This window comes from Dermacentor andersoni, chromosome 10 (genome assembly GCF_023375885.2).
Source record: "Dermacentor andersoni chromosome 10, qqDerAnde1_hic_scaffold, whole genome shotgun sequence".
Classification (NCBI taxonomy): domain Eukaryota; kingdom Metazoa; phylum Arthropoda; class Arachnida; order Ixodida; family Ixodidae; genus Dermacentor; species Dermacentor andersoni.
The window spans coordinates 96,130,460-96,202,548 of record NC_092823.1 but is presented as its reverse complement, the minus strand read 5'-3'; the positions used below and the strand labels follow the sequence as shown (position 1 = coordinate 96,202,548).

The 72,089-nt window shown below is 44.6% G+C and overlaps 1 protein-coding gene across 1 annotated transcript; it reads right to left on the bottom strand.

Annotated features, from left to right (window-relative positions):
• Positions 1-24,760: 24,760 nt before the first annotated feature.
• Positions 24,761-50,334, bottom strand: LOC129388054 (uncharacterized). Its single transcript, XM_055078059.2, has 7 exons — positions 50,218-50,334; positions 43,810-43,872; positions 41,866-41,990; positions 37,249-37,301; positions 34,796-34,901; positions 27,554-27,616; positions 24,761-24,899 (listed from the first exon to the last, which is right to left on the bottom strand). Exons 2-7 carry the CDS (start codon positions 43,840-43,842, stop codon positions 24,782-24,784), a joined length of 498 nt encoding a protein of 165 aa, XP_054934034.2. The 5' UTR covers positions 43,843-43,872; positions 50,218-50,334; the 3' UTR covers positions 24,761-24,781.
• Positions 50,335-72,089: the final 21,755 nt, after the last annotated feature.

Genomic DNA, 72,089 nt, shown 5'->3' with positions numbered 1-72,089 from the left:
CGATGCATCCGAAGCTATTTTAGTGTCACGCACCGGGTCGAAGATAGCCAGAACTGGCTGGCTGCTTAAAGTTGCACAGATATGGTTCCATTCTGTGGCATGGTTATCCGTCTAATCGAAAACACTGTCTTTTCTTATCAGGTCTCGGAGTAACTTAGTTTTTTCTGCGAGGGCCGGTACAAACTTAGCGAAATAGTTGACGACACCTAGCATTCTATGAACTCCTTTCTTGTCCCTCGGTGGTGGTAGATGTAGAACTGATTCGACAGAATCAGGGCTTGGCCGCCTTACGCGCGGACCGAAGGACAGCTCGTAGCCTTTCGTCGTGCTCTTTTCTTGAAGAGCCCCATACTAGGATGTCGCCGATGTACACACATACACCAGGAATTCCGTCAAAGATCTCGTTCATGTACCTTTGAAATACTTCGGATGCTGACGCTATGCCGAAAGGAAGCCTGAGGAAACGATAACGCCCAAACGGGGTCGAAAACGTGCAGATTCTGGATGTTTCTTCATGTAACGGTATTTGATGAAATCCAGATTTGGCGTCTAGTCGTGAAAAATATCGTGCTCCCGCAAGCTCGGCTTCTATGTCATCGCGACGAGGCATCTGTAAGTGCTCCCGCTTGAGACCTTCATTAATTTTCCTAGGATCGATGCATATACGTAGCTGACCGTCCTTCTTCTTGACGATAACTAACGGACTTACCCAGTCTGTTGGCTCTTCCACCTTGGCAATGATGCCTGCCTTGAGCATCCGGTCGAGTTCAGCCCGCAGTGGTTTCAGCAGCGCCAGGGGTACTCGTCTAGCCATCTGGACCGTCGGTACGGCGTCTTGTCGCAACACCATTTTGTGCAGCCGCTGAAGGCATCCGGTGCCAGTGAAGACGTCGTTGTATTCCTGCATGAACTCTCTAGTTCCCTTTGTCGTCATTGCATCAACCGACCTGACGAAGAGCCCCAGGCGCTCGCTTGCTTCGAGACCAATAATCGCGCGCCCCTTCTTTACAAGGAAGAAGTCGACTTCAGTCTCCGTCTTGCCAACTGTGACCTTCAATCTGGCTACCCCGAAGTGCTTGATGATTCCTCCCCCATAGGAGCGTAGCACTGCATTACTTTCTCTTATTTGTGCCGCGGGCTGTAATGCGCGGTACATACCATACGGCAGAAGGTTCGCTTGTGCACCGGTGTCCACTTTCAAGTTGATGTGCTTGCTGCCGACTAGTGCTTCTGCTACCCAGTCACGATGGGTTTCGACAGTATCGACCGATACGTCGAGAATCGTGAAGTCTTCGTCAGCATTGACTTCTGCCACTTGCCTGTTGGTCTTGCATTGCACAGCAAAATGGTTCTTGCCTCCGCATCGTCTACAGGTGCGTCCAAACGCCGGACAATTACTGAAGCCGTGCTCCCGACCACACCTACTGCATTTAAATACTGGGGATGCAACAGTTTCCTTTGGCCTTGCTTGGATATGGTCCACTTGGCGCTGTTCGCGTGCCCAAAGTTGATTTTGTGCATCTGACAACTCGGCGGATTTGCACACCTGCTCAGCTTTCGCCAGAGTCAATTCCTTGTCCCTTAGCAGCTTCTGGCGCACTTTGTCGTCGCTCGTTCCAAATACAATTTGGTCACGGATCATTAAATTTTCCATTACGCCGAAGTTGCACGATTTCGCCATGTGCCTCAGGTCCCTTGCGAATGGTTCAAAGGGCTCACCTTCTGCTTGGACTCGTCGTCGAAATAGGTACCGCTCATGTATTTCATTCACCTGCGCTGCGCAGTACTCATCGAATTTCTTGATGACGGTCGCATAGTCCATTCTTTCGGCGTCTTCAGTGAAAGTGAAGTTGCTGTAGATTTCCAACACATCTTCACCTCCCAAACTGAGCAGTAGGGCAGTCTTCGTGCTATCATCCCGAGGCTTGTCTCTTGGCACCGAGGCTGCTAGGAAAAGCTCGAATTTTTGCTTAAAAAGCTTCCATTGTTTGGCAATGTCGCCACTCAGGCGTAATGGTTCAGGAGGCTTTAAGAATTCCATCACGGGTGGCGGCGCACTTCTGACACCATGTTTCGTGTTGTTCACGTAAAGAATACGATCGAGCCAAGTGTCAGTCAACACAGAACCCCATTGCTTTATTTGCTCAACTATATATACGTTGTGGGTAGGAGAGGGAACACGTTTAAGATAGCTTTCGAGGGCATGTTCGTTGGTTCGATCGTTAGTGGGCATGCGCAGTAATGCCGAGTTGAACATGATGTGCATGTCTTTATAAAACACGATACAAGTGCTAGGAACTTTCAGAGAACAAAATCAAAATGCGCGCGAAGCTCATTCAAACAGCTTCTCTTTAAAAAAAGCATTAAGTGCTGCAGCCGACATTTATGGCCCCCTATGCACTTTAGCGGTACAGTGTATTCAGTCCCACTTCCTTCTAAGTTCCCTCCCGAACAAAAAAAAATTCAGTGTCATTTAACTTTGTGAAGGAGAATTAAAAAATTAAATTATGGGGTTTAACGTGCCAAAACCACTTTCTGATTATGGGGCACACCGTAGTGGAGGACTCCGGAAATTTCGACCACCTGGTGTTCTTTACCGTGCACCTAAATCTAAGTACACGGGTGTTTTCGCATTTCGCCCCCATCGAAATGCGGCCGCCGCGGCCGTGTGAAGGAGAATGACATCCGAAGCTGTGTATGTGGGCTCCTCAATGGCAAACGGCCCATCGCCGTGCGTCAAACGTATGCGCGTCAATGGAAGACGAGGCGCGACTAGTCGACTAGTCTCTCCTCCTTGATGTTGAGCCTCGGAAGATGGTGAGACGCCGGGGGGTATACGTACCCATGCATTGAGGCAAAAATTGGCACGACACCATTTGGTGACGAATACTGGCACGAAGAACAGACACGCACTTCACCACACTCTGAGGACACACACTGCTTTACCGTAGCCAAGGCGATCGTGCGTTCGTCGACGTCCGTCAGTGCAGTAATGGTTGTGAGGGGACTGGAAAACCACAAGTGATCACACACAACACAGGCCCCACAAAATTGTTTCCCCGCCAACTCCTTCTGAAACCTAGCCGTTGCTTCGGTGAAACGTTCCAAGTAAGCAGCATCTGGCCACATGAACGGTTCGCATTTCTATCCGCCTCGCGGTCCGCGTGGGTAGCTTACGGGACCACGACCGCGGCAGAGCGGAAGGAAAGGAGATACGCAAGTGGAGCGCCGACAAAGAGAGGGTAGTGCGGACGTAGACATGGCCGACGCGGGTCAAAGTGTAGCATTTCTTCTTCTCTGCTTAATATCTGATGCCGGTTGCATTTGGACCCAAGATGTTCAAACTTATTTTTTTCAGGTTGACCGAGAGTTTCTTCACCTCCACCACGGTTCGGCCAGGTATTGCACAATCTTCGAGATCGGCCCACGTATGGGGAGAAATCCTCGATCTACATGGCTCTTGCCCACGAACACAATTTTCATCAGAACCTAGATACATACATCTTCGCAGTAAAAAGTGCTATCCGAAAGTAGCCTATAGTAGCGCACTACGAACGGCGAATGTTGGACATTAACATCAAAATGAAGCTCTTCGTCGCATGGATATTAGTGTTTTTTTTCAGATTTTTCTTTGTTTGTGTCAATGTTGTGCTTTCCAATGTTCAATAGAAACTGCAGAATTGTCTAAAGTCACGTTAGACAGCCTTGTGGTTTTGTAACCCAAATAAACGTGGCGGCACAACGTTATGTAGCACCTAAACGGCTGTTCATGCGGTTTCAGAAGCTGTAAACTTGTTTCATTTGCTTATTTATCTTTCACACGTTCCGCCTACCAATACCTTTAAATATGTTCGTTAGATATAACTTAGTTGCTTCATATCACGAATGTATCCCACATTAGGGATAAGCCTGACGCCCCCTAAAGAGTTAGTCGGCTATATTACGTGACAATGCTGTTCTACCGTTGATCGCTAACGTGGTTTAAAACCCCTTTTTCTTTCTCTCTGTATTCTACTTTGTGAAATCGTCTACTGCCATGAAAAAGAACGCACGTTCCAATAATTTATTAGCTAAAAAAGACGTAAATTTTAAAGGTCCTGCATATGTTTAAATCTAAGCACTGCTTAGGGCACATAATGAAAACCACAATGAAAAAGAACAGCACTTCAAGGCAATATTCTTGGCACCATGTTTTCTTGGCGTGCACTATTGTGACTATTGGGGCATTACGTGGCTTCCCAGGCGAGTATACAGCGACGGCTGGCGACGAATGACGATGAAGAATATAGTGTTTTTGTGGCGCAAGGGCCGGCTGGCGACGGAATAGCGGCAGAATCGCGTTGTCGCCAAGGTCGACCCAAATAGGCCGCGAAGCTTTGGGCGAAAAGCAGTTCAGAACGAATTGCCACCCACATCAGAAAGGGTGGTTATGGGAGCAGCGATTAAAGCCCGACTATGTTTGGAGGGAACAAACACTGGGAAAGAAAAAAGCGTTTTTTAATTAAAGTAAGGCGCAGTTAGATTCATTCAACGAAAATAAAATTCCTAATCAATTTGAAATATGTGTGACGGATAAAGAAAAGACAACCCAATATTACATTGTCATTATCGTAATATACCTTTTTACAGCGCCCATCTAAAGAGAAGGCTTAGAAGACGCTATCGCTTGCATAGCAATGCGACTCGTGAAGTGTGCGCAGAAAGGCGCGCTCTTAAAGTTCATGGTTCACGGCTCGTAAAGTTCACCTGCTAGAATACGCCCCCCCTCACACGTTGTGCTTTTTTGCTTGTCAACGTTTGTCTCTGTTTCGTGACGCGGGTAGCTTGATCGATTCTGAACCTTTTAAGTCGAAAGCAGCGGGTTACTACCGCCAGATAATTGCTTACTTTAATTGTGCGACTGCTCAGGTCAGCGGGCTTGATCTCCGACGATAGAACCAGTGCTCTAGGCCTAAAGCTTTCGTCGCCCCCCAAAAGAAAGCATGCTCTGTTCAGGGGTGTGATTTCGACACCCCTACGGCTGACCTTTTCTTGGATCGCTTTCCGGGCTGAAAGCTCGAAACGCCCATCAAGTCGAAATGCCGGGTATTTGAATATGTAGATCTAATGGCAGGCCACCAAAACAAATCTCGCGCATTTGAGAACAAAATGACGTCACTTCTGTTTTTAACGTATATGGCGTCACATTCTTTTCTCTTCCGACGGAAGTGTTCCTTGCTCGTACCAATGGCGCTAAGCCCCATGAACCGCCGATGAACCGCCATGTTTTGAACGCATGGGCTTCTACGTAAGCTTTGCTACCGGGTATATTTACCTTGTTGTCGCTGCGACGGAGCGTGACTGCTGCGACAGCGGCGTCAGTCATTGTTTCCGGCTTGGGCTGCGGCGATTCTTGCTGCACCTCGGAAGCTCCCAATAAAGGTTCACGGACGATGACTGCACGCAATGCCGGATCCGTTATCGAAGCTGCTGACTTGGTCTTGGTCTTTCTGGTCGTCTCGAGTAGACGTCCGTGCTCCGGGGGCCAGTTCTGTAGCCTGCTGCTAGCGCTACGATGCGTGGCGACATTGGCACTGTTTTCACGCTTTCGACTTGATCCCTGGCTTAACGGAGGCGTCCAGTACATGAACGATGAAGCACCCGCACCAGATGTCACGTCGTGGGGAGAGTAAATATCCTGGCACTAACAGCACTATGAGCAATAAGCAAACGTTTTCTGGGCAAACTTGCGCCCGAAGAAAGGAGTAACACTCAGAGCCAAACTATAGCAACGAGGAAGGTCGGCGATCATCGAAAATTTACGGATCAGACGTGTCGGCTATTGATACATGGCGCGTTGAACCTTTCACCGTAATCACACGTGGTCGTGTATGTACTAGACTGCAAACCACTATTCTCTTCATGCACGCAATATCGTTACACAAGGCTCGGCGACAAATGAAACATCAGATTTAAGCAACGATTGCATTCGAGGCGCGCATTGCGCTATGCGATAATGTTTAACGTTTGTTTGCCACTGAAAAGGCGGTCACCGGGTAAGATAAGTAAGTACAATTGACAATATACGATTTTTTCAACTTTTGTGACTTTTTCGGGCGATTTATGGTAAACACTTGCAGACAAAGTACACCAAGGCACACGCAATGAAAGAATAGTAAGAGTGCTTTGTGATGTTCCCAACTTATTTAATGGCCATTATTTCAACTTGGCTCACCTTGATTCGGCGCTTCTTATTTCAATCACATTCATCAGCACAACTTAACGGGCGCTCCTGGACGATAAAATGAGCCAAATGAACGACGATAGTCGCACATGAAGCATGCACATGTTTCCAAAATAGCAATCTATGAAAACATTGTCTCTTCAGAAAATATTATGCTGTCTCTAGCGTCGGTTTTGACGTCAAGAAGCTCGCGCCTTTTGATATTTGCAAGGCAATATAAATCTGTTGGCGTAGTCGCAGCGTTTTCTTTTGAGTTTTGTGGCCATGAGAGACTAAAAATGCTAAGGACCTAGAGCGCAACTTATGTAGGTTCTGTACTTGAAGTCATTATTCTAGCATTTGAAACATATTTCTTTTCCGTTTCCGGTGAAACTGCCCCCTATTGCAGGAGCACATCACTGCCTTATGAGCCCGTGCGTCGGCACCATTACATGCGTCAAACGAAGGTATACCTTCTCAATATAACATTATAGGTGGTTCATAGTCAAAATGACTCACTAAAACGTTTTGTCGGAGCAATTTTTAAGATTGTGGCTCCAGCGATAGCAGCTTCCTACGCAATAAAAACCGAATCATTGCATCTCTTACGCACATTATTTCAATTACTCCTTCACGACTGTCCATCTTTTGGTACCCAAATAATCTCACAGCTACACGCTGGGCACCCTTCTCCCAGCCGATGTAAGCTCGAGTGTCTGAGAAAGCGCTAGCGAGTTATTTATGCATAGAGACTGAATTAAAAATGATTTCCCTTGTCAAATGCTTTGTTCATTTGTGCACACATCATATTATTAACTATTCTCTTTTTCGTTACCATTATTTCTACCATTTCTTCAGTCGAGAGGGGCGAAACAGACAGATCTTCAAGATGAACTCTTTGACACTCCCTTTTTGTCCTTTCCACCTCTCAGCCATTATGTCGGGCTTCTTATTTCAACCTAAAAGCTATGCCAAGATGATTTACCCATAAAAGTTCTCTTCATAACACAACAAAATGACGAAATAATAAGTTAATCAATAAATCAACCAATTATTCACAAGTCTTGTGGGAACAAACTCAGAAGTGTTTAAAAGTGATGAATGCATAACAAATAGGACTTATACTGACATGTTTTAACGCTCTTAATCATGTAGTCCCCCGCGTCCCAACTAAAATTTGGTTAGCATTGTTCTATTAGCCAAGAAAGGGTTCCTTAACTACCATTCAACTTACCAAACTAGAGGCTGCTAGAAAATAGTGGAACATGGCATCTGCATCAATACGATAAAGTTCCTAAATTTCCTTACCTTTTTGATCCGACAAACATGGGAACAAGAAGTTTTCTTGTGAAACTCAACTCGCTGTCACTTTATTGCAATTAGGATTCTTGAGGTACATCTCCGATTTTCTAGGACTATCTATCTATCTATCTATCTATCTATCTATCTATCTATCTATCTATCTATCTATCTATCTATCTATCTATCTATCTATCTATCTATCTATCTATCTATCTATCTATCTATCTATCTATCTATCTATCTATCCCTCTGTCTATCACATGTGCCTGTAACTGTTTTCCCGCCAACATGAGCCGTGAAGAAGTCCATGGTCAAATGGGCACAACGTTGCGCTGTTGTGCTCGTAGAACCCGGTTCGAAATCGAACACCGCACCTTCTTCAGTCACTGTGTATGTGGCACTGGGTATGTGCTGCTCATCAATTAAAACATTTCACGCCAACTTGTGCTACTGGGTGGGTACCACTGCCCCCTTATCCCGCTTTTCACTGAACATCATCGACACCAAGCTGGTTCAGTGGATATGTGCCACTCTTCGGTGAACCTCTCTGACACCGACTTTCTTCGCTGGTGTGGGCCAATTATATGTGTTGCATTTCAATGTACCTATCTGATGCCAACTTGAGTAACTGTAGGCCTCTTATTAGGTGCTCCACTTCATTTGAAAAAAAAGAAATTGGAGGATTTCTGAGGTACATTGCCGGAATCAAAATCGCGTCTTATAAATTCAGACAAATGTCTATGTATGTATATTCTCGAGGGCGCCGCTGAATGACCCAGCGTGGCCAGAGAAAAGAGAGGGAGAGGAGTTCGGATGCATACACGCCTGACACATGACGCGTTTCTATGGCGGCAATACGGTTTGCCGCTACTTTACTTCAGTGCTATTCACAAAAATTTCGATGTTCATCGAAAGATGGCTACCGGTGTTTTTCATACTGCGTTAGAATTTGTGTGGCACATCACGGACGTTTGAGGTCTATCTATCTATCTATCTATCTATCTATCTATCTATCTATCTATCTATCTATCTATCTATCTATCTATCTATCTATCTATCTATCTATCTATCTATCTATCTATCTATCTATCTATCTATCTATCTATCTATCTATCTATCTATCTATCTATCTATCTATCTATCCTGTGCGTCTGCACGACTGCTGATGATGGAGGTACCGCACTGGATGTTGGTGATGACTAACGCGCAGTATGGTGTGTCGGCAGTGGTCTCAAATTTGAGCCATGCTTCAGAAGTGTGACGTTCGAAGCAACCGGCCGCCTTTTCATCAGCGTCACACTGCGCGAAGGTGTCGCATATCACCACGGTATATCCAGTGAGGATGCCAAACACTTCCGGTGGAGGTTGCCAACGGAGTATCGTTTGAGACGGTGACAAGGAAACCATGGTAATGCCGAATGGCGCAACTAGGTCTGAAGAAGAAGAGAGACAGAAACAAAAATTATATTTACAAGCAATAATGATAGTCAGAATACTGCTGGATCAGTCATACTCAAGGCATGCAACGAAGATTTGTTTTATTATGGCACGTTTGGTTGCGCAGGCGAACACTTCAATAAGATAGGCGCAATCAGAAGAATCTCACTGCTGGCAGCCTAGGCGAATTTCTTGCAGCTTCGGATACCGAAATCAGAGGCCGGGCATGAGCAGTTAGTTTTGCGCACTACTATTGCTCACAGTGCCAACTCATCGAGTATTTAAATAAAGGTTAGAGTTGTCCTAAATGCCTTAGGCGAATTTTAAAGATTTGATGCAACTGAAAAGAAACACCCTAAATACATTGATACGTGCATGTAATGCCTTTCACAGAACGTTCAGACACCTGAGCACCTTGTAAATGATGAACAACTGCTTTCAATTGTCAGGGGAACAATGTCACTGACAACAACGGAACAACTAAACACGGCAGGTTGCCACTTTCATTGTGTTTCCTGAAGAGGAAGTATAAAACTGCAGCATCGCATACTCTTTTAAAGCAATGCAAGCCCTGAGTAAGTCAAGAAATGAACAGGAGTAAATTCACTTGGACATATCCCAAAAGCGGGCTGAACAGTTATAAAAGCGGGCTGAGCAGTTATAAAATAACTGCTCCCATCATTCACTCAGGAACTGATGCTCTTCTGCAACAACCGCAGCTCTGCTGTAGAACAACGATTTAGAACTGCTGTGACATCCAAAGTTCTGTCTCTCTGGAGACCCTAACAAGACTTTTGGCCTTATGTACTTAAAAAGCTAATATTGGGCTACTTCCCCCATAATAAGCAGGGGTCAAAGAGCATGAGGTATTCAATTCGTATTGAACATTCTGAATATTCGCACACAGCTATCGCGTAAAAATTTTAATTCCCTTGTGTTTGTTTTTCTAGCAGCCATTCTGACAAACATGGGCACAACACGTTCACATTCACCAGTTTGTAAAGCAATGCCTGTTAGGCCTACTTACTGATGAAAATGTGACATGCATGGCTTATCGTGGATTTCTCACGCTTTGAAAATTCTAGGTATGGAAATGTTCACTTAGGGCGTAAAGATAAATACTGGTACGGCTCATAATTACTTGCTGAGATTTAGAAGTAGTATGATGTGTATTTCACGCTTTCCATTTGCGGAGGTGTATATTTCGTAATGTCCTCGGCAACACCGTTAAATGTTTGCTGTGTATCGCACGACGATACTTCGTCGCAGCCACGAAGAATCTGCATGAAGAAAAGGCCTTATGATACCATCCTTGGAAGTCTTCTTGTATAGTCGAGACATGTAGGTTGGTCTGCGTCGAATAAAGTGTGAGTAGGTGCATTTAGGATTGGATTCGTATCGTATGTCGAATGCATGGATCATTGCATGCCGAATATTTCTTTATCTACGAGACACGGACAGCCTGAATGTGTTCTTCCTTCCTGTTTCACTGACTAAAGGTTCGAAGATTAGATTGCCTAAAACTAGAATGTACAGTACATAATTTGTTGAGATGTATAATAAAAAGAGAAATCTTCCAATTACTTTCAAATAATTTGCACTGCCTACATTTTTTTCATTTGTTTCTAGCACTAAATATTTATGCAAGAGAACCACCATCCTTCACACTGTATGCGTGAAGAAGGAGTACTGGAAAAGCGAATTATTTCATTATGGTTACAATAAACCCAAGTATTGAACGCTCAATTTGTTAATATTGCTACGGCACAATATGCGCGATCAAGAAAGGCCAGCAGTGTGAAGACGACGACGACGATTAGAAGCTAGCGCGGGCTGTTGCCTCTTGGCCAAGCGCAGCGTATTTTCCTTGTAAATATATTTGTACATAGCTTTTCGTCTGCGTCTTCCTACGTAACATATCTGGTGGAGGTGGACGTTCCCTGTACCTCGTCACGGAGCTTCGCAGTGGACGGTACGTCGAGCCTTCCTTCATGGCTCCCGGCGACGACAACCCGACTCCGCCGGCTCCGACACCTGCTGCCACTTCGACGACCTACATCACTCTCCCCGCTCCCCGTGATCCTGGCGTATTCTCGGGCCAAGATGGGGAAGACGTCGATGACTGGATCAGCCTGTATGAACACGTCAGCCGCAATAACCGGTGGGACCCTACTATTATGCTCGCCAACGTAGTCTTTTACCTCGGTGGCACACCTCGAGTTTGGTATCGCACGCACGAAGATGAGCTCACCAGTTGGGATTCACTTAAGACACAGCTTCGAGACTTGTTCGGCAACCCCTACGGTCAACAACTTGCCGCGCAGAAGGCGCTTTCCGGCCGTGTGCAGACGTCAACAGAGCCCTATGTCACGTACATTCAGGACGTCTTGGCTCTGTGCCGCAAAGTTGACACCCACATGACTGAGTCAGACAAGGTTTCCCACATCCTCAAAGGCATTGCCGATGACGCCTTCAACTTGCTCGTTTGCAACAACGTAGCGACGGTGGATGCTGTTATAAGAGAGTGCCGCCGCCTGGAACTCGCCAAAAGCCGACGTATTGACCAGCAGTTTGCCCGTCTGCCCAACACCCCAGCGACATCTTCCTGTACCGACGCTCCTCGTCCCAACAACACTGCCGATGTTACCAGGATCGTCCGGCGTGAGATCGAGGCCGCCTATCCGGCTGCCTTCGACTCCAGTCCCACCAACACATCTGCAGTCACGGTCTCACTGATCCAGGCAGTTGTCCGCCAGGAGTTTGAAAACATGGGTCTTCACACCATCTGCTCGGCCCATCGCCCTAATACCCGCCCGGCTTCTTCGATTTCGCCCCGTCCCGCATCTTCTTACCCACCACGTTTCCGCAACCCATCTGAATGGCGCACTGCTGACGACAAGCCTATTTGTTTCCACTGCCATCGAATCGGGCACATTTCTCGGCACTGTCGTAGTCGCTGGAGTTCCCCGAGCCGGCCTACTTATACTGCCTACTCTCGCCCCTCAGGTGGCCCTTCTCGTCCCTATGCCGCACGCTCCGATAATGCCGCCACTGATTCTCCTGCAACGAACCGCCCCTATTCTCGTTCGCCTTCGCCCCAACGACGACAATCTCGCTCTCCCCAGCCCCGTCGCTCCTATTCGCCGACTCCCTTCGGACGCCGCTCCCAGCCGGAAAACTAGACGATGCAGCGCCTCGAGGTGACGCTGCATTGCTCCCTACGCCGCCAAATCCTCTACTGACTTTGCCCACTCATCTGAACCTTCTTGACGTGCAAGTCGACGGTGTTTCTGTGTCTGCTCTCATAGACACTGGCGCGTATTTGTCCGTAATGAGCGCTGACCTTCGTAACCGGCTCAAGAAAATTATCACGCCCGCCACGACGCCTGTTGTCCGTGTCGCCGATGGCGGAACAGCCCCCGTAATTGGTATGTGTACCGCCCGCGTCTCCTTCGCCGATCGCTCAACAATCGTGCTATTCACAGTCATCGCCCACTGTCCCCACGACATCATCCTCGGCTTAGACTTCCTTTCCGCACATTCTGCTCTCATCGATTGTTCCGCCAGTACTCTCCGCCTTGACCTGCCTGTTCTGGATCCTGCTGAACCACACCCCAGTCGCCTCAGTTCCGCCGACTTCGTTCGCTTGCCACCTTCGGCACTGACCTACGTTGACCTAGTGTCATCCCCACCAGTCCCCGACGGTCACTACATCGCGGCTCCTATGCAAGACGTCCTCCTTACACATGGGATCACAGTACCCCATACAGTTTTATCTATTACGGCGAATTGCGTCTGCCTGCCAGTGGTCAACTTTGGCTTGACGACACAAGTGCTGCCACGTGGGATGTCTTTGGCCCAGCTTTGTTCATTCGAGGATCACTCAGTAGCATCCATTGCAGTAGACGACACTTCATCCTATACTCCTCTACCATCGCAGTCGGCAAATTGTACCATCGCTGACTTACGGAAAATGATTGCCCCCGACTTGCCCTCCGAGCACGCTCGTGAACTCTACCGCGTTCTGTTTTCCTACCACGATATTTTTGACTTTAACGATCGTCCTTTAGCCCAAACTACAGCTGTCAAACATCGCATTAATACCGGCGATGCCCCTCCTATTCATCGCCGCCCGTATCGAGTGTCACCAGCTGAGCGTCAAGTTATTCACGCAGAAGTTCGCAAAATGCTTGCCAAGAACATTATTGAACCATCATATAGTCCATGGGCGTCACCTGTAGTACTGGTCAAAAAGAAGGATGGCTCATGGCGCTTTTGCGTGGATTATCGGCACCTTAACAGGGTTACCAAAAAGGACGTGTATCCATTACCTCGGATTGATGACGCCCTTGACTGCCTCCACGGTGCTCGCTATTTCTCTTCTATTGACCTTCGCTCCGGCTACTGGCAGAGTGCCGTGGACGATCTCGACCGCGAGAAGACTGCTTTTGTCACACCCGACGGTCTTTATCAATTGAAAGTGATGCCGTTTGGTCTATGTAACGCCCCTGCCACTTTTGAACGCATGATGGACTCCCTTCTTCACGGTTTCAAATGGTCCACGTGCCTGTGCTACTTGGACGACGTTATCGTATTCTCCCCAACGTTCGCTACGCACCTCGAGCGCCTCTCAGCAGTCCTGGACGTTTTTCGGCGAGCCGGTCTGCAACTCAACGCATCGAAGTGCCAATTCGGCCGTCGCCAGATTACCGTCCTTGGACATCTCGTTGACGCGAACGGAGTGCAACCGGACCCAGGCAAGATCCATGCTGTTACGCACTTCCCTGTTCCGAAGTGTGTCAAGGATGTGCGCAGCTTCATCGGCCTTTGTTCGTACTTCCGCCGTTTCGTGAGAAATTTCGCCGCCATAGCACGACCACTAACCGACCTTTTGAAAAAAGACGCTCCTTTCCAGTGGGGCGATAACGAGGCCTCTGCATTCTCTCATCTAATCGACATTCTCACAACGCCTCCCGTTTTGGCCCATTTCGATCCTTCTGCGCCTACCGAAGTCCGTACTGATGCCAGCGGTCACGGAATTGGAGCAGTACTGGCACAACGCCAGCGTGGCCACGACCGTGTTATCGCTTACGCCAGCAGGCTCCTCTCACCCGCGGAGCGCAACTATTCCATCACTGAGCGTGAGTGTCTGGCCCTAGTTTGGGCGGTTGCGAAATTCCGCCCATACTTATATGGCCGATCCTTTTCCGTTGTCACAGACCATCACGCGCTTTGCTGGTTATGCTCACTGAAAGATCCTACAGGAAGACTTGGTCGCTGGGCCTTACGCCTCCAAGAATATTCGTATACTGTCACCTATAAATCTGGCCGACTGCACAAGGACGCTGACTGCCTGTCTCGCTACCCGGTCGACGAGCCTGACGACGCCGACAGTAGTAGCGCCAACGGCATTTTCTCTGTCTCTGCCTTCGGTAACATCGCCGATGAGCAGTACCGAGACCTATCGCTGCGAGCACTTATCGAGCGTCTGCGCTCTACACCTACCGACGCATCCGTTCGCCGATATGTCCTCCAGGGTGGCATTCTGTATCGAAGGAACTTCCTCCCTGACGGCTCTGACCTTCTTCTTGTCGTGCCAAAACAGCTACGACAGACTGTGCTCTTTGAGATGCATGACGCACCCACTTCAGGACATCTTGGGGTAACCCGCACGTACGACCGCGTCCGCCGCCGCTTCTATTGGCCTGGTCTCGCTCGCTCCGTTCGACGCTATGTTGCTGCCTGTGATCCCTGCCAGCGTCGGAAGACACCTCAGGTGCTACCTGCCGGTCATCTCCAGCCGATCACCGTCCCTGTGGAACCGTTCTTTCGTGTTGGATTAGACCTGCTCGGTCCCTTTCCCACGTCATCTTCTGGGAACAAATGGGTAGCCGTCGCGACTGATTACGCCACCCGATACGCTATCACTCGGGCTCTCCCTACCAGCTGCGCCACTGACGTCGCGGACTTTCTCTTGCGTGACATTATCTTGCTTCATGGCGCCCCGCGACAGCTGCTTACTGACCGTGGTCGAAACTTCCTCTCGAAAGTTATCGCTGACATTGTGCGTTCCTGCTCCATTCAACACAAACTGACTACTTCATACCATCCTCAAACCAATGGCCTGACAGAGCGGTTAAACCGTACTCTTACCGATATGCTGGCCAAGTACGTTTCCAAGGACCACCACGACTGGGACATTGCCCTTCCTTACGTAACATTTGCGTACAATTCTTCCCGGCACGACACCGCCGGATTTTCTCCCTTTTATCTACTGTACGGTCGCGAACCTACCTTGGCCCTAGACACGGCACTTCCTCCTGCTGCGGTCTCAACAAGCGAGTATGCGCGCGACGCCATCGCCCTCGCTGACCATGCACGCCAGCTTGCCCGTGCTCGACTGACGGCCTCACAGACCACTCAGCAGTGTCAGTACAACGCCCGCCATCGTGACGTACAGTTTTCACCTGGTGCGCTCGTGCTCCTGTGGTCGCCCTCTCGTCACGTCGGACTTTCAGAGAAGCTCCTTTCGCGATACACAGGGCCCTACCGCGTGCTGCGCCAGGTGACGCCTGTGACTTACGAAATTGCTCCTGTGGCCTCAACCTCGTCCTCTCCTGTGGCATCTAGTGATGTCGTACACGTCAGTAGGCTCAAGGCCTACTACACTGCTTCCGAGTCCGATCTTTAGTCGCTCCGGGACGGCGCTTTTGCAGCCGGGGGTAGTGCTACGGCACAATATGCGCGATCAAGAAAGGCCAGCAGTGTGAAGACGACGACGACGATTAGAAGCTAGCGCGGGCTGTTGCCTCTTGGCCAAGCGCAGCGTATTTTCCTTGTAAATATATTTGTACATAGCTTTTCGTCTGCGTCTTCCTACGTAACAATATTCTTAGGGGTGTCTAGATTCTCCCTGTATTGTTCCATGACTGATACCCTCAGCCATCAAGAGTAAGGTTGTGCTTCTTATGGAAACAAATGCAGCTTTTTTCAGTGACTTCGTCTGGCAAGCTCCCCTAACGATAGCTGCGGCAGGCAATGCGAAAGCTTCATGAGTTAGGTTTTATTAGGCATTGCTGACAAAGACTTGCCCCATATGACGGTGCTCAACAGTTGGCCTGAGCTAATCCGCAGCTTTCAGCTACGCCTTCTTTTCTCATCGCTGCTGCTGCCTCAGCTCGCTATCTTGCACAATATTTTTCGCAGTCCTGAGAGTGAGCAATAGCCTTCACATAAACCTGCAGCCATAGCGGTGTAAAACGTTTACAGCGGGCAGTTCGTTTAAGGGATGCTCAATTTTACATTGCATTTAGAACCACAGAATAAAAAAAAGGAAGTTACGCTATTGAAGGACGAAGCACGGGAAATGGTAAATATGCCTTTAGCTGAAATGTAGAAATGAAATGAAAAACGGACATCACAGAGTCTGATAATGCCAATTTTCCACTAGTTCGAGCCTAATCCGACTCTTCCCCACTACTCATGCAATGGTTTTCGTTTACTCATGGTAACATTCTTGTTTTGCTATTTGTGTATGTGTTGCAGATCTCTCATGGGCAAAAGTATTTACTGCCACTAAACGCAATTCCGGACATGACACACGATTTCAACCATCACCGTGAAGATTCGAGCAAATTCAAGAGCAGTCAACGTCATAGAGCGCACACATATTCAACCTGAATAGATAAAGGCTGCCATAATAGAGATGCCCAGGTTTTGTATTAGAATATAATTTATCGACACGAAGGACAGAGAGGTCTTACTGATTTTGTTGATCGATTGGTTGCCGTAAGTGAACAATCCAGATGAACAGTCTAAATCCGGTACACAGTCCAAGTCAATCCAATGCGTGGTCAAGTGGAGCCATTATACTGGTCTCCTGAGGTCAGTATGCTGCTCTCCTAGGCACATGTTGAGGCACCAGCCAGTCTTCGCTATATACATTTGACCAAAAATAGACGTGATCACAGGAATAGACTAATATAAATTGCGGGGCTTTACGCACCAAACCACGATTTCATTATGAGGCACGCTGCAGTGGGGGACTCTGCAATAACTTTGACCAGCAAAGAATCTTTAACGCGCACCTAAATCAAGGGACATTGGTATTTTTGCATTTCGCCCCATCAAAATGAGGCCGCCGTGGCTGGGATTTGATGCCGCAACCTCATGCTTAGAAGCACCACGCCAAAGGCAATAAGCAACCATGGCGGGTACAACAATAGACTACTCTACCCCTAGAACACTCACCAAATGTGGTGGCATACCTATTTAAACAACCCTTCCCTGCCAGGGTGCCTTCCTCAATTCACTTGTAGACTGCTATGCACATATATGTCCAGTGAAAAATAAAGTAGGCCGGGAATGTGCCGCAGTCCACAAGCGATTTAAGAAAGGCAAGCAATCATGGGAACCTCGCTCGGTAAGATACCACCAATTTTCGCCAGTGTGTGTCACAGGCAGCGTAGCGTATTCCTTTACCATATGGTCAACCGTACGTAGGGCATACTCACCGCTGTCGCAACATTTGCTATTCAGATCACCATATTTCACTCAAAAGACCAGTATGCTCGTCTGACTTGACCCTGCATTGTAAAGACGGCGTTTCGTGTTGGGATAAGGTTGTTCATCTGTTTTCATCCGCAATCAAAAGTTGACCAGTCAAATCGGCGAGTCATACCACACAAAATAGTAAGATACGTGCGAGCGAGCCCTCACCAAGGACGCTCTAACGTAAAGCTGTTCCAAACCTTTCTATTCCAAATATGCAATCCGCAATCCTCGGCGACTGGACAGAAACTTTTTTTGGACAACCCCCGCTTCACCTGTCTGTCACGCAACATCACGAAAACCGCGATAGCTCCCCATCTGATATGACGTGTACACACTGATTATGCATGATTTGACTGCCCAAAAGAAAAATAGTTATTTCTGATTAGATGCCTTTCCACCATTATCCCTCGGCTATTGGTCACGAGTTTTCGGGCTGCCACCACTTCACCTGCCTCTCACACGACGTCACAACACTGCAAGAACTCACCGCGTCAAAGTGACGTGTACACGTTAAAGATGCATTATTATGCCGAGCAAAACGGAATTTTCTTCTGTATAACCGCAGGCTGCCTCGTTCCGAAAGGAATAAAAGATGGCTGCCACCGATCGCTCAGGCACAGGGTACTCGCACCTACCGGAGACAAGGGGTTTATTTGCTTGTAATAAAACTTCTCGCGTGGCCTTGTAACGTTTTCGAGCACTTTCGGCACGTTTACGACCTCGTTCTGCCAGCTCTTCTTTCCTGAAGGTCCGTTTTAGCGTCATCCTTAGGCTTCCGTTGCATGCCGCCGCGATTTTCTAGCAGCCACCGCAAGATAAGTAAGGGAAAGCGGATCAATCGGAAACGCCGGCACCACCCCCTTCATTCGGTTATCGATATTAAGTGCAGTGTCTCGGCTCCATCGAATCCCTCTCCACTTGAGCGTGCTCCTCGCCTCTTGTCAGCAAATTAGATAAGAGAGACCGCTCAGTGTAGGCAATGTTATTCATTTTTCAAGCAAACAAAAGTGACCTCCTATGAACGAGCAGAGCGTTTGATTCTAACTATAAATTCAAACAGCGCTTAAACGACAGGACCAGAATGAGGAGGAGACAAACACGCTCATTCTGGTCCTGTCGTTTAAGCGCTGTTTGAATTTATAGTTACCATGCAACACCAACTCGCCCAATCCGCTGCCCTTCTGCGTTTGATTCGTCTGTTGAGACAACGCTGCGGTTGACCGCCCGATGCTTGCGTCGGCAATTACGCAAATTTGACGTCAGGAGATTAGAATAAAAACATATTGGAAAAGCTTTACGTTATAAGGCCCCATTATTCCATGAAAAAAAGGCATCCTTTCTTGATCACAAGGCATCCAAATCAGTCTGTGCCTATTTAATACTGAAGCAACTGCAGCCTAGTTAATAGTGACCTTCATATTTCGTTTAAAAAAATTCAAGCTTGCAAAATGTGTATTTGCCAGTGGCTGTTATTCTTCAAACAAAACTGAAATACCTGTAAAGTTAGCGATGATAAACAATGATATGCACACTACATGCACATCATACGCCTGTGACATAATTGGCAGACTACACTTTGAATTCATACATGCACAGAAACGTGCTCGAGCTTGTAGCCCAAAGGGAAAATGCGGAAATAAAAACTACAGCATAGGAATACTTTAAAACAATATATTCAGAATAAAAAGTGATAAATATACCATGTACTAAGCAACAGTAAAGCCAAGGAATTTATGCAATCAAAAATACTAAATATCAGGAGTTGTAAGGTACAGTTTTATACAAAGTACAATAATATGTACGTAATGTCTACGCACACAAATCAGCAAAACTTTGAATAAAACTGCATAAATATTTATGCTCATTAGTAAGCAGTGCTAAGCAATGCGTGGATATAGTTATCTATGAATTAGACCAAGATCCTACTTTTTCGAACACGTACACTTCATGCATCCCTAAGATAACCTTCTCAATCACATGTCGTGCTGCTGCAGCCATAGCCACGGTGTCTGCATTTCTGGGGGCTCCTCCAATTTGGGGATAGTGTTGTGGGCCAAGCCCTCACCCCTACAAAATGAGTTCTGTGTTTGCTAATAGCAGTGGCACAATAAAGCTCTGATATTGTGAACTAATGGAAGAAGTACCTAAATATAGTCATGAAAACAATGTCTGCTCTAGTTCAGAGTGGCAAGAGAGCAAAAGGTAAAAGTCCTTGAATATGATAACATGGACCTCTTGACCAAAGTAATATTTTGGACACGCCGCAGCAGCACATTATAATGTAATGTTTCTTTTTGTCCTAACATAGCTTAAGGAACATTCCCTTGTCATATTTAGTTACATCAAAGTCATGTCCACGTACCTCGTCTTGAAAAGAAAGCTGTACTAGGAGCAAGCTGTGATTGTCTGAGATATTTTCTCCTAGAACTGCTCGTAAGCCGAAAACCTCGTAAGCCCAGATTATCCACAATGTGGAAGCATTCATAAGCGAACAAGCATCCTTGAAGAAAGAATTGGGGAAAAGGAAGATAGGTCGTTACTTTTCAACTTCAGCAGAAAAGCGCGAGCTCAAGCGCAGCTTCAAAAGACGAACACGAACATTCATGAACGTAATCTTGAATCAGTTCTGCATTGAGGCAATAAATCTCCGTAACTAAACGCCAACCCGCAAGCATCAAGCACCAGCACAGGTTTCACTGTTGTCGGGGGTGTTCTATTGTCTACGTTCGCAACGCTCTCTATGCCACAGTCTGTGCACACACGAGAAGCACGCAAACCATGTGTGTAGTTAGCAAGCACGATTACTTACCTTTTTACTAGTCGGACGAAGTTACAAGGCGCTCTTCAAGTTGCGAGTGCTGCGTCGGCAATGTTACCCCCAGCATATATGCCGTAGCGTAATGGGCGAGTTGAGGTACGCTAATAATAACGCATTATTTCATTGTGATGTCTATCAAACTTTCCACCAGAAACATAGAAAAAGGCAACGCACTCCAAGGCATGAAAATCGATGGTTCGTGTTTGCCTAGCGCGCCACGAATACAGCGAGTTGACAGCAAAACGCGTCTTCTTGTCGCACTTTCGCGCACGCAAACTATGTCACATTTCGTTATAGGAAATCTAAAAACCCACGCCAAACAAACATATCGGCGCTACTCCTACTACCGAGGCTACCACCGGGCACATTGACGACGGAAGAATAGCAACAGACCATATTTTACCGTTCGAGTGGGACCAGAGCCTCCAGCGCCCTATACATACTTGGGAGGCTGTTGTGAGCTCCATGATTCCTACAATAATAACCACTACAGCACGTTTTGTGGCATTTTAGGCCCAGGTTTTGAAGCGTGGCCTTCAAAACCTGGGTAAGATATCGGAGTAAACCGACGCTGGGGCGTCATTTGAACGTTTTGAACTTCGGTCACCTGCCTTAAAACCCCTAAATGACGTTTTCCGCCGCCGTGACGTGCGCTACCTGCGCCGTGGCTTCGTTTTAAGTAACTTGCTGCAGTCGACCACATTAGACGTAGACCATAAATTGTTGACACGATCTCGGAGGTAAACACGGGGAATGTGTGCAGTTGATTCCGTGCGCTTAATTGTGTGTGTCGCAAAGCAAGAAATCTCCCATGGGTCTTTATTTTGCTCGTGCGCCGCGCAGGTAACACCTAGCCATGTCGTCCGTATGTTGCCTTCGTGTCGGTGTGTTTATCGTGCGCGGATTCCGTTCATGTCCATCTGTGCCATCGGTATGTATCGTGCAACCCGCGAATATTCCTTGAAAAAGAAGCATTTATCTCTGAAGCGTGCATCCGTTGCATTAATTTGGTATCTGCCAGAAATACGCGGCTGTGTTCAATACGTTTGCAGACCAAGTGCTGCAGTCACTGCATTGCAGCTAATGAACGCGACTGCTTACGGGCAGTTTTGTTTAGTGTTTCTTGGTGTAGATGAAGGTAATTAACTGCAGATCTGCAATAGGAACCACAATGCGCTTCCAAGGTACTTTGGTATGTCTAATTTCGCTTTGCGTCTGGTTAGCAGTCGATCCGTAGCAGCCGATCCACGGGGATACACCGTGAGAACTCCTCAGCTACAATATCTAAATTGTAATATGTGCTGGAAAGTCACTAAATTAAAATTCAATTATTAATTTTAGTTATTTAGTCAAATATGCATTTTGACTTCTCGGGCAAATAACACCTGTCGCTTCGATTAATTCAACTGCAGGAATACAATTACGCTGTCAGCAATAAGCAATATTTTTTTTAATTCTGCATGATCGAAAAAAAAAAAACGTATATATCGGTCCTAGAGCTCCCATGCGAGTCATATATTACTCCTATAGTCTGCAAGTTAGATTCCATATAGGTCCTTTGGTCGGGCATATCGGTCCTATATACTAAGCATAGGCGTCCTATATTCAGGTATGCGAGTCCTATATGGGTTTTTGCTCAGACATATCGGTTCTATATAGCATGATTGTTGGTCATGTATAGCTCCCATATTAATCCTTTGTGAATTCATATCGGTCGTGTATTAAAGCATATCGGCCCTGTATCAAATTGTACGAGTCCCACACCTAATCGTATAGGTTTTTTTTCAGTAAGGACAGTATATCCAAAATTTGGTTGCTTTTAAATTTATCAACTTATTTTCACGCAAGCTTCAATTTTGCTTCCTGTAGTTTTGCATAAACACTAGGTATGACTTCGTACTGAATGAAAGTAATAGCGTTAAATAATATAACAATATTACAGAACTTATTAGGCATTGGAGGATCACTAAGAAAAGGTTTCCATAAGAAAGGGGACGCCAAAGACTTGATGATGATGATGAAAAACTTTATTTATCCCTCTTTAAAGGGAAGGGGGCAATGGAATAGAGGGTGGGGGGAGGAACTACTTGAAGTAGGCCTCCTTTATCCTCTCAGCCCACTCCAGGATGGCCTCCTGAAGTTCGGGCCTGGAGCTGCGCAAGGCAGCCTCCTCCGTTGCCTACAAAGTATTTACTAATGTAATGCAAATAGACTCATCGACACCTTAGACTCCTGTCAACCAAAAGACCAGGCAGGATTCCGTAAAGGCTACTCAACAAAAGACCATATTCACACTATCAATCAGGTGATAGAGAAACGTGCGAAACATAACCAACCCTTATATATAGCTTTCATTGATTACGAGAAACCGTTTGATTCAATCGAAACCTCAGCATTCATTTAGACATTACGGAATCAGGGTGTAGACGAGCTGTATATAAAATGCTGAAAGGTATCTATAGCGGCTCCACAGCCACCGTAGTCCTTCATAGAAAGCAACAAAATCCCAATAAAGAAAAGCGTCAGGCAGGCAGATACGATCTCTCCAATGATATTAACAGCGTGTTTACAGGAGGTATTCAGAGACCTGGATTGGGAAGAATTGGGGATAAAAGTTAATGAAGAATACCTTAGTAACTTGCGATTCGCTGATGATATTGCCTTGCTTAGTAACTCAGGGAACCAACTGCAATGCTTCCTCACTGACCTGGAGAGGCAAAGCAGAAGAGTTGGTCTAAAAATTAATCTGCAGAAAACTAAAGTAATCTTTAACAGCCTCGGAAGGGAACAGCAGTTTACAATAGGTAGTGAGGCACTGGAAGTGGTAATGGAATACATCAACTTAGGACAGGTAGTGACTGCGGATCCGGATTATGAGACGGAAATAATCAGAAGAATAAAAATAGGCTGGGGTGCGTTCGGCAGGCATTCTGAGATCATGAACAGCAGGTTACCATTATCCCTCAAACGAAAATTGTATAACAGCTGTGTCTTACCAGTACTCACGTACGGGGCAGAAACATCGATGCTTACGAAAAGGGCTTTACTTAGATTGAGGACTACACAACGAGCTATGAAAAGAAGAATGATGGGTGTAACGTTAAGGCATACCGAAAGAGCAGATTGGGTGAGCGAACAAACGCGTGTTAATGACATGTTAGTTGAAATGAAGAAAAAGAAGTGGGCATGGGCAGGACCTGTAGTGAGGAAGGAAGATAACCGATGGTCATTAAAGGTTACGGATTGGATTCCAAAGGAAGGGAAGCGTAGCAGGGGTCGGCAGAAAGTTAGGTGGGTAGATGAGGTTAAGAAGTTTGCAGGCACGGCATGGCCACAATTAGCACATGACCCAGGTAGTTGGAGATGTATGGGAGAGGCTTTTGCCCTGCAGTGGGCGTAACCACGCTGATGATGATGATTATGATTATGATGATGATGATGACAAATAGGTTTACTTCGCAGTTTTTCTGCTAATTGAAGGACTCAGACCTTCAAAAACGTAAAAAAAGAAGTACTGGCAAGCCTGAAAGCACTCTCAATATTTTACTACCTAATCTTTCGTTTAGAACAATTACGGCATTGTTTCCTAGAAGAGATATTGATTGTGATACCATGCTGCAGATCGTCGACACTTTGTAGGGGGACATCATTATGGCGGAACAGGTCTACGTTCTGGCACTCTGTCATCTGCTATGGTGCTAATTATTGTGCGCCCGATGTGCCAGCACTAACGACAACCAGGGCACCTGCAACCACTGCCAAACCAGCATGGTTTCTTGCTCTCAGGTGACCATCTTCTGCCTACGCAACACATACAACACGCGGAAAAGGAAAGCAATAGTCCTGGTAAAAACACGCGTAAAGCAATACATATTGAGCGCTCTCCGGCTTGCTACTATTCTATCGTTTAAAGGCACGGAACCTTATTTACCGCAAAAAAAAGGTAAATCAAGATGACAATGTCACTACTCCTTTAAGTCAGCCAGGAGTTTCGTGTCGTAAGGCTTCTGTGGAAAAAGGACGCACTGTGTTTTTAGGACGTTCAATTGCATGACCGCTTAGATACCGGAATTTTTTTTTAATTTCTCATGTTATGAAGTGCGATGAGCAGGCGGGATGGCAGTGCTACCAACAGTCACATAATAAATATTTTGATTGGGGACACAGCTTAGTGTTATTGGATAGTGGGCTGGTTGCGGCATCTTTGATTGGCCTTATTACAGCACCTTCTGACTGCTGCGATATGTAAAATTAGTATTGTTATTTGTCGATAACGCACACAGAACTTGACTTTTTACGCATAGCCCTATTGGACACTGGTGAAAATTTTTATTTTTACGTAAGGGTTCATTCTATTCTTAATGTAAAAAATCTTTGCAAAAAATTTCTCAATGTGCAATAGCATAGGAATTGGCATAACGATTTGCATTCATTTATAGTATCGTACTTTTATTTTGGCCCGGCCTTTTCTATTGTGGCTTGTCTTTCTTTCTACCTTTCCCATTCTTTCCTTTTCCTTTTCCTTTGTTTCCTTTTCCTTTGTTTCCTTGTCCTTTTCTTCTTCGCCTCTTTCCTTGTTTGCAGTTCCTGTAACGGATAGAACCAACAATTTATTTACAGAAGCCGAGAGAGTTTGCCTTAAGTTAGCCTTGCTCTGACTGAATCGCTCAGCTCACGGAAGGGCCATTATTACACTCATTTGCTCGAATTTGTGTAACAGACATACCGTTTTGTTATACGATGCATTCTGCTCTATGCCTAGCTTTGTGTAGATACGCAAGTTGTCTATAAGAGAATTGCGTGCCTTCGCGTATTTGATGTACTGTGGGTGCCTGAATATGTTATTTTATTCTTATGTGCGGCTTTATTTTACTCAATTGGAGAAATTCACAAATTTTCGTGGTATGTGACTGCATCGAGTATGATTTTGTGTTTATCGTGAATTTTAGCGGTGCTTGCGCTGCGAAGAGTAGCCGGTGTGAATGAAGGCGCTAGCCTCTACTTCAATTTCAAATAGATAACCAAAGGCGGAAAATGCAAAAGAGGAGGCAAGAAGGGAATGAAAGGTTAGAGGGACTTTGAAATAGTTGCGTCTGTAAGCAACACAATATAGTGATAGTATCATTTCCTGCTATTGTCCCTTTTATTCTTTATAAGTAGTACATGACAACTGCTCGTGCATATGAACCACGCAAAGATGCACTGCGAGCTGAAACATTGGAGGGCGTGTTAATTTTTGTGATAAATCCTTTCAATGTTATCCGCTTTGACTGTGTAGCCAAATGCCAAAACGCGTTGGATATTTGGCGCTTTTCCTTTCAAGAGGCACTAACATTGACCCCTAAATTTGAGCAGTACTTAAGGGTAACGTATTTTTCGTTAAGGTTTAGCAGAAAGATTTTGTTTTCAAACACTTCTGAGGAGCAGTCACAACAAATATGGGCGCAATAAAAGCGTCCGCTAAGTTTTCTGTGGCTGCGTTATTCCTTATGTCACCGTTGTTGAGCACCTTTTCAGCCTGCACATAACTCGAACGTTTATACTGCATCTCTTGTGAGTACGGCACAGCTGCCCGGTACAAAGATACTGTGAAAAAACTCGCCAACTTTTCCGAAATGCTGTGGTACCTGCGTTTCATAAATTTGAAGACTATGTACAAGTGGCCGTCTTGACAGCTGCCTCTCTTTTGAGCAGCAGTTTTAACAAGGACCCACCGTAAGCTTCAGTTTTTTGAACGACAGATTAGTTTTATTCCTTGTATCTACTTCCTACGCAGCTGTCGTGGTTGCTGATCCTGCGCACTACCTAATGCCAAAGAAGATTATTATGGAGTTTTACTTGCCAAAACCACTTTCTGATTATGAGACATGCCGTAGTGGAGACTCCGGAAATTTCAACCATCTGGGGTTCTGTAACGTGCACCTAAATCTAAGTACAAATGTGTTTTAGCAGTTCTTCCCCATCGAAATGCGGCCGCCGTGGTCGGGAGTCGATGCCGCGACCTCGTGCTTAACAGCCTAGCACCATAGCCACTGACCAGACACGGCAGGTGCCTAGTTCAAGTCTCACTCAGGTTTGGCTTGTTTTCCACAGTGTTTTCCACAGTGAAAATCCAGAATTATTCTGTAACAATCTTGTTTATCCACTATTTACATACCACTATTTACATATCCACATACTGTAGCACTGGTTTGTATGCAAGCGACGTGAAAACTATCGGTCTTTCGCTGCTTTTCAGTGCGTGGTGCGAGCCTTGTGTAATGTGTTCTTGTCATATTATTTTTGATTATTTCTTTATACGGACTGTCCACTCCTGCCCACGGCCTTCTCTGAAGGCTGGCAGTATTTATCAAATAAATAAATAAATGTTTGGCTTTTTCCTGGTAAACTTTGGAAGAGATATGCTTCCACTAAGTCGTAAACCTTGCTGCTCTTGCTGAAAGCACTTGTTTCATGACAGAAGGGTGTGACAGCATCAGGGCAACGTTGCACAAAGTGGCATATCTAGCAAAGTACTAACACTCCCAAATAAGCGTTAACAAAAACATTGGTTTACATCGGACGTTACAGCAGGGTCAATATTATCGAAATTAAAATACATGCGTGATCATCTGGCGAGGACTGTCCGCTAGTTATGAACAGCGTTGCCGATCGATTTCCCCATTTCTTGTGAGGACATGACGCACTACGTCAAATATGCAACAGGACATCTCCTAAGAACGTCAGTTTCATTTTGTTTACTCGACAGGAAAGATTTTACTGGCAGCACGTTGGCGGGAAGTAATGTCGTTACGCACCAGGACTTGGTCACGTCATGCACTCTCAACTATCGCAGGTTCTTTATTTCAGTCTAAGAAAAATTAAAATTAATCAAGCATCATTACGGAAGTAAATGATTCAGATATTTCTGCGGATCTCGACAACCTCTCCAATAAAGATTTTAAATTTAATGGTTAATGCACGACAAGGTTATAATTTTCGTAACATGTTATTTAAGCTCATAGTAAGATAATAGCGAGTTGCTCAAGACGGCAGTACGCATTCCTAAGTTTGTCGCATTCTCGTAGCACACACGCATTTTCTTTTGTCTCTTGGCACGAGCTACCTGAAACACTCAGTAAAACAAACTGCACTAAAAGAACGATTCATTTGCTCCCTCCTACCAGAAAAACGGCTTTCAGAGACAAATGTAGCACGCCGCATATTTCTGCTTGCTTGATAACAGAGAAAGAAATACGTACGCAAATGTAGCGTTCATAGTTTTTAAGTCTTCATCATTAAAATAGACCTTCTCCACACCAAACCTGCAGCAAAGAAGAAAAAGTTAGTTTCAAATAATAAACCAAGTACTATAGTACTCGCGACATAAGTACGGTACCACACACACACACACACACACACACACACACGCACATATATATATAGTTCAATGAGAAGTTATGTGGGTCCGGTGCATAGGTAGTTTTAGAAACGAAGGTGCACACTTACGAAAATTGCATCTTTAATGTTTTTAACGTTTCGGCCGTGCCACGGCCGAAACTGTAAAAACATTAAAGATGCAATTTTCGTAAGTGTGCACCTTCGTTTCTAAAACTATATATATATATAGGTTCTCTTTTACGACTGGGTACATTGTACAGAATGAGGAGTTTAATAATAGCGAAATTTAAGAATCGTTCCACATATGAAAATTTAAGAGGCAAGGTCATCCGAGTGACGAACGTTTATCATTAAAAGCACAACTCAAATATAAATATTGCACTGAGTTCACTGGGTGAAAAAAATAGGCATGTCTACATTTGTTTGGCATAATGAATAAATGTATAATGTAGTTCTGGGCGCACAGATGATTCGGCAGCTAGTACGTTAGTAACAGCGCATTTGATTTATCAATAAAACAAGTGAACAGCCCGTCACCAGATGCACGTTCAATCAACGGTGTGTTCCTTAAAGCAAAGAAATGTGAAGTTACACAAGCGCATATTGTTGTTAGGTGAAACTGGTAAAAAAAAAACATTGAAGCAAGAAATTTATATATATTCTGCCTAAGAGTTAGTCATTCTTATTTAAATTATTTGGCAGATGTCAAATGTTGGCGAACAGCAACAATAGCTCTAATCCCGCTATGCAGCTGTATCCTTCGAAATGGTGTTTACTTGCATCGGTACTCTCTCTCGTGGCTCCGATATCCGAAAGAAGCAAATATCGTGCAATTTACAAGTGCAAAACCTTGAAGCGCATACAAATCGAATGGCGGAGACTGTTAGATTTGCGCTTAGATTTCAAAACTCTGCTGTGCACCATTTAAAAGCCATCGCTTTTGTAGGCTAAATTGCTATCCTAGGCATTTTTCTCCACATACAGAAGAACATGACAAACGTTCGCACAAAGTTCAAACCGCAATGATCTTATTCTCATATATTAGAGAGAAAAAGTCGCTGTGCCCTTTTTATCTGCCGCTGAAAAGGCGGAGGGGAAAGATCATCTACGAGATACTGCAACTCTTTAGGTTAGTCAAATGTTTGGACCGTATTTCTTGATGCTAGAGAATGCTGTAACCGATTTCTGCAGGTAATAGTTACCATTGTGCTGTTGTCGTGTGCTTTGACAACATGCCACCCAAGAGAATGCGCAGAATGATCCTATGCAGTTAAACACGCGAATGCCTTCATTGAAATAGCAAGATTCCAAATGAGATCCGATCTGATGCTTGTCGGCGAATCGCTCAGTAACATGCGCAATGACGAAGTAACGTTTAGGTGTTCAGGGACGGCGTTATAAAATTGAGGAGGCATGTGGGGCACTCTGATTAAATTTCGCACATATTGTGGGTGCTCTATTCCTGTGTTCATGAACTACAGCCAAGAAATTCTGTACCAGCCGCAAAATAATACTTTCAATTCCAGTCGATTTGGTTTGGTACCGAGATGTTTATTAATACAATTTAATATATATTGCAATCTAATGTAAGGTGTGCATGAAAACTGCCATTGCTTGGATGTACTAAACACTTCAAAGGGTTTTGAACCACTTTTTTGCGAAGTTGAGGAAAGCACCTGAAGTTGAAAAAAGCTATTGCAGAAATACATTGCCGTGAAAAGTGCTTCAATGCATTCAGCAGAAGTGCAGTTATGGGCAATCAAAAGGCGCAGTACAAGTCTTCAATACCTTGCAGGGCGAAGACAATGGCGGAACATGGCATGCCAACGACGATCTGCCTACTGAACGTCACCGTGGCATACGATTCAAATTTGATTTTGGATGTTCATGTAGACGCCACTATTTCCAGTCTTGGCACCTACGACGCCAAAAACGCACTTATCCTCAGCAAGCCGCAGTTCGCTCAGCCAGCGCGCCCGTTGCGGCGCCCCAGGTCAGCGGCGTTATCTACACAGCGTGGCAGACCGTAGCTACATGCAACTGTAGCGCGTATGCATAGCGTTTCTTTTTCGTGCACAACAGGGCTTGAGTGTGCGATCGCACTCACATGCTCCACTCTGGCCGTGCAACGTGGTATGGGCTGGCTTCGTACTCCACCAGCTTGACCTGCAATGGCCACAGCCAGCTCGCGCATTTTTGAAGCGCTTTGAACATCTCAATAGGAAGCGAATCCTGTTAAGGCGTCTAGTCAGGAGGGACCAGGAGTGAGCGTGCGCAGGTGAGCATGCGTGTGGTCTGACCTCAAGTTTTACGTGGTTCCAGGTTAGTTCATCGTGAAAAAAGAGTAATCTAAATGAACGAGACTCGATGGCTAGGACAACAATAAGCAGTCTGGCCAAAGGTTAGTCCCTACGTGGGCGGCTCCTGCCGAGCGTAAGCAGGCGACAGCTCGCGTCTTTCGGAACTATGTAATTTTTATCCAAATTCAAAAACAGATTTTTGCTTACTTCAGCCTGCTCAACTATGTCAACAAACGTACGGACTAACAATAGCACGAATCGTTAGTTATTCAAACTCCCTTCTTGATTGATGTCAGCTATTGGCCAAGAGCAGCCACGTATTAGAATATCCTATATAGCGATATATAACGCCTGATAAAAAGTGAGAAATATGGTTCTGTTGAAAATAGCGTTTTGGGAAAGTGGCGACTCCACGTGCTGTGCAAGACTGGTAAGTTTGGCTGAGATGTTCGCAGCAGAGCGTGCTGTCTGCGGATTGCATTTTTGTCACCAAGGCTGAGCGGGAGTTTTGGAGCCCTTTAGAAAGCAAGTGTGCAATGTGCAACTTCAAGACAGAGAACACGAAGGGCTCCTGGAAGAGTAAGCTATCGGTGGCTGTGCGCCTAAGCTCCATAGTTGTAGTGTAAATAGAAATGATGTTTTACTTGCAACCACTAAAGAAAACGAATTTTTTTAATTCAACCTAGGCCTATTTGTTTATTTAGTTATTTGTGAAATGCCTTACGAAGCCCCTATATGGGGCATTGTGTAAGGGGTCATATGATCAAGTAAGCACATGCAATCTCGTGACAAAACAGCAGCCACTGCACAAACTTAAAGATAGAGAAACATATTAATTACATACAGCTGTGTTTGAATACAATAAAAAGACACTCGATAAGTTTAAAGCAAGCGTATTACAGTGCAAGGAAAAAGTAGTAAAAATACAACGAAACAATCACTATGACAGCAATGGTTAACAAGGGTTAAGCGAGGTGACTGAGTGCCTGAAATTTTCAGAGTCAGTTTCCGCCGCTATGTTATCGGAGAGGCTATTCCAGAGACGAATAGCACGTGGAATTCCAGACGAGTTAAATGCTTCCACTTTACCATAGATACACGTGAAGTTAATGTGATCGTGTAATCTGTGCGACGTGTGCAATGACGTTTCAAGGTGTAGGGAGCATTTGTTAGTGCGGTGGGCCTACTTATGAAATAATGACAAGAGAACTACGTCGCGATGATTACTTAGCAGCTGAAATGAAAGCTCAAGCTTTACTTTAGTTACGCTGAGATGACCAAATTAAAGAAAACACTCTGGGGGTAAACAAAATTGTTTATTTTTGTACATTGTCACTGTCATCGCCATCATCAGCTTATTTTAAATCCACTGCAGGACAAAGGCCTTTCCCTGCAATTTTCAATTACCCCTATCCTGCGCCAACTGACTCGAACTTGTACCTGCAAATTTCTTAATTTCATCACCCCACCTAGTCTTCGGCCGTCCTCGACTGCGTTTCTCTTCACTTGGTGCCTATTCTAAAACCCTAATGGTGCACCGCTTACCTAACCTACTTATTCCATGACCTGCCCAGCTCCATTTCTTTCTCTTAATGTCAATTAGAATATTGGCTATCCCGGTTTGCTCCCTGATCCGCCCCGCTCTCTTCCTGTCTATTAACGTTACGCCTATCATGCTTCGTTCAATCGCTCTTTATGCGTTCCTTAACTTGTTTTGGAGCTTCCCTGTCAGTCTCCTAGTTTCTGACCCATATGTAAGCATCGGTAGGATGCACTCGTTGTACGCCTTGCTTTTTATTGATAATGTTAAGCTTCAAGTGAGGATCTGATATTGTTTGCCGTAAGCGCTCCCAGTCATTTTTATTCTGGAGATTAACTTCTCATGATCAGGTTCCCTTGTAATTTTTTCAACTAGGTATTCCTTCGCACACTATTGAGGCTGACTGGCTATCTGATCTCTCGTTCCCTTGCCATGCTATTGATCATTATCTTGTTTTCCTGCATATTGATATTTAACCCCACTCTTACACTATCTAGGCTAAGGTCCTCAATGATTTGCTGTAACTCATCCCCATTGAAGATGAAGAAGAAGAAGTTTATTTCACCACATAAGTACACTGATATATACAAAGCGGTAGGGATGGCAGGATAAAAGCTGCATAGCGGCAGCTTGACAAGTCCCACCTCCCCATGAACAACACGCAGCAACATGGCAAGATATTCGTAGCATATACTTGTGGCAGGGTCAATATATACATATTCACAGACGCATATATATACACACGTTTATATGTATATATATATATATATATATATATATATATATATATATATATATATATATATATATATATATATATATATATATATACATACACACATGCATATACGCATACATGTATGCAAGAAAACCAGAAGTGACAACCTAGAATTAGCAAAGAAATACTTTTCAACTGACAAACCAAAAAGGTAATTATTCACAGAAATTTTTGCAGTAATGTGCTCTTGGATATATGGCGTATGTTTACATCATTTATACTATATTTGTTAAGTGTTGAGGGAAGACAGTAGGAGAGTGCTTGAAGGCCATAGTTAGTCCGAGGGCGCGGGACTTACCACTGTTCCGTATATCTATTTAGGCGATTGTTGCTGAGCACTACAATGTCGTCTGGAAAACGAAGGCTACTGAGATATAAGCCATTGATCCTTACTCCTAAGCTGTCCCAATTTATTACCTTGAATACTTCTCCCAAGCATGCAGTGAATAACACTTGCGAGATTGTGTCTCCTTGTCTGACCCCTTTACAGGTAACTTCCTACTTTTCTTCTGAAGAATTAAGGTAGCTGCGGAATCTTTGTAGATATTTTCCAAGATATTTACGTAAGCCTCCTGTACTTCTTGATTACGTAATGCCTCTGTGAAGAAAGCCATACAGATAGACTGGTTATGATCTGCAGATGTCTCAATTACCTGATTGATTACATTGATGTGATCCGTTGTACAGTATCCCTTCCTTAAGCCAAACTTTTTTTCTTGGTTGACAGAAGTCAAGTGTTGCCCTTACTGTTTGGGAAGGTATCTTAGTGAATATTTTCTACAATACTCAAAGTAAGCTAATGAGCCTATAATATTTCAATTCTTTAACGTCTCCCTATTTCTGGATTAGAATAATGTTGGCATTCTTACAGTTCTTTGGGACCATTGAAGTCATTAGACATTTCGTATAGAAGACCACAAGCTTTTCAAGCATATGGTTTCCTCCATCTTTGATTAAATCGACAGTGATTACTTCTTCTTCTGCCGCTTTTCCTCCTTTCATGTCTTTTAGGCCTTTCTAAATTCATCGCGAGTTATTGAAGGAGTATCTATAACCTGTTCATTACTACTTCAGATGGCGTATCCTGGGTGATCAGGGCATTGCACAGGTCAGTATAAAATTGTTCCGCTGCTTTTAAAATATCTTCGAAATTGTTGATCATATTATGCTGCTCACTTTCAGTCCCTACATTTTGGCTTGTCCTATGCGAAGTGTTCTTCTCAATGATTTCACGCAGCGTTCAATTTGTACTGTTCCTCAGTCTTTCTTTCTTCATAACTTCTAATATGCTTTATTTTCTACTTGTTGATCAGTTCTGTCTGTTCCGCGAATTCTATCTGATATCTTGAGTTGGACAGTTTTATTCCTTCTCGTTTCTTTTTAGGCCATCCGTAGATTGCGAGAGCTTCCCTACTGGTTGCCTTGGTGTGTTAGCTCCCACTTCAGTTATATCTTATGAAGCCAGCCTGGTTACGGCTTCATTGATTACCTCTATGTCATCCTCATCTCGCTGTCTCGCTATTCTAAGGCTGCATATTGGTCTGCAAGTACAAAGCCTGAATTGGCCTGCTTTTACCACTACTGCGTCTAGGTTGGCCTGTTTCTTCATGACCACTTTTACTCTTTGTCTTTTCAAATTGAGATGAATCCTAGGCATTACCCACCTTTGATCGCTGCACTATACACTATCCGGCACTTCTACATCCTGTACTCTGCTGGGATTGGCAGAAAGTATGAAATCAGCGTCATTCCTTGCATCACCATTAGGGCGTTTCGAGGCCCAATTTTGCTGTGACGCTGTCTGATAAAGGTGATCATTCTTCGCAGTTTATTCCTTTCCACGAATTCTACCTCCATCTATCCTCTAGTATTTCTACAATCGACGCTGTAGTTGCCAATTGCTTCTCCACCCGCCTGCTTTTTCCCTCCTTTTCCATTGAAGTCGCCAATTAATACAGTGTACTAAGTTTGCACTTTTCTCACGGCTAATTCCACATTTTCATAAAACTGATCTAATTCATCATCATTATCATGACTATGTATGGTTTGTGATATATACTTGAACTAAGATATTGAAAAATAAGATGTTATGATTTTGTACTATATGTACTAGCTCATTGCCAGGCTATTGAATATATCTCTTTATTTAACCAATTTTTTTCTGTGTATTGTGGGCATTACATATTAGAACTGCCAATGCAAACAAGGCTATATGTTGAAGCTATAGAAGATTCCTCAGGTGCTGTTAACATTCCATTCATTACCCTGATTTTTAATAAGAGCTTACTAAAACAACAAATCCACGATCAGTGATACAAGATGGGAATTTGTAGAAGCGAATTTGCTCAATACACACTGTCGTTCCTTGTGGAATTGGCGTGATGCTACGCTGAAAGCAGACGTCGTTTGTTTACCTTCTTTCCTAACGTGTGCAGCAAATTACATTATGCAGTTAAACGTAGATCAGGAGAGATTCATGACTCACGTGCCCGCTGTTCCTTTCACCATGCTGCGTGGATTATACTGTCCTTGAAACTCCACAAATATCACCGCGCTTGGCCCTTTGCAAAATGTCCCGTTTGTGGAGACGTCTGCAATTTGCCAGGCATTGTAAGATTATTGAAGCGAAGCTTTCTTGCCGAGTTGCAAACAGTTTTTGTGCGCATCTCGCCTCTAACGCCAAACAGTTTTAACGGGATGGCGCCAACTAGGAACACTACAGCGAAAAAGTAGTTTACGAGATTGCCGTTTCACGCGTAGGGTTTCATACAATAATTAATAGAGAGAACTGGGGCTAGGACGTACGAAGGTGCAAGAATGGTTATTCAACCAACATGCGATTGGCGGTTAATACACCGGTTTTTCCCTGGTTAAATTCAAGCAGCGCTGCGTCTTTGCAATCTCAGTTTCTGCACAGTACGATGTTTCAAATAATTAAATAAACATTAATAAAAGTTTACGATGGAACGATTACAACACAGGATTTCTAGCATACAAGGCTAATATTCAAACCACTACACCACGGACGCCTTTTATTTTCTGTCAAGGTATTTATTACGAATATAAAACGTACTTGCGTAAGGTATCTACATAAGAGCCAAACAGTCATAGCCGCGTCTACAAGCACAACTGAGATACATCACACTACAGTTATTACAGAGAACTGTTCTCTGCAAGGAAGGCAAAAGGTTACACTGCATCAACAATGGAAAGTCGTCTCCTTAGAAGTCTCTGTGATCATAGAAGTCTTTCAGTTGTGAAAAACAGCTTCCAAAGCTGTTGTCAAACAGACTACAATTTGCAATGTCCATACTTATTGGTTCTCACAAGACGTGTGGTCTGAAAGGGCGCTCACTACAAACAAACATACACATCGCCCCTAGAGTAGTGGAACACTGTGCCAGTTCTCGTCACCAATCACCAATGCTCCAAGTAGACTAAGCTAAGGCGATGGATATTGTCCATCAATATTTTCTATTTCCTTTCTCGAGCATGCTAACGTCGGCTCTGTTATATTTGAAGATGTGAAACTGTGCTACAACTATTGTTAAACTCGTTTGATTGGTAATTGTCACCTGTAGAAGCCTGTTGAACAAAGGTTTCCCACGTCGCCATTACTTTTTGCCCTTTACTTAGAAGCTCTGGGTTTAAACTTAATTCCCTTTAGTAATATTCATGGCTTCGCTGTTTCTGGAACAGAGGTAAAGGTGCTGGCATATGCAGAAGACTTCGCTTTTCTTTTCTGTGGTCAATTAGAGGTCACATTACGCAACGGACGCAAGCATCGACAAGCGGCACATAACTCCGTTTCTCGCGAGTAATCAAGCGCGTGACGACACTTGGCATGTTTCGGTATGACATGCTATATGCTAGACGACATGGTATATGAGAAAAGCTGGCCCTCCTGGACGTGGTCTCGCGAGGGCTGGGGTCTGCTGGCGCCTGCTAGCTTGGACATCAAGAGCGCGCCGTTGACACAATCTTTGCCATTTTCTCGCGAATGTTAAGCACATGGACGAAATTTCTCTCTCTCCGTGCATTATTCTAAGATATTTTTCTGTTTTGTTAATTGGACGGAAATATTACGAATTTTAACGCATTAAAATTCGATTGCACTGAAGTGTCCAACATTTCTCTCCTAGTCATATATATCTCGTCTCTGTAATTTGGGACACTTCGAGTATATTCGATATGTTTTGATAAGAAATCATCAAATATACTATTGAGTGAAAAAATAACCGACCTCTGTCAACTGTAGCGGCGAAACGACAACCTAAACTTTTATTGCCATTAGCTGCGGTGCCAGGCAACGAACGCGCCTTGAACAAGCAGAGTAGGTGAAAGGGTCCACTTTCTGAAGCGTTGGTGCACCAGGTATTGCGTGAGGGGTGAGGGCAACACCTCGATGCCACGCACCACGTCACCCTCGCTCTCTTTCTGGGCTTAAGCGCTCCTCGACGCTGAAGAGCCAACGCCTAAGGCATTGTCAGAGCCGACGAAAGCGAAGCCTTGCTGCTGTGCTTGACAGTGAGGTGTTGCGTGAGGCTATCTGTGAAAACGAACGTCTACATATTTGCAACAGGTATTTTAAACATTCAGGAAATTCAAATTCCGCAACACTGAAGTATGATAGATGCTTGCGTAGGTACTGCTAAAGTACAGCAAATGTCCAGCTTTCCGAAATTTGTAGTCAATGATTGAACCTTCTTCATCATTTCCCTGCTGTTTTTTATTATGCACGCTACGCAACTGATGTCGCGTTGCCATGTTTAAACGTTGCTACTGGAGCTTGCGATGCAACATGACGAAAAAGCAATGCTCGCAGGACAGAGATATTAGTAGAGTGGGTGTAAAGTCTTCATGCTACCAACGTTCAAGCTTCGTGGAATGAAGTAGTGGTGTGCAGACAAAAGGCTTTATATTAGTAAATTTTCTTACCTGACAAGGGATAGCGATTCTTCTGCCCAATATCCACTGAATATATAGAGTATCTGAAACATATGTAAAGCAGTTTTGCATTCTGCTGATGTCTATTCTGTAGACCCGCCGTGGTTGCTCAGCGGCTATGATATTAGGCTGCTGAGCAGAAAGGCGCGGGATCGAATCGCGGCCACAGTGGCCCCATTTCGATTGGGGCGAAAACACCCGTGTACTTAGATTGAGGTGCACGTTAAAGAACCCCAGGTGGCCGAAATTTCTGGAGTCCTCCACTACGGCGTGCCTCATAATCAGAAAGTGGTTTCGGGACGTGAAACCCGATATTTTTTTTTTGTTCTGAAGATAGAAAAAATTTCCTAGTATTGGTGTGCCAGATAATTTGTGAGAGTTTTTCTTTCGTTCCAATGATTAATTTTGTGTTCTAGCCCTCCTAACTTTTAATGGTCACGGTCATCTTTTGTATATACCAGATATTTGCATATGGCTTCACTGTGTATTAATACTGCTTTTAGGGTTATACCCCCCTAAGCAATTGGTTCTGACCTAGTTCAGTGTAATGTTTTAAAAGCATGTGCGACTGCTCTTTCCAGGTATTTGGTGGTAACGATTAAAGGCTCCTTATCATCATCTCCGTTACGATTACAATGAAACATAGCCGGCATAGTTGCCATGCGTAAACGTGGCCGTGAATGTCATTTTTCTAAGTGCAGGACATTTGTCTGTAAGCAGGATATGCTCAAAATCACTGAACACATTTTTTATTCATGAGTATGTCATCACTCTGCAGTATATAAGTTTGTGTCCCTTCCGAAGAGGCCTTTCTTGCCCACATAGTTAGTAGAATTTTCGGGTGATGTCATATTAGCATATGATAGACCTAAACAAATTGACTGTATCACACCAAACTTTAGAAAAGTTTTCGAAGCAGTACAGCACTCCTTACTGCTTCTTCAGCTCTTGCAACTGGGTGCAACGTAAAGCATCACTACCTGGCTACATATTTATCTCAATGACTGTTTCCATAATGCTGTAATCACCGGCTCGAAATCTGAATTTGTCACTGTAACATCAGGTGGCCCTCATGGGTGTCTACTGGGGCCCTCGCTATCCCTGAGTTACATCAACGACGTCGCTGTAAGGGTCTCGTCAGCAGTCAGGCTTCGTGCAAGGCACTATATGGCTGTGTTATGCGAACAAATTATTTGTGCTGACATTGCCACCAACTTACAAATTTAGCTCACCTATATGCTATCATGGCGTGAAAACTGGAATAATAAATTAAACCCCCCCAAATGTAACTACATCCTCGTCAGACTGAAACGCAATACCTTAATATGTATGTGCTACCTAAATAATGAAAGCATTTCTTTTGTGAAAAGTTTTAACATATATTTGTAGCCTTCTTATTATAGCTCACCTGGAATAAGCATATTGTAACAATAACCATAAAATTCATCTTCCAGGAGTCGCCCCAGGAAGTAAAAACAGTGTCGCATAAAACCAACCTATGGCCCATTCTAGAATACGCTCGCATTATGTGGGGTCCTTATACTTACGTTACAACTCAAAAGTTAATAGCGGTTCAAAGACGCCGCGCACATTTTGCAACTAATTCATTTTGCCGTAAGGTTGGTGTTACCACCCTCAAAAATGTTTACACGGTATACACTTGAAACACGTCACCGCTTTTTCTCACTTTCCTTTCTGAACAAACGAGCCCGTAAGAGCCCTGACATTGATTGCCAGAAGTACTTGAAGCCTCCCACAAACTATTCTCAAAGAAGGAATACTGTTAAAGAAAATGAGAGAAATTAGGTGTCGTATCCCATTCTTGTAGTCCTTTTTCCTTCACACAATATGCAAGTGGTACAACTTACCCATTACGGCTGTTGCCGCAATTAGTGAGTCGCTTGCCACCTTACTACAGCCAACTTTGTTTCAAACGTAGTCACGATACATAAGTGTTAACCTAGCCCCCATGCCTTGTTATATTGTGACTTTTTGCTTTCTCTGACACGTTTCGTGTGACTGTTGCTGACACTGACGTTCCATTTTGGTCTTCTCCTTGCAGTTTTATTTCGTTTTATTTTTTCATTAATTTCGAAGACACCCCCGCTTCAAATATGCGCCTATAGTGATTCCAATTTAAATAAAAACAGTGCAATGTGAGTAGCAAGGGTGTAAACTTTAACTTAAAGTAGCAATTGGTACACATCAACCTGTGCAGAACGAGAACATTCTTATTACTCTGTTTATTTTCGATAATGCAATCTGTAACAGGTCCACGCGAGATTGAAGACACAAAGTATGCGAAAAATTGCGATGAAAAAAAGCGACTAGTCACGTAAACTGACAAATAATATTCCCTCATTGAGGGTAACTGTAATAGCAGTCATTGATACTATGGGAACCTCGCTCTTCCTTATTAATAGATTATGCACACATTGACAGCCATTTTGGTCATGTACAGTATAAACACAGCCATAATTTAAATACACTCTGCAAGAGCTCAAAAACAATCCTCTCACAAGAATGGCTATGATGAGAAAATATTTTTTAAGGCAAGCAACGACAATTTTCCACTCTCTCATGAGATGATGATAGCTTTGTCGTTTAAATATACTAGCACTTATGTAGTCTTAGGCTCTTCGCTCTTTGTAGCCCTACAACGCAACAGATTCCTTGCTCAAGACGTTTAAAAGTGGCGTTGGCATGAGGGAAGGAGGTGCGCAATGATGTATTCATTCGTCTGATACACATTATCGCATACGTGCTTTTTTGGTACCGAAGCTCCTTTGAACGACTGGCACGGGCGCAACGTGGCAGATTTCGCGTTCTTTTCCCGTAGCAGGTATTGATTTCTTTCAGACACTGTGTTAGCCTACACTGCTTTTGGGACCGGCCCACATTTGTTCTCCGACAGATTGGGACATTATAGAAATGACTATATTTGAACCAAGCATAAACTTTTTATGCAAACAACCAATTTCAAAAATTATAAAAATAAGGTGGTATCTTATTTATGCCTTCATAATATTTGGTACCTCCCGCATGTTTCTATTTTGGTCAGTGCCTTGCCACTGGTGCCAGCTGCCTTAATGCCTCGAGGGGAAGCGCCTGCGCATGGTGGTATTTTTCATGAGTCGTCAGATGATGAATTCTGTTTCGTCAGAGGTTGCAATTTCGGTTATTCGCATGTACCGCTCTCGTAACAGTTGTACTTTGTAAACGATTATCATTGCTCCAGCAATTATCAAGACACTTCATTCGAATTTCCGTCCTTGCCGTGAAGTTTCGTATAAAGTCCTTGTGTGATAAATTCACGCCTCACCCTGCGACGCTGTTTGCTGTTAACGCGTGAAAAAGTGCGGTAGGGTCAGCCCAGAAGAATGCTTGCTTTGCGAGAGCTGTCTTCCCGCTCGCCTATCTTGGGCTTTAAAAGCAAGGGACGTGAGCGCTTTCAATGTTGGAGCTAATCTGCGCCGTGTACAAAGTCTACAGCAGCCAACATGACTTGGGGTTTCGTGTGCACTGTGTCTGAGGCGACGTAGTCTGAAGCTTTGAAGCTTCGTTAACCTAAAGGCAGCACGAAGCAACCCTCGACCGCTGCCGTTGATCTTCATTGTACCAGCCGTTTAATAGCGAGTGTCTGTAGCCATTCATTCAGATCTGTTAACGCTTTCAGCGCACGAGTGGTACCATGCTCGTTATTTAGTACGCGACTGATTACTGCAGTTTATACAGCGGATAAAATTACTAACTTCACTTCATACAGCTGTTTATTGATTTGCTATAGCACTCGATGCTTCGCTTGTCGGGCGAAACAGCAAATTTGTTTGTTTCTGCTAGTGTTTCTGTAGGACTAGAAGCACGTCGGTAAAATTTTGGTATCATTATTACTCTATAATCGTCTTATACGCAGTTGATGCATGTTGTTTCAATTTAGTTAGTCCACTTCTACGGTAAGACTATCGAATCCGCTGCAAATTTGGTCGCGCTCCGTATAACCGCGCTACTCAAAATTGCTGGAGTGATATGTGTCACTACTTAACACAAGCTGATAAATTGGATGAAAACCACTTCAAAGTTCAAAATTACATTTCTGTTAGCGCATCCCATTCATTTCCCTTAATTTTATGAGCAGAGTGGGAGCTAGCACTGCAGGATTATTCGACAGGACTAGATAATCTACATTACTATGCCTGAAAACTTGTGCGTTGACAACCTAAAGTATTTTTTCCTTCCTAATTTGTAGTATTGGCGTCATAGTTGAGCTGCTCACATATTAAAACAATCACATATTATTCACTCATTCTTATTTGTTTGCCAATTTAATTGAGAGTACCTGTGTTTTGCTTGCTCTGATTTCTTTCTGAAAAAGGACAAGTGCTAACGCAAAGTTTCAGTACGACGAAGCGTCTTTTTTGAGTATTTTGATTGTACTGAAGTGCAAATGCTGAAAACATACACACTGTCGTTATTTGGGCAGTATATTAGAAGCAAAGGGAGAGAGAGGTTTTTGGGGCGTAGAAGTAAGCACAAGCTAACTGGTGTTAATTTTTATTTATTTCTCACTAGCTGAGTGAAAAATACGTCTGAAAGTTTTACAGTACTCACCCTGAAGCATGATATAAAATAGTGTTATTCGACACGCCTAATGATTGTGCGTATTTCGTCATATTCTTTAATGTTTCGGGCCCATTAATGGATTTATTGTCATAAAATACCAGCCAATCCTCCTTCTGAAAATAGTGAAGATAAAATTGCAATTGAATGCTTTAGAAAATTGGAAGGTCCTGCTAAAAGGCCTTATAGCCAAAGCATTGTTATCGCACTTTCGGTGCCTTGAGTCTGTCTGTCTGTCTCTGTCTGTCCGTGCTCTTGTGCCCAACAAGTGGCCTAAGTTGTCTATCAACTTGGTCCACATGTTATGTTAAAATAAATTAATTATATTATGGGGTTTTACTTGCCAAAACCACTTTCTGATTATGAGGCACGCCGTAGTGGGGGACTCCGGAAATTTCGACCACCTGGGGTTCTTTAACGTGCACCTAAATCTAAGTACACAGGTGTTTTCGCATTTCGCCCCCATTGAAATGCGGCCGCCGTGGCCGGGATTCGATCCCGCGACCTTGTGCTCAGCAGCCTAACACCATAGCCACTGAGCAACCACGGCGGGTCACTTGTTATGTGCTCATCACTCATGATACCGGTATGATCGCTCTTTAAATGGGATATATTGGTTTATTCAGCACATGACATGCATGTATGCATAACGTGAGATTTGGGCTACGTACGTCCTCGTTGTTGTGATATTGTGGTGGTTATTCCTTAAGGGGATATTTATTAAGGTATGGAGGACATGACGTGCATCATGTCATGAATACCATGACATGATGTGATATGAATGACAAGTATGACATGAATTACATTACACGTGACATTATTTGATGAGATCTATGACATTGGACGTGATCATATTTAGTTATTTGGTATCTTCTCGTGGTAAAGGTGCCGTCGTAGTTGTTCCTTTCACGATATATACAGGGTAAACATTTTTGAGTTTTCTAGAATTTTCATGCAATCTGCAGATACTGTAATTCTTGTGCTTGAGCACGGTATCTTTGCACGATATCCTATTCGAAAGGGCGGAGATTACTGGTGTCTGAAAACCAAACGCGCCTTCATATAATTACCAAAGCTGTAATAATTATCTTCTTTATTGATTACTTTGTGGCACATACAGAAATTTTCGAATCGTTGCGGGTGAGTTTGCCTGAAGTATACACTTGAGATGAATCTACAGGATGGCACCAGTTTTGAGGTATTACTTCTCAAAGTGTAGGACGATATACATGGGGGTTGCTGTTACTTTCGGCCTTCAATGCATTAAACAATGTTTTGTTAAATTTGTAGGTGAAATAAGAGTCTATTTTTATGTCGGATTCAATGGCGCATATCACCAAACTTGTGTCGTTCTGGTAATTCCTTTCAAGCGGACATGCCTTGCCAGCATACAGGCTACAATACATACTTTATCACATGCGCCATGAAGTATTTATTTGAGAAGTTAATTATCATTTCTTTAATTAGCTGAATACGTGTTTTGATCTGTCGTGCAAGTAATGTCCGCCTCTTTAAATATCCACGCTGTGAACTATAATTACGCTACCTGCAAGGGACACTCATTTATTGATATAACTCAATTATGTTAATTAATAAAATCATTAATTTTTAACGTAATACGAGCGGATGCTCGAGCTTATTGTTAAATAAGGAGATGGATAATCTGATATCTTTATTGTTGTTTTCCTTATATTACTATAGCATAACAATAAAATAGTGCTCGAACCTTTGTTTTTCTACAGAATGCAATTACACAGTTGACCACGCGTTCGTTGCCACAATTCTCGGTCAGGGATGTTGAAAAGCATTTCACAATTGAAAAGCAGTATTATTCCTCCCAAGCACAAAGAGGAGGTTATGGTGTCCTAAAGGTGAAGACGATATATTGCCTACTATACTAAAATACGCGATTCAGTTGCTTTAAAACAGTCTTACCTTCATTATACTGCTCACGCTGATTTTTATCATTACTGACTCGTTATGAAAATGTTGTTCAGCCTGAAAAACAAGAAAATACATTTCGAACAAAGAATAACTGCGCCTAAAGTTGTATTTTATTATTTTCGCTATTGTTATATAATAACATCGTTTACATATTAAACCACCAACAAAAACGCGTCCGCGTGTCTTCAATTCATCTTATTGTCGTAGAGTGTTGCTCTCTATGGCTGACTGTCGATGCCGCACCTAAACATATTGAAAACTTTCCATGTGGTGTTCGACTGAATACTTCTTCAGAAGTGCAAAAAGTTGTTATAGAAGTGTCACAAGAACAACTTTAAGTGCCTTTCAATTGAACTTCTTCGAAATAAATCAAGCTCTACTGGTGCTCTATATTACATTAGTTAACCATACAGTTACGCGTCCACTAGTGAAAGGGAAGGTTCCCGAATGACCACTAATTTCTTGAGAGCCATTCAAAGCATTGTCAAGCAAATTAATTAGTTCACTATATACCATTTAAAAACTCCAAATGCCCTTGTCTAGTGCCGTGCGGTTGCCATAGTAAATGCAATGCTGAGGAAGTATGTTTCTAGACAAGCTTTTTTGATGACATTAGGCCATCCACCATAGAAGGCTGAGGGTTATCTTGTGGGTGATGAAACCGAAGTTTTAGGGTTTGCATGTTGCATAATAAGTGGCAGCTTCTAGAGCATCCAATAGCAAAAATATTTTGTATATTCTCAGGAAGTACGGAGAAAATAGCCATGCTAGTCAATATTGCTGTTTTGGTGCACCTTTACCTAAACACCAATAAACAGTGCAATACGTATTTGTTTTTGTATGTTAGCTATTCTCTTTCGTGTTGACAAGCTGACCGAGATATCACGTACTCAAATACATTCCTATATATAACTTTCACAGAAGAAAAATTTTAGTAGATAAGCAGCTCCTCACAAGGGCTTGCTATTATTATTGATATGTCTGTTTCTTATGTGCGTTTTTATGTGTTACAGCTTTCGCAACAAATAAGCCGTAATTGTCAATATCAGTCTATATTGTGTCCTTTTTGCAAAAAAAAAAAAAATACAAGCGTATCGCAGGGCCTCCCAGCCAGAAACCAGTGCATTTACGAAATGCTCATTAACACTGAGAACAATGGCACTTGCTGCGGTTTAGTCGGACGGCTGTATATTCGGCATAATATCAACGAATGGCACTGGAATTGTTGTTGATTGCCAAACACTGATTATGGGCAGCGCTGGTTGGTGCTTGAAGCCAGCCCCTTATTGGTGGAGTTATATTGCCCGTACTGATTCCAGTGATTTCTGCAGTTTGCCGCATTTGTTATAGTATTTTACTTAGCCTAAGGTGTTCACCGTTTCAAATTAGCGACTTCAATGACCCAGCTCCTTTAATACAAAGGCTACCATGCGGAACGCATTTATTATTGCATTAGCATACTAAGCGCCATTCACGCACATTCCTGGCGCTGTGCTTGTGTATCTAGCCATTTTGCCACCTACTTGAGTCACTGGGAAGTTTGCGGACGAATGGGTCGGGTATTGACTGCTTTCCTGAAGCAACAGAGTTGGGCAACAATCGTAGAACGAACTTGAGTCATTGAATATGTGGCATTGTGCACATACGTGCTGCTCTTCAGCAAATCTCCTTCACACCGACATGGGTCATTCTAGACACGGGAGCGGGCAAGTACCGTTGTTCTAAGGAACTCTTTCACGCTCACTTGGAGCTCAATACATGTGCCACTCAGTCTGTGCTCGTCTTTAATGAAGCTATTTGATGCCAAGTTGGGTCACTGTGTAGTTCCCAGTACGTCTGTGGGGCTCTTCGCTGAACGTCTTTGACGTCAAAGTAGGTAACTGTTTGGAGGGCTGCAAATTTTCCTCTCTGCAGGGATGAAAAAGATCGCTTAAATTTCTCTGATGCTGAGCCGAATCGAACCCACGCCATACGGGTTTCTCAAGGCGAGCAACCTAACACATTCACAGGTTGCGCCACGAATGCGCGGGTAAGTGCTGCTTTGCAGTGAACCCCTTTCCGCCAACGCTTTAGTGAAATGTGCAATGAATGCACTACTTATGTGCCACTCTTTAAGTCCCTCTCGACAACTATAGGCATGACGTATGCGCCCCTGGGTGTTTGGCAAGCGAGGGAAGAATTCTGAGTGTTCATAGGCACCGGCACACCACGTTTGTTGTCTCGAAGGCCGTGCGCTGACTTCTGGGCAGTGCCACTGGATGGCGCAGCGTGTCGAGAAAAAAAGCCTGAAAGACGGGTTCCTCTGCTGCATGACGCGTTTCTCAGCGCTTTCGCGAACTGGTGCGGCGTGCATATAGAAGGCCGTGTGGAGGTTTGCGGCAGTGCCGCTAGATGGCGCCCAGCGCGCTTAGGAAAACGCGAAAAAGGAGTGCGGCTGACGTACATGCCCCAGACACAACGCGTTTCGACAGTGTCAATGCATGGCCTCGCTATATCGATTTATTTCCAAACACATTATCGTAGACAGCCGTCTTAACATAGGCACTGGCACTGGCACATACTCCACTGCTGTGCCAACAAGTCTCAAATGGCTGCGTCTCTTAAAACGGCCAGCAGTGAAAGAAAAAAAAGTCAGAGGCCTACACGGTACACGCAGCAGAGTCACAGCGTAGGCTGGAGGAGCAGCTCCGTAGGAGCTCCATTTTCGGCACCATGCGCTACAGGGTCTTCGCGGTGATGTGTATTCGCGGTGAAGTCTCTTCACGACGTATTCACGAGAAGGATCTGAACTGTCCACCCAGCGTCGACGCAAAGCGGCGGCTTGTCCTGCTCTCTGCACAGCGGTCTGCTGGGCTCGATGTTCTCTAGTGCAGAAGCTCGCGCAGCTCGGTGATTCGCTTCTTCAGCAGCGGTTCGTACCTTGTGAGGAGGCGCTATAACATTCAGCAAGGAGTAAACACAGGTATGCTGACTGAGTGGTACACATAGCACAATGTCCCTTGACCTGTGCCATGGTACGTTGCTGTTAATGATGGTGGTAATAATGATGTGTTGGCATCCCCTTCGAAATGGGGTGGTGACAGATAGCTTCTTAGCCTGCTTGAGTTAATCAGGTCCAGCTCCGCCCAGCATGCAACTGCTATACGTCGGGAAACCTGGTGCAGTAGGTTCGCGGAAAATTTGCGCGTTTCTACGCTACGCGGCGCACGTCACATCGTCCGGGAAACGGCACGATACGGTACTAATGATGATGATCTAATGACATTGCCTCTGGATCGTGATGGTGCAAAACAGTCACCAACCCTACCTCAATTAATCTAGTATACCATACATGTTTTTCATTACATCAATATTTATAAATCGCCATAATCGCCTTTTTCTTCCTCAAAAGATTCCTGTCAGGCTTGTACCACTACGTATGCAAATACTACATGAGGTTCCTCCTGGTGTAATAATAATCATCATCATCATATTCAGCCTGGTTACGCCCACTGCAGGGTAAAGGCCTCTCCCATACTTCTCCCTCCAACTACGCCGGTCATGTACTAATTGTGGCCATGTTGTCCCTGCAAACTTCTTAGTCTCATCCGCCCACCTAACTTTCTCCCGTGCCGTGTTTACGCTTCCCTTCCCTTGGAGTCCAGTTCATAACCCTTCATGACCATCGGTTCTCTTCCCTCCTCATTACATGTCCGGCCCATGCCCATTTCTTTTTCTTGGTATCAACTAAGATGCCATTACCTCGCGTTTGTTCCCTCCCCAATCTTTTCTTTACTTATCCCTTAACGTTACACCTACCATTCTTCTTTCCATATCTCATTGCGTTGTCCTCAATTTAAGTAGAATCCTTTTCGTAAGCCTCCAGGTTCCTGCCCCGTACGTGAGTACTAGTTATACAGCTCTTATACACTTTTCTCTTGAGGGATAATGGCAACATGCTGTTCATGATCTGAGAATTCCAGCTAAACGCCCCCCACCCCATTATTATTCTTCTGATTATTTCAGTCTTATGACACGGATCTGCGGTCACTGCCTGTCCTACGTAGATGTGTTCCCGTACAATTTCCAGTGCCTCGCTATCTATCGTAAACTGCTGTTTTTTTTTCCGAGACTGTTAAGCACTACTTTAGTTTTCTGCAGATTAATTTTAACCCACTCTTCTGCTATGCAAGGTAAAAACATCAGCGAATGGCAAGTTACTAAAGTATTCTCCATTAACTTTTATCCCCAATTCTTCCCAATCCAAGTCTCTGAATACCTTCTGTAAACACGCTATAAATAGCATTGGAGAGAACGTATCTCCTTGCCTGACGCCTTTCTTTATTGGGATTTTGTTGCTTTCTTCGTGGAGGACAACGGCGGCTGTGGAGCCACTATAGATATCTTGCATTATTTTTACATACGGCTCGTCTACACCCTGATTCCGTAACGCCTCCATTACTGCTGAGGTTTCGACTGAATCAAACGCTTTCTCGTAATCAATGAAAGCTTTATATATAGGTTGATTATATTCCGCACATTTCTCTATCACCTGTTAGATAGTGTGAATATGGTTTATTATTGAGTAGCCTTTACGGAATCCTGCCTGGTCCTTTCGTTGACAGAAATCTAAGGTGTTCCTGATTCTATTTCCGATTACCTTAGTAAATACTTTGTAGGCAATGGACAGTAAGCTGGTCGGTCCATAACTTTTCAAGTCTTTGGCGTCACCTTTCTTATGGATTAGGATTATGTTAACGTTCTTCCAATATTCCGGAACGCTCGAAGTGATGAGCCATTGTGTATAGAGGGTGGCCGGACTGTCTAAACAATCTTCCCGCCATCCTTCAACAAATCTGCTGTTACCTCATCCTCCCCAGCTGCCTTCCCCTTTACACAGCTCCCATGGCTTTCTTTACTTCTTCGGGCGTTACTTGTGGGACATCAAATTCTTCTAGAATATTCTCTCTTGCATTATCGTCGTGACTGCCACTGGTACCATACAAATCTCTATAGAACTCCTCAGCTACTTGAACTATATCTCATACATATTAGTAAGGATATTGCCGGGTTTGCCTCTTAACGCATACATTTGCTTCTTACCTATTCCTAGTTTCTTCTTCACTGCTTTTAAACTTCCTCCGTTCCTGAGAGCATCTTCAATTCAATCCATATTATACTTTCTTGTGTCAGCTGTCTTACGCTTGGTGATTAACTTGGACAGTTCTGCCAGTTCAATTCTAGCTGTAGAGTTAGAGGCTTTGACACATTTGCGTTTCTTGATCAGATCTTTCGTCTCCTACGATAGCTTATTAGCATCCTGTCTAAGGGAGTTACCATCGACTTCTATTGCACACTCCTTAATGATGCCCATAAGATTGTAGTTCATATCTTCAATACTAATGTCCTCTTCCTGAGTTACAGCCGAATACCTGTTCTGTAGCTTGATCCGGAATTCCTCTATTTTTCCTCTTACCGCTAACTCATTGATCGGCTTCTTATGTACCAGTTTCTTCCGTTCCCTCCTTAGGTCTAGGCTAATTCGAGTTCTTACCATCCTATGGTCCCTGCAGTGCACCTTGCCGAGCATGTCCACATCTTGTATGATGCCAGGGTTAGCGCAGAGTATACGGTCTATTTCATTTCTAGTCTCGCATTCGGGCTCTTCCACGTCCACTTTCCGCTATCCCGCTTCCGGAAGAAGGTACTCACTATTCGCCTGTTATTCTGTTCGGCAAACTCTACTAATAACTCTCCCCTGCTATTCCTAGAGCCTATGCCATATACCCCCACTCACATATCTCCAGCCTGCTTCCTGCCTACCCTGGCATTCAAGTCGCGTATCAGTATAGTGTATTTTGTTTTGACTTTACCCATCGCCGATTTCAAGTCTTCATAGAAGCTTTCGACTTCCTGGTCATCATGACTGGATGTAGGGGCGTAGAGCTGTGCGACCTACAATTTGTACCTCTTATTAAGTTTTACAAAAAGACCTGCCACCCTCTCGTTAATGCTATAGGATTCCTGTATGTTACCAGCTATGTCCTTATTAACCAGGAGTCCGACTCCTAGTTCATGTCTCTCCGCGAAGCCCCGGTAGCACAGGACGTGCCCGTATATTAGCACTGTATATGCTTCTTTTGTCCTCCTAACTTCAATGAGCCCTATTACATCCCATTTACTGCAATATAATTCTTCCAATGGCACTGCTAGACTGCTATGTAATGACTATTGCTATGTGTAATTGTATGCAACTGCAATGCAAAGGGCTAACGTATAGATGCTACGCGGCGCGCATCTCACATCGTAAGTGGCACGATGCGATGATAATGATGATGATGACACCATCGCAGACCGAAGCGGCTGTTGGTATGAGCCCATAACAGCTTACGCTGTAAAAGGAAAGTGTCGTAATCGTACCTGATGGGCTAACTTGGTTAAGTACTCCGTTATGTTCGTACCCTTGACTCTTTCATCAAATTTCTTAAGGTACCGACTGTCGTAGAAGATAGAGGCGTTTACTGTAATCCCTTCTCCGATTTTCGCCGGTTGATCATCTGAAAAAGAAAATTCATTTTAGTGTTAGCAACAATGTTTAAATCTTATTACGCAACCTGTTCTAAAGAAACGATTTTAAATTAACTTCGTCAGCCTGCAAAAACACGTCATTGTTGAAAAAACCAATCACGTAGGTATTTTTGAAACTTCATAGATATTGTAATTGTGATGAAATTGCACAGCCGTTTGATACGTATGAAAGCCACTTCATGATTTGAAGAATCGTGGCTCTCCACCTAGCAAGAAAGAGCCCCTTATAAGAAGACGATGGCATCACGAATATTTTATATTTTCCTTATATGTTACATGCATATTAGTATTTTTTTTCACGAGCACCATTTTCAGCCACTTCTTTCATTCTTTTCTTCAAGGAGACGATAGTTCACTCGCCTCCAGCTGAGCAGATAATCTACTTCCCCCCCCCTCCCTGTCATTCAGGCTCATGCCACGAAAAAGCACATGGTTGGCTGACACATGGCACCACGGCAACTCCCCTCACTAACGCTGAATTGCACCCCTTTCTTTTCAATTCTACACCCTCGCCACTAACACACCCTCGGAAGTTGCCTTGCCCAACCGCCTTACTCCTTCTCCTCTTTAGATGAATTCTACCTACTTACACTATCACGAGGAAAGCGTACGTTGCCACGAAAAAGAGGAGTCCACCTGTCGGAACGTTGGCTCCCGCTTTTAGCTTGTTCTCGTGTTGCTCAGGAGTACAGCAAGATATGCTTTAAACTAGTTGTTCATCGCTACAGTTCTTATTTATTCATTGAGGACGCGACATCTTACTCATGATCGTAGTGGATTTGCCATCCTTCGGACTATACATGTATATTGTTCCTTCCTTTCATGAATATTGGCCAATAGTGCCTTTCGTCTTCTATTACTTGCCCTGTTTTACCAGTCAGCTTTGAACATTGCTTACTTCTGTCTGTAGAATTAGCAATCTTCGGGCATATTAGGTTTTAGTTTGTGAAACCTGGAAACACATTCTGTGTGTTATCCAATATATTCTATTTCATGTTCTTAAACTTATCATGGAGCGAGTTTAGAGTGCATGTTACATGCACGTCTGATTTATTGTTGCATAAGGTCCACAAAAATCAGGAAAATTGTATTGACGATGGCTGCCATAAAAAATGTTGTGGAGCTACTCAATTATAATTTTACAGCACATTACTTGAGGCAACTACAGGAGCTCAAAATACCATGTTAGTTTTCATCATTTTCTAAATATACTAGGTCACCCCCAAAGTTTACAATTTACATAAATGTGGGGAATGTTTCAGGTGATATCAAATCAAGAATTGTAGTATGTGTGTGCGTTGTTTAGGGGTTAACTAATATCGTTAAAGCCTTGTTCTCGGCGTGTGTGAAGCCATTCTGTGAAACTATAATAACTTTTGCTACTTTCATCGGTGAACAAACAAGGGGAGATCGTGCACATTAACAGCAACTGGGAGAAATTTCACATGGGACTCATGTTAAAAATTTGAAGTATATCTCTTAATGGTGTCCTTTAATACAGTTACTTGATACTCACTCGTCTTGTTTCAGTTTTTGCACAACTTACGGAGCATGTACTATTTCCCTAGTCTCCGTGGTGAGCTATGCGAGAAACAAGGGTTATAGTTGGAAGCATTGTAGGAGCACCGAACGATAAATCTGAAGTATAGGCTAATTACAGCTTTTGTAGGAATGTGCTTGCTAAACATTCTCATGTACTATACTGATTTCTTCGCATTATTTGCCAGGGCACTAAAACAACTGTAAATTCAAATTCAGCGAAGATTGTGGAAATGCCATGTTTAACATATGTCGAAACAGTCATGTTCTTGTCTTTAGCAGAAGCTTCTAAATATTTACTAAATCTTTGTACTTCCCTACTTTGATGAATCAGAGTAATGTGTAGCTTTTCTTTATCAATTTTTTGGTTAACTAAGCAAAGTACGAGATTTATATTTGGCGAAAATAAGGACAACATGATGCACAGTGTATAAACAATTTTATGATTTGTGAAGTTTTTATAGCCTTTGCCGTAAATTAATTACGCAAGTATTCCATAGCGTCAAGAGTATACTTTACAGGTGACGAAAAATTAGTCCCCTGCCCTGGGATAACTACGCTTGCCACCGAGAGTGAATTCAGCAAATATGGGGAAACAGTACAGAAGACTTGTGTGTACCCCAAATTCATGGGGATCAAAGAAACCCCTTAAAAAATAGAGCAAGTGCTCGAAGCGATATCTGGTCAGCAAAGGTATGTTTTATAGAGTCCTGATGGAAACCTAAGATATGGAAGGTAAACATTTGGTGATAATATTGGACAAGTCATTCATTATGGTCAGAGAAATTCGAAATATTTTGGATTATTTATGGTCTCCGCAATAGATTGTGCACTCCAGCTTTCCAGAGCATATATGATTCGGTTTTTCGGGCTATGCAAAATTTAGCACGACCCCTCGGTATAAAAACAATTGCAACAATCTCAAACATGACACAGATTGGGGAACGTGGACGCGACATGAGTGTTTTTGCATTCAGCAGTGTACACTCATGTACCGGCAACACTTTCAAGTGAGCGAATAAATTACAGGCAACCAAATTTATTGCTGCAACTACTGTAAAGATACAGCTTCTCTGGAAATTGGGTGGATTCTTCAAGATTGAACAAGCCTGCTGCTTATTCTTTGCGAATATATTTGGCCAAGCCGCACTGTTCTAGTGTTATTTTTTGTCATACATATATATGGATGACGCAATCTGTTGTTTATGCCTGTGCGGTTATTTTGTGTTGTGTTGGCAATAATGATAAACGCTGTCAATGCACTATGGTAATATGTATATTACGGAAAGTTCACGGCAAGAGCGATGCAATAACCAATTTGCTTTCGTTTTTCTTTTCAATTCTTTTCATAGAAATGACGCCTGTGTGTAGATGTCAGAGTGTAGGTTTGAGTTCAATCACCCATACCAAACTGTATCCTCAGAAATCAATGAGAACGTATATAATAGTGCATCTATATATCGCTATGTATTGAATTTGTATAGTAAATTCAAATGTACGCAACAACTATCACCCTATTTTCAGCCTAATGCTTCCCTCCTTTTATATTTTTAGCCAATACATTTCAGCCACTGAGGGGTTTCATTATATCGAGATCTTATTACACAACAAGGTTTTACTCTATTTTCTTGTAATCTTTATCTTCAAGTATCTTGCAAGCAAGACATATTATGTATTAGCCTTATCTTCAGAATTTTCTCCTTGAGTATTTTAATTTCCTCATTTATATATCGGTGCTTATTGCAAGTCCCTCAAACATTTTCTAGGGATAATAAAGAACCTGTGTTTCTTCAGGTCCTTCTTTTCGAAATTCATTTGGTGCTGAGTAGTCGTAGAAGCATAAGTACAGTTTGCTCATTGAGGCCTAACACTATAGAGAAGTCAATACAAGAAACACAACGCAAAAGTCAGATTTTCAGTCACACTTCTATATATGGCCAGGAAAAGCAAGCGAGCACGATAAATTCAAGTATAATCAGATTAACTTGAAATGTGTTGCAATACGAATAAATGATTGTTTCTGACCTCAAATATTTGAGTTCCTTTTATCAAGTTGAATGAACGTTATTGAAACAAAGACGGTTAGAAATAGTTTTCTAGGACGAAAATTGTGGAGAGCGCAAGATAGTGCACCCAAGTGTAACACCGTCAAACTTGTGCTTTCGCCGCGTTCCACAGACATAAAAACTTTAGCAACGAGCTCCTAACGGTTTTGCAACAAGCTTTTTCTCTGTATACTTTACCGCCCTACATATCAATAGCATAAACAGTAAAAAATGCAGCTGAGCCGACGTGCCCTGTTGGAATCTTTCTGCAGCGAAGCCTTCCAAAATTCATAAGGTGCACTCAAATGCATGATTGTGTTATTCCAATGTGAGTGCAGAGTGAAACCGAATACTTTATGCACAATAGCGAACAATGCGATCCGCTTTTAAATGCAAGGAACGGCATTCAGGGTGAATGAGGTAAGTGTGCTTCCTGCGCCATTACTTCGGGGCAACCCACCTCTTCCTTGCCGACGCAGATAATACTCTACACATTGTCCTCAATCCCGTCTCATAGCGGCTCTACGCATCGCGGCCTCCTCGTCCTCTCCACCAGCGGCCAAGGACCCGCACGCGCACGCCGGCTCCACCATCTACATCCCACTGTCACGGACGAAGTAACATGAGCTATCGCTCCTAGATGGTGCCGCCGTACCGCATCAATCAAAACATCTTAAAATTCGTAAAGTACCGACACACCCTGAAGGACGCCGCCTCCTCCTCGTGCGCGCTGGCCGAGGCCAATGCCGCGTCGCTATTCGCCTAACAGCCTTGCGTGGGCCCTCGTGCCGGCTTCATTCATTTGCAGTCGTGCTTCAGCGCCATTTTCGCTCGAGCGGTGTTGGCGCCGTAACGTCGTAGAGGGAGCATGAAAGAGAGGAGAAACGAGGAGGAGTGAAGGCGGAGGAGGAGAGTGTCACTACTTTACGAAGTTTAAGGGGCTTTAGCAGCAATTAGACGACAACGTCAGCAGGTTGCCATTATCCCTCAAGAGAAAAGTGTATAACAGCTGTGTCTTACCAGTACTCACGTACGGGGCAGAAACCTGGAGGCTTACGAAAAGGGTTCTACGTAAATTAAGGACTACGCAACGAGCTATGAAACGAAGAATGATGGGTGTAACGTTAAGGGATAAGAAAAGAGCAGATTAGGTGAGGAACAAGCGCGAGTTAATAACATTAGTAGAAATCAAGAAAAAGAAATGGGCATGGGCAGGATATATAATAAGGAGGAAAGATAACCGATGGTCATTAAGGGTTACAAACTGGATTCCAAGGGAAGGAAAGCGTAGGAGTGGATGGCAGAAAGTTAGCTGGGCGGATGAGATTAAGAAGTTTGCAGGGACAACATGGCCACAGTTAGTACATGACCGGGGTAGTTGGAGAAGTATGGGAGAGGCCTTTGCCCTACAGTGGGCGTAACCCGGGCAATGATTATGATGATGAGACGACAACGTACTAGAAGCAGCAGCAGCAGGCAGCCACTGTCAGCAAGAGGAACGCGCGGTAGGGAGGGGGGGGGGGGGTTCATGAAGAAAGCTTCGCTACAAAAAGCCTAAAGGAAGAATAAGATGCAATGAGATGCAAGATGAAGGTCTCTGCTCGAGAAACAAGGTCACTGCGGTAGCCACTACGTTTGGCGACTTCAAGAGGGAACACAGAGAACATGGGCGGTTTCGAGGCGAAATGTTCCCACACAGAATCGTAGGCCTAGGTGCTGCGTCTGAACCAACATGATGAGAACCACTGTGAGCAGTAATCCCATGAAGTGATGGCAAAGCCATGAAACCAAACGCCTGATTAAGTGTTTACTACAAAACACCTGTGCACTCGTAACAGAAATGAACAGCATTCCCAAGGCAAGGCTCAGTGACAAGACCAAATGCTGGTGGCCGCTCTTTCCAAGTGGTGAAGCAACCACTGCAACTCAGCACACGCCACAGTAAATGCTTGGTTCGGGACAGATTAGCCTGCTTGTACAATTTTCGCAGCATTCAATGGTAGTGCCGAAGCACCCAGGGAACTGCTTAGGTTGAGAACCTGTAGACCTCTGGAAGACCTATGCCTTACATGGTTGCCGCCCGTTTAACATCCTTACATCCGGTCGCGCCTGCCATGATGAATCTAGCCGATAAAGTGTGGTATCATTGCAGTGTTCCAAGGGTGGTGGACAACTTATTGCAGTAGGGTACTTGTGTAAACTATCTACACATACACTAGTAAACCTTTCTGAGACAGCGGCAGCTGTAAACCAAGAATGAATAGTGGCACGAGAAGACAAGCTGCAGTTCGAAGCCAGAATTTCTCCACTAGATCTAACAGGTGAAATGGAAGGCTTTCTTCAGTGGTTCTTCTATACTGCCCAACATATTCTTTATGCAAAGAGCCATGACGGAGGTAATGGCTAAATACTGCAACTGTGAAGCCTGTTCATGTTCTGCTGAGGAAATGTCTCGCTGCAGGTTTGCGGGCCTTCTTAATTTGGTTGAACTTGCACTAATGTAGTGTCGCCGGTTCCCTGTAACTTTTCTTCTGAATTTCAGGTTCCATCTGAAGCCTGGAAATGTAGTTGCCTAGAAAAGCGTTCTAACTTAGTAGCTCGATTTGTGAAATGCAATGTTCTCCCTCCCCATTATTCCACCAACGTACTGATTTGGTCACTAATTTAGAGCGTTCGGCAGAGATTGCAAAATCTCGGTGGGCACCTTACAGCCATCTATGAAAAGAAATATGTATAGTCATTTTGCATTCCACCGGTACTCACACATGGAATCGAAACGTGGAGGTTAACAAATTCGTCGGGGTCCAGCTGAGAAACCGACATTCTTTTTAAAGGCTATCCACTTATTTATTTTTTACAAAGCAACCGTATCACCTCCAAGGTACTCTCCATTACACTTCATACATTTGCCTACTCGGTGATTTCATCCTTCTAAACATTTTTGAAACTTGTCTGTTTTAATGGCATCATAACTGCTCTCTCCTTTTTTGCCTAACCTCTTCAACGTCGCGAAATCACACCCCTTTCATATTCTTCATCATTCGAGGAAACAAAGAAAGGTCGCATGGAGCGAGGTCAAGTTAGTAAGGGGCGTCAGCCTTTGACATCACTTCATGCAACTTTTTTTTCCTCATATGAAGAACATGAAAGGAGTGCAATTTCCCGACGTAGAAGAGTTGGGGGGAAACGAGAGAGAATCTATTAGGCCATATAAACATAATGGTTCGAAGAATGGAATCGCACTTTGGACAAATGCATTAAGTCTAAGAGACAGTAATTTGAAGGGCAAAAGGCTGCTTTGTAAGCAATAAATAAATATATCGTTTTTAAAAACAATTCCGGTTATTTTGAGTACCCCCTGGACTGCCCACCGAACTAGGATCATGAAACATGCGATGGAACAAAATATGTTTGGAATACCGCTCACGCACTGTAAAAGTGTAGTGTGGAAGAAATGGGGATAGCTCATATTCCAGTTGACCTCAGGACACAATAACGGAACTGGATATGGCATGTAAAGCGAAAGGTAGGTAACCGATGTTAAATTTACTGAACAGGTACCAAAGGAAGAAAACCACAGTAGGGGACGGGAGAAAGTTTGGTGTTTAAAAGATGCTAAGAAATTTGCAGGCACAACTTCAAATCAACTCGCGGAGGACATAGGTTAACAGAATAAATTATTTGCGATAATACATTTCCAATCGTGTTGTGCCAGTGACGAGGAAATGGCTAACACGTCTGCAGTTGAAGCAAATAGGCCTGTCATCTGGCGTTCGCCATTCCATTGGATTACCAAACTGCTCTGAGCAGTACTGGCTCCGCAGAGCAGGGACAATAGTAATGACGCTGGATCAGTTGACGGAACAAACGTAGGGAGCACCAAGGTTCACCAGCTCTTCGCGAACGATGGATTGGATGAGGGACACCTAGGTCTGAAATCATTAGTGACATATGTTTGGGAGCTAACCAGCGATGCGGTCTCTTCCTCTCGGTGAATGATGCGCACAAGACTCTTCTACTTGGTCAACTTTGGCGCTGAATGGTCTTCACACGAGTGTGTAGTAGCTGCATTTGGAAGGCAGTTATACTGATGCATAATGCGATCGCATTCGGCTTCCAAACGCAGGCATACACTCACGATGTCGTCGACCTCGGGGAAGTTCTTGTACACAAGACGGCTAAAGACGCCATCTGCTATGCACTTAAGTACATGGTATACCTTTTCTTTCGGCATTAGCTCGTCGACTTTACGGCAATGGGCAAGAACCTTCTAAGTGTACTTCATAGAATAACTTGGTTGACGTCTCGCGCGAATCCCAAGAACGTTCTTCGCGGCTCCTTTTGTCTACCTGTACTCCAAAAAAGGTCATATAGCTTTTTTTGGCATTGCTCCCAACTTGCTAGCTTCTCTTCATCTGTGCGAAACCAGGCTCTTACCGTGTCTTTCAAAACAAGATCACGGCGACATACATAAAGGTCTCATCCCACCTGTTGAAAACTTTGAGAATTTAAGAGCCAAAACCACAATCTGATTATGAGGCACGCCTAGTGGGAGACTCCGGAAATTTGGACCACTTAGTTTTCATTACGTTGCACCTAAATCTAAGTACACGTGTGTTATTGCATTTTACCTCCACCGAAATACCACCAGCGTGACCGGGATTCGATTCTGCGACCTCGTGCTTAACAACCCAACACCATAGGCACTAAGCAACCGCGGCGGGTTTCCCCACCTGCTATTTTTATTGATGCCTTTGTACACCAGGAGCCAATTTTCGGCGTCAAGGTTGTCAGGGCTGATGATGGTTGGCATGGTGGTTACCGTCGCTGGGATGTACAGTCTTGCAGGGATGTACAGGAGCATGTACGTTTATACTGGCTCATTACAACAACTGCAGAGTCGCTCGTAATTTCGCCATGCTGTGACATGGCTTACGAGCTTTCGAGCTCTGAATGTGACCAACATAGTCGCAGGCTGTGCTCACGTTCCTGACAGTGATAGAATCTGTGATGATACAGTGTTGCATTACAGCTTCCAAACAGTTTCTTCCAGCTACTTAGGCTCTTTTCCTTTCCATTTCATTCATCATCCATTTCATTCCCTATTCAACCCGCCGAAGAGCGACCGAAACATTATTAACCCCTTAATCTACCAAATCTATTCCCCTAGCATTTAATAGCATATGCAGATTTCGGGGATCTAGACATGAAGTATTCTAGCGTCGTTCTTTATAAGCTTGAATTATTCCAGTAAAATATTTATTTTCTTTTTGGATACCGTGATATCGTAGAGACACCATATCAGTTGTGATACATAAAAAACTGTTTGCATAAGAATGCACAAACATTACAACATAAAATCAGTACGTGTGTAACAGTGAATGACTAAGGATTTGTTAAATGGCAAAAGTAAAAAAATATGAATAACACAAGTGATTTACAGAAAAACCAGGAAACTCTAAACAACAAACAAACAACAAAGAAGGATTGCTTTTATGTACAAGCGAATTTGTACTTTAGAATAATGACTGCATTGCGATGTAAAATATTTTTTATTTGGGAAGAAACCTTTAGTTGCTCGGCTTGAATAGCTGGTTCTATGATTGAAAAATGTGATTTGGAAAGAGTCAAGCAAAGTTTTGACAAGTATATTCGGGAAAATACAAAGCGAGTAAACGTGGAAGGCCTCAGTTTCTTAGTTGCGACATGTAGCTGTACACAGAATCTCAAGTGAGCACGTTGATGAAAATGTCATACAGCTTTGATTATTCAATGTTTGGAATAGCGCAATGCAGTGAGGATAATGGGGGGGGGGGGGGGGGGGAAGACGCAGCGCTCTGGCGTTTCGCTTCTTCCCAAGATTTCGCGTTATTTAATATCTTCACTGTGGTATGGAACGCTATCAGGCCCAAATTACCGCGATTGTGAAATTCATTTGATCATTATTTGGAAAGCATAATACGGCTCGTTATGTGGGAAATGTACAAAAAGTCACGGAAGGTGGTACAAAATGTCACGTGGTCACAGAGACGAAACCGTGCAAGTGCTGGCGCGCTTGTCGTCATCGTCTTCCACACCTGGTTCCCATGCCTCTCCTCATGCCGGCATACCTATACGGCCTCTTCCTCTGCGAAGGCGCTGAAAGCACTCGCCCACTGCCGGTCGGTGCGATGATGTCTGTGGGTTCTCTCTTGCGCTCCGATAGACATACCTTCGACATCGACGTCTCCATCAGTAGCAGCCTTCGGTTCCTTAGGACGTCAGTGCAACTACGCGAACTAGGCTGAGGCACAGGATGCGAGTAAGGATACAAGTCAATGTGAACGCAATGACATTACGTTTCCTAAGGCGAGTCTTCGTCAGGAAGAGGTCGCAATGCTTTCACATTCATCCGCGTAGGAAAACCTAAGTGCCCTTGTCTTGTCGAGTTTAGTTCATGCATGTAACTCCGGCAGCAACAGACCAATATGATGAGACACTCTCACTATTTTATTCCGAAGTAGAAAGACAAATATAAAACTTACCCCCTCTTGCAATGTGTGCCACCACACACAGCAGAAAGGCCAATAAAGCAGTGCGAGAAATCTGATGCATGGTCCACAACTCTATGCATCACGCTTGATGAAGCAGGGGTATATATTGGGCCTTCTGAGTGTATCTCCGCAAATGTCGGGTAAATTGAATTGCTCATAAAAATGTCGGTAGCAATGAACTCACGGAATTTTCTACTGAAACATTTGCACACGGCACTTTTTAGAGTCAGAAAAATGAAGTACGACATTTTGCTAAACCATGCGACAAAGAGTAATTCTCGACAAATGTCACTCCAAGACACTCTGACCTCATTAATATGATCGCCCCCTACATTTGACATTCACAAGCAGATTTCTGGCGTATGTTCAAGTGGTAGTACGAGATGTATAATTTCACGGTCATCCCTTGGGTCAATCTTGGTTCTAAAGCATCCGAGGCATACCATAAAGACAACGGCTATTCGCTGTATATTCGTCTCCACAAGCAGATTTCTGGCGTATGTTCAAGTGGTAGTACGAGATGTATAATTTCACGGTCATCCCTTGGGTCAATCTTGGTTCTAAAGCATCCGAGGCATACCATAAAGACAACGGCTATTCGCTGTATATTCGTCTCCGATACCCGTCTTAAGCGCTCGAGGCAAGCGGCAAGCGAAAGTCACGGACTAGAAGGTTATTAAAAGTAGGATATGGTTTTCTGTTCCGCACGGACAAGATGGCTGGGTCACATAGAAGAAAGTAAACTGTGCCTAAAAGTACTTCTCTCACACATCTCCGTAACTATCCTTCTGTGGACATAAAATTAGGACTTTGAAAATCAGACTACAGGGAAGTACGACCCTATTTTGATAATAAAGAAAGCTGGTGGGACCGTATCGCAAATACTTCTTTGATACTGTAAGCAGGGAATTGCATGACTATCTTAATTCTGAGCACAAGTACTAGAGGCAAATGCATTGGTGTGTGCTGACATTGGTGTTTTGTTCACTAACAAAGAATACCTTAGCAAAGTTTTTTGAGGAACATTGCCGGACAGGAAAAAACAAAACTGGAAGTGCAATAATGTCTGAAGTTCTTTTAAACGAGCAGTCCTTAGTTTAAATTTACGTAATTTTTATACAGACAGAATATTTTAGTGCTTCTTAACTTTCGTGTTAGAAGCAATTGTCTTGAACTGGAGAGGATTATAACGTCTGAAGTTTTTTTACTCATCCAAGAAATAATGAACAAAATGAAGAAAACGTTGTCACCTTATGCAAATAGTGTAGGTCAGTAAACGAACCGGTAAGTAGTTGATGAAATAGAGAACGCAAGGCAGCATTTTTATGTTCAACCTCTGTTGATGCCGACTATCCTTTCAAATTAGTTTTCACGTTCTATCGATTCCTCTACCACAATATCTTTGTATCGTTTTTGTATGCTGACACCATCTCTAAGAAATCTACACTACTTTGAACGCTCCTAAAATGTGTGACTTCAATCATATTGTAATTATTAGAAAAAAATGTAATGTTATATAATTTATTTGAAACAATTATAACGGCCAGTGCAAGAGGGCGAATAGACTGCAAATTTTATCTGCATGGTATCTTCTTCCGAGCAGCCATCTGTAGCTATCAGCATTAAAATCACACCCCGTGGTGGCTCAAGCGCTTTCACCCGGGCTGGAGGGAGAATAGACAGATGCAGGGCTAAGACTTGGTAAACCAAGTTTTTGGAGGTTTCTTATAGTTAGCGAAAAAAAGTCGTAATGGGGCTAAGCCTAATGATGTTTTCTCAATGCGATTTCCACCTAGCGGTATAATTCGTCACTCCTACGACTTTGCTACAGGTTTAATAATGAAGTCAGTCAAAATAACCCCTAATAAAGCATGGGTTCAATGCAGCGTAAATGCTATCCTGTGAGTTGCTATCAGATGGATTGCTATCAGATGACGTCACCTGGGTAAGACGAAAAACTGCAGCAGTAACAACGCTATTACAGCACCAAGGACGGGCGCTTCGAGGTACAGTCCAAGAAACATTTCTTTTACTACCTAAAGAAGGTCGTACTTTACTGTAGTTCGCTTTTCAAGGTATTAATTTTATTCTCGCATGATAGCCCATTTCGAAGACGTGGGAAACCAAAACATTTCTGCACAATTTACGTCCCTCTATCTGCCCCTCTCCTGTTACCCCTGCAGAACAAAATACCGAACCCTACTGTTAACCCTCATGTATGTCACTTCCGCTTGCCTTTTGCTTACAGCTATGAAGGAAACAATGGTGGTTAATGCAATGCCTCATCATGGGCAATTCGGCTACATAGTATTCGTCACGATCCGCCCGGGTTCGTGAACAAGGGAGTGCTCGAGGCACCCTCCGTTAGACGGAGGCTCCGTAGCATGGTGGTGCTCAACGATGACTTACCGCCGAGCAGCTGTGCTCGTCGGTGTTCGTTGGGTGCGGTGCCCAATGTTTCCTCCCAAGCATGGCGGGCCAACGAAGATTATGCCCGAGGGGGCGTCACATGCTTGCTACACCCCTTTACCCACAGTTTGTTTGTTAACTAAAATAAACAAACGTCCAAGTTCAAAGTACAAGGCTCTGCCTCTGTCCTAGACAAGTAGATTGTGACTGCTACGCAGGCGATTAAGGGTCCGGTGGCCTACGCCGTCGAGTACTCCGCCTGGGCACCGGTGTTAACGGGTTGAGTGTGGCAACGCCGGGTTCTGCCTGAGACAGCCTCACTACATCTGGAGGGTCAACAGTGGTCGGCCTTGTGAGTGGTGACCGACATGACGCCGGCCCCATGGACACTGCACCACTAGCAACGCTTGCCGACTCCGAAGTGGGCGGTGCTCCGCTGGAAACGACTGGTGTTGCCGTTAGTCCTCCTGCAGCCTGGAACTCGGAAGTGGCAGTCGAGGGTGCTGGCCAGGTGCCGAGGCGAGGCCTGACATGGTAGGCGTGTCTGTGCCACATGGCCCCGTCTCGCATGCGGATGAGCAGGGATGAGGTGCTAGCTGGGGAAAACACATGTCCGGCGGACCAGGGCGGGCCAGTACTGAAGTTCCTAGCAAAAAACTAGAGCTCCCGACTCCGACCAAGGCCCGGGACGGCACCCTTGGTAAGCAGCCAGCTTCTGCTTCAGCTGCTCCAGAAGCACTGTAGATCGGAGGTCCGGATGCAAGACGTCCAAGGGTGTCTTGACTATCCGACCCAGCAGGAGCTCACAGGTGGCGCGGCCAGTGACATCGTAGGGCGTGGTCCAGTACTGAAAGAGTATCCAGGCAGTCTGCGTCCGGAAATCACCGGTCTGGCTCTTCTTGAGCTTGTCCTTGATGGTTTGCACCACCCGTTCGGCTGCACATTTGATGCAGGGTGGCACGCCGGAACCATCATCTGGCGGATTCCGTTCTTCGTCAGCCAGTGTTGGCGAAAGCAGGACCATTGTCGGATAACGTCCGGCAACCCCGGGTTGGCGAAGACCTGTCATGGCCGTTCGAGGGAGATGGGTCCACTTGGCCAATTTACGAGGAACAAGTCCACATGTTCTTCAGGGCAAACAACACACCTGAGGCCAAACAGCGGGATATCTTGCTTGCCAGCTGCGGGACCCGCGTATTCAGCCTTCCTGCTCGACCCTCTCAAGCCAGCCACGCCGCATGTTAAGACCCTGACTGAGCTGCTCGCCATACTGTGTTCGCATTTCAACCCGGTACCGTCCACCCTAATGGAGTATTTCGGCTTCAACAACCGGAGCCGCCGAGAAGGAGAGACCCTCGGGCATTTAGTTGCTGCGCTACGAGGGTTAGCGAGTGCCTGCACCTTCGGGGACCTGCTGGACTTGCTGCTCTGGGACCGTTTTGTCGGTGGCATGAACAACACCGCCATGGAGACGCGACTCCTGGAGCTTCCCGACCCCTCGCTGGACGACGCCGTGACGGAAGCGCTGGCAATGGAAGCTGCCGCCAAGGACGCTAGCGAGATTGCCCGTCCGACTGGCTCACCGTCGGCGGAAGCGGCGGTCAACAAGTTGGCGGCAAAGGGCAGTAGCTGCGATCACTGTGGTGGTGCGGAATCCCCTTCAGTGTCAGTTCACCCAAGCACAATGCTTCACGTGAGGAAAAACTGGGCACCTCGCATGGGTATGCCGAAGTGGGAGTACGAACAACGGATAGCAGTAGCAGTCTGGTTCAAGCCCAGGTACCACAGAGGCCCGCGGCCGAGGTAGCTGTCGCAAGGGTGTGTGGCGGGGGCGTACGGCAGCAGACTCAAGTATTTCCGCGGCCAGGCTCCACGTCGTGGCAAAGGACCCACCGATTTTCGACTTGTGGCACACAAGCCTTGTACCGTCGCCTGTGCCGCCGTACATACTGACCGTCAAAGCTGCGTGCACCCCATTTCCATGGAGTTGGACACATGGGCCAGCGTGTGGGTCATGGCCGGGAAACTCTTCAGGCATACTTTCCCCGGCATGTCCGTCGAGGCTTTGGGCGTAATGCTGCACAGCTACTCCAGACAGCTCTTCCAGGTCCAGGGACAGGCACAGGTCAGCGTTTCCTCTGGCGACAGGGAGGCAACCCTTCCCCTTTACTTAACCAAGGGGTAGTCGCCTAAGCTGCCGGGCCGAAACTGGATTCATGCACTGGGCGTTCGTCTGCCAGAGTACCAAGAAGCCATTATGGGAACAACGAAAAACTGCGCAAAAAAGAACAAGACAGAGAAAGAGCCACACGACACAGGCGCAGTGTCGTGTGGTTCTTTCTCTGTCTTGTTCTTTATTGCGCAGTTTTTCGTTGTTCCCATAATGTCATACCAACTAGCCCCTCACCGTACGCTTCTAGGCCAAGAAGCCAGCCTGCATGTAGCGAAAGACGTCCCTAGCCTCATGACCAAGTTCAAGTCCCTGTTCCAGCCAGGGGTGGGTGCATTCGCCGGCACGACGGCTGGCATCTATGTACCTGAGGGAGCCCGGCCACGTTTTTTCAAGCCTCGCCCACTGCTGTTTGCCGTGAAGGACGGGGTCACCCAGGAGCTGCAACGGTCACAGCGAGAGGGCATCCTGGTGCCCGTCAAGACGTATGAATGGGCTGCTCTCATCGTACCAGTCCTGAAGCGAGATGGCAGTATCTGGATCTGCAGGGATTTCGAGGTTATCATCAACCCCGTTGCTACTGTCGAGAAGTGCCCGTTGCCCCGTATTGAAGATCTCTAGTCTGCGTTGTCCGTTCGTCCGAAGTTCACCAAGGTCGACCTCAGAGATACTTACCAGCAGCTGGTGCTCCAGGATGCCTCACGGAAGTATGTCAAAATATCGATAACTTTGGGACTCTTCCAGTACACGCGCTTACCTTTGGCGTGGCCTCTGCCCCAGCCATATTTCAGAGGGAGATGGACAACCTCTTCAGGGGCATGAGGAACGTGGCGGTGTACTTCGTCGACATCGTGTTTACTGCAAGTGACAACGGGGACCACCTGCAGAACCTGCACAACGTCGCGGCGCAACTGCAGGACGCCGGTCTTAAGCTCAAGCTGGAAAAGTGCATTTTCCTGGCCGCCAGTGTTGAGTACTTGGGACATTTCATTTCTTAGGCTGGCCTAGCTCCGGCTCCACGCAAAGTTGATGCTGTGCTCAAGGCACCTAAGTCCCCAGAACAAGGAGCCTCAGAGCTACCTCGGCCTCATCAACTTCTAAAGAAATTTTCCGCCGAACCTGTCAGAGAATCGACAGCCGCTCCATCTGCTTCGAGATGGCCAGCAACGGGTCTGGAAGAAGGAGCAGGACCGGGCCGTTGAGCGCAGCAAGGAGCTAATCACCAAGGCTCCAGTGCTAGTACACTTCGATCCTGCCAAGCCTGTCGTCCTGACCGTAGATGCGTCGCCGTACGGCGTGGGAGCCATCCTGGCGCACCGGGACAAAGATGGCCAGGAACGCCCTGTGTCATTTGCTTGTCGTCGGCTTGATGATGCAGAGCAACGTTACAGCCAGCTGGACAAGGAACGTTTGGCCCTGATGTTCGGTGTCCAACGGTTCCACCAGTAACTGTGGGGCCGAGGGTTCGAGGCAGTCACGGACCACAAGCCGCTGATGGGGCTGCTGGAGCCTTACAAGGCATTTGCTGTGCAGGCATCTCCTCGAGTGGTACGCTGGGCCTTGAGGCTGGCAGCTTACAAATACCAGCTGGTTTACCCTCCGAGAAAGGACCTGGGACCTGGCTTGTGGCACCCTCCATTAGACGGACGCTCCGTAGTGTGGTGGTGATGACGATGACTGACCACCGAGCAGCTGTGCTCGTCGATGTTTATTGGGTGCGGTGCCCAATGTTGCCTATCGAGCACGGCAGGTCGCCCAGCCTGGCGGCCCAACGAAGATTGTGTCCGACGGGGTGTCACATGCTTGCTACAGGCCTTCATCATTGTGAAAAAGTAGTTGAATGACTACGAAGTTACTCCGTCTGAGGGAAAGGTCACCGTACTGATCCCGTCCACGGCAGCCATATTGCAATGGGGACGGACCGAAACAAGTGTCATGTACCGTGCATTATGTGCTCCTAACAAAAACACAGATCGCCCAGATTATTACAGAAGACCACTGCGTGCATCAAAATTGCATTGTGGTTCTGGCACGTAAGACCCCAGAATGTCTCAATTTTAATGACCTCAATAGCACAGGTTGTTTGCAAGAACGTCGACTGTTCTTGTTAAGTGTTTCCTATTTATTCAAATCAGCAGCAAAAGTTCTCGCGTAAAAATGCCCTAATGAAATCTTTATACATACATACATACATACATACATACATACATACACACACACAAACATACATACATACATACATACATACATACATACATACATACATACATACATACATACATACATACATACATACATACATACATACATACATACATACATACATACATACATACATACATACATACATACATACATACATACATACATACATACAGTTTAATGTGTTTGGTATTATTTGAGAATTGAACCCAGTTTGGCATGACTCACTTTGGGGGTGCGTGTGTGTGTGTGTGTGGGTGTGTGTTTGCGTGTGTCTACACTCAGCTAACCGCCTTCACTCCACCTTGGGGCTCTAGGCATTTCGCGGTCTACAGGGTAAAGCCTACTAAGCATAGCGTGCTCAGCGAAGCTGCTTTAAAATCTACCATCGGAACAACTTCCCACGCTAGTATGTGGCTCTTCTCATCAAAATTTTCTCTCGTCTAATTCGGTGGCTGTTAAGGCAATAGGGTATCTGCCACTATTCAACCAAACTATTTAACAACTTCGGCCACTTGGCTGGTGCAACTAGCAATGTGTCGCTCTTCAGTGGACATGTTTCATGCCATTTGCGTCACTGGTATGCGTCTCTCTTTATCATAATCATCCTTGTGTTAAAAGATATCAAAACTAGTTACATATACTTAACAAAATGGATTACTTAGTAGAATAACGTTGTGATGCAGGCTTCGGTCAATTACAGAAAAATGATGGAATGCGCCGGTAATTTATATGGCATCGCGTTCTGTTTTCATCCATCTCACACTGATGGTTATATGGATGGATATATATGGAAAAAAACTTTAAATTGTCACACCTATGTATATTGGCAATTGCAAACTATGAAAGATGCGGTCGTTTGATTGCAAGAAAATTTGATGCCCTCAACCAGAGGCCCATTGGAGACAAATAAATAACTATTTAAATAAATAAATGTGAGAACTAACGTGTCTGACAATTTTTTTCCTTCTATTTTCTTCACAACGACTGCGCGTATGCGGCTACTTTCAGGTTTGATATACACAAAGGTTAATAAACTACGTCAACCACCTCCGCTGTGACGTCCTCAAGATTGTTCTCGAAAGGGCACGCAAAATTGTTTTCTACATGGGTTCAGCAAGGGTTTCAGTTTTTTCGCAATTAAATGTTCGTGTAGGTCATTTCTCCACAATTTGAAAGTCTTCTTCAGGCCATTGACGCCTTTTGACGTCTTTCAAGGATTCCTTAAGTTTTGTGGCCTATTAAAATTGTTGTGATCGTAATCACTGGATGCAGTGATGCATCTTGAGACATTAAATAAGAAGCAAGGGAGAAGCTATCAATAAAGCTGTGGTCAACATATACACACGCAACCGTCCACACAACTGTGGTATGATCTACCGTAGCGGCACAACATCAAGCTCTTCGGACAATCTTAGCAAGTTGATTTAAAACACTGACACGACCTAAGTGGCATTATGAGCGTGATAGCGATAAATCATCTTAAGTAACACGTATCACTCAACTAATCCTCAACTGATATCGCTCAACAGTGCAAGTGAAGAGGCAGGAAAGACAAGAAGAAGCGCACCGTGCTAGCCCGCGCCTCCGCCAATCTGTCACGTGTCCTAAAAGAGGACTCGCGACGTTTAATGAAGCTGCTGGCTGCAGAAAAACAACGCGGCGGGACCTGGCTATCGAGCGGGCGAGGTAGCATGCACTCTTCTTTTTTATTGTTCTTCCTGTCTTTTGCACTATGCCAAATACTGCAGATGGCAATATTTACTGACTCATTGTCAGCCTGTAGGAAACTCATCAATGACCATTTACCTAAACATATAACAATGAGGTTACAGGAGTGTCTATATTGTTTCGAATATATCATCTGGATCCGCGTTCGTGGCAGATCTTAGAGAATTTTCGAGCAATTTTAATTGATTGCGATAGTTTACTCGAGGGTCCTAACCAGTGGCGTAGCAACAGGGGGGGGCGGGGGGCCGTGCGCCCCGGGTGCAAGGGCCCATAGGGGGGGGGGGGTGTCATATACGTCTGAAGACATCCCTCTTTCCGCCAGCTACACCCGGTGGGGGGGTGACAGAAGACCTATGGGGCCCGGGTGCCAGACGAGCTAGCTACGCCACTGGTCCTAACAACCCCTCAAGAGATGAATTTGTCTCACCAGCGTAACTACCAGCACTGCATCCACAAAGAGACGAGAGCAGGGTATATTCTAAGCTACACCCAGACAAAACAAGGCATCAGGGCACACTATTTCGACATGTTCAGAAGATCACCCTGCTCACTGTAGGCGGCTCTCTCTCCAACCGCTGTCTTATCCAACGCGAAACCCAATAACCAAACCCTCATCCCTCACAGCCCCATCACTCCTTTGCAGTGAGTGGCCGGACAACGCTATCACACTTCACGATCAATGGTTTCCGAAGGAACTTATCATTCTAGTGCAGAAGCATGGCCCAAGCAATGCCCTGCTCAGAGGATATTGATGTTTTTTTTTTTTTACAATGAAGCGATTTCTCTTTCTCGCTCCGTTTTCGAGAACTTACTGCCAGAAGAGCATGTTAATAAACACAGTGAATCCAGCTTAGAAGGTTCGTCCCACATGCTCCTTAAAACTTGCTCTCATCATGTAAATGCTGACTTACACAAGTAAAATTAAAGCACCACATAGCTAGATAACTATGTTGCGAAGCATTCCTTTCTTCATTTTATGAATCTTGACGCACGCAGGCAGGAAATTGTTTTCGACTTCTTCCTAATGCTGGGATCAAACCTTGGCCCCTCAACGTAAGAGCACTATGTTCTGACTTCCATACGCAATTTCACACTTAATGCCGCGGTGCTATCGCTAGTTAACTATTCGAAGACTCTGCTGCCTTCGTTACATTTTTTAGCAGGAAAGAAAGCAGGTGCGTGGCAGAGCTAGTGGGCATACCGGTTTCATCATTAGCAGGAACGCTCGCAATAAACTCTCAAGCCTTACACCGTCTGTCATGTTCTTTTAACATAGCAACAAGAGTGCTTTAAAAAAAGCAAGATAACCTCGATCACTATTGTTATCACCACCATCGCAACGGGCGCATTTTGCAAACAGAAGCCTCATATTCCACGGCCGACTGACGTATTCGTCCAGATATTGCCAAGCCAAAGAAAAAACTTCAGGATCTTACAGACAGCTCAAACGACCGCCAAGGAGCACAGTAGAGAACGAAAACTGCACTGCTCTTGGCAGTGCAGTTTGTACCATTTTATAATGGTACATACATACATACCTACATACATACATACATACATACATACATACATACATACATACATACATACATACATACATACATACATACATACAGTTTAATGTGATTGGTATTACCTGAGAAGTGCACCCTGTTTGGTATGACTGCCTTCGTGTGTGCGTGTGTGTGTGTGTGTGTGCGCGCATGTGCGTGTGTGTGTGTGTGTGTGTGTGTGTGTGTGTGTGTGTGTGTGTGTGTGTGTGTGTGTGTGTGTGTGTGTGTGTACACTCAGCTAACGGCTTTCACTCTTTGGGCCTCTAGGCATTTCGCTGTCTACAGGGTAAAGCCTAAGCATGCTAGGCTCATCGAAGCTGCTTTAAAATCAAACCATTTGAACAACTTCAGACACTAGTATGTGGCTCTTATACAAATTTTCTCTCCTCAAATTCGGTCGCTGTTAGGGTGACAGGATTTGTGGCGCTCTTCAACCAACCTCTTTTACAATAACTTCGGCCACTTGGCAAGTGCGACTAGGAATGCGTCGCTCTTCAATGGACATGTTTCATGCCACTTGCGCCACTGGGTATCTGTATCTCTTTATCACAATCATCCTGAGTGGTAAAAGATCAAAACTTGTTACATACCCTTAATGAAATAGACTGCTTAGTGCAATAAAGTTGTGATAGAAGTTTCGGTCAGTTGGCGAAAAAGGATGGAATGCGCCGGTAATTTTCATGGCATCGCATTCTGTTTTCATTGTTTCTCACGCTGAGGGTGTGATGGATGGATGGATGGATGGAAAAAACTTTATAATTGTCACATTTATGGATATTGGCGATTGCAAACTATGAAAGATACGGTCGTTTCATCGGAAGAAAATTCAATGCCCTCAATCAGAGGTCCATTGGGGACAAATAACGAACTACTTAAATAAATAAATATGAGATCTAGCCTGCCATAAAATTTTTTTCTTCTACTTTCTTCACAACGACCGCACATCTGCGGCTACTTTCAGGTTTAATATTTACACAAAGGTTAACTGCGTCACCCAGCTTCGCTGCGACGTCTACAAGATTGTTCTGGAAAGGGCACGTAAATTTATTTTCTACGTGAGTTCAGCAGTGCTTTCCGCTTTGTTTATTTAATTGCTCGTGTCGGTCATTTCTCTACAATTTGAAAGACTTCTTCAGACCATTTGGGATTTCAAGCGCAAACTCTCTAGCGAATTCCATTTGCGCCTTTTCACGTCTTGCAAGGAATCCAAGTTTCGAAGCATATTGAAAGACTCGGGGACGTAAACATTGGATGCCCTGATGCATCTTTAGACATTCAATAAAAGGCACGCGAGAAGCCACCAATAATGGTGTGGTCAACATATACACACGCAACCGTCCACACAACCCTGGTATGATCTATCGCAGCGGCAAAGCATCAACCCTTTCGGACAATCTTATTAAATTGATTTCAATCACTGACACGACCAAAGCGGGATTATTAGCGCAATAGCGACAAACCATCTTAAGTAACACGTAACACTCAACTAATGCTCAACTGATATCTCTCAACAGTGCAAGTG

Bases quoted from the DNA above. Each gene is read 5' to 3' on its own strand.
- LOC129388054 (XM_055078059.2), bottom strand. From the start codon at position 43,842: ATGATAAAAATCAGCGTGAGCAGTATAATGAAG. The intron at 37,302-41,865 runs GTGAGTACTGTA...CATATGTTTCAG, and splicing joins ATTTTATATCATGCTTCAGG to ATACTCTATATATTCAGTGG. The intron at 24,900-27,553 runs GTACGTATTTCT...TATCCGTTACAG, and splicing joins ACTATGAACGCTACATTTGC to GAACTGCAAACAAGGAAAGA.